We start from the raw sequence: 72,089 nt of genomic DNA, 5'->3' as shown, positions 1-72,089 counted from the left end.
CCTTAACCGACAGGCCTTCACCAATCAAAGATGGCTTGTGCTCCTTTCGTTCGTTCCAATCCTTAGAATACAAGGTTGATTAAACTTCTTCAAAGGTCGTTGACTCTCTTCCATACAAGAGAGTTTCTTTGAAGTGAGCATGTGACCTGGGCAACAATTCTAACATTTCGAATATTGCATACCCGAATATAATTCGACTACAACATTGCAGTACTTCAACTACAACATGTGAACAGACTTCGTCAACATGCAAAGATCCTGTCGAATTGTCAAACCAAAAAAACTATCATTCGACCATACTAAAGTTCGATCCAATATCTCACATTAATGTTATTAGATCTCTACGAAAAGGCTCCTCTATTGTTGTGAAGATGAAATCAAATATTAAAAAATTTAGGGTTTTAAAACTCTAGAAAACAAAGTGAAAGAGAAAAGAAAGAAATAAAGTTTAAAGAATAAAAATGAAAAATGAAAAATGTTGAAGTGATGTTAATCACTACTCTAGCTATACCATATTACTAATTGACATGTGAAAGTATTTCCAATTTATTATTGGTGAGAAGAACTAATTACACAATGAGTCCTAACAAATGCCTAATACGAGTTTGTTACAACAGAATTACTATCATAAGAAGAGTTTGTTACAACATGATAAATTGATAACTATCATAATTTCTATTTCCCGTATAAAATTAATTGTCTTTCTTAAATCGTGTAAAATGTTAGAAACATCTTGAAAGAAATATTAATTATCTTTCTTAGGTGTATTAAACAAACAACATTTTACTGAATAATTAATAAAATATTAAAAAATATAATGAATATGAATATTACACGTCTGTTGTATGAAAGTGAAGACGAGGCCTAGTCTCAATATACCCGCCAATTAGCCTCGAAAGAAAAGTAAACTGCCAAAAAAACAAAACGAAGAAAAGTGATGCTTTCATTTATCTGTCTTGAAGATAGTTAGTTGAGATTTTAATGCATTCTCAGAACTAAATTTATTAACACTTGAAAAATTGAAATGGTCCATTTGTCATTTCTCCAACAGGTATTAATTGAATGATAGTTATCGAAAAATTGAAAATTCATAATTTGTTCTTTGGTTTTGTCAACAACGAACTATGGAAATTTTATATAAAAATAATTATAGAAAGACTTGTGAAATTTGATATTCAAAACTACATAAAGACAAAACCTCCTTTCTCTTCTTTCCATTTATTCTTTATATTATTTTTGGCAAAATCGTATATTCCTTTTCGGCAGATTTAGGGAACTTCTAATAAGCATATTTTAATCATTGTCTAATTATCTAATATCGTATGTAATATAAATAAATAAAATGAGGGTTAGCAATATGGTTTGAAGATTTATAACCCACTTTTTTCACATAGTTGAAATTTAAGTATATTCTATTATTTTAAAGTTAAATTCTATAAATCATGTGGATTGTACAAATTTTTTTTTGCAGTTCTATATAAATTTCATCTAATTTTTTTTTATATAAGTAACAAATTTATATTGAAACGAGTACTAGGAGTACTCAATTCGATTACAGAGGAAAAAACGATTTACAGCAGCACCTATAAGAGATTAACCATCCAAGAAATTACAGATAATTGAAGCTCACCCGAAAAAGCTCACCCCTCCATTGAACAAGATATTGTTTCTTACTAACCAAATAGCGCGAGCAACTGACAACCAAATAATTATATTACAAAAATTATTTCTATCCCGCCTACATACTACCGAATTAAACCGTAAAAAGTGATCCGGAATGGAAAGAATGGTAGAAAATGATAAGAGACCATGTTAGAAAATGTATATTAGTACAAGAGTTTCTTAATAAAAAAAAAATATTGAAAGGTGTTTTGATTCACAGATAAGAAAAAAACTTTTTTATAACATGAATTTTGAGGTATGCAAATATATAAGTTTTTTTTTTAGAAAAGAGTATAATATATCTGAAAAAACTAATTGATATTATGAGTTTATAACATATAATTGATGAGTTAGTTACATCAAATAAGTTAGCAGATCAAATATATAATGATGGGTAGAATTAACACTTGAACTAATTGAAAAATATGAAATTATATAAAAATATATTTTTAATTAATTAATTATTTTCAAATATAATAAAAAAGTAAAATGATAAACTAAACTATAAACTCATAAAAAATGATTATCAAACAAATTTATAAGTTTTAAATTCAAAAATTGACACCAGCCAACAAATCAAAGACATAGTATTATCTGACCTAAAGATTATTCTTCTATTTATTATTTGGAATAAAAAAAATTTGTTATTTAGAATATTAAATTTTTTACAAAAATTATATATATATATATATATATATATATATATATATATATATATATATATATATATATATATATATATATATATATATATATATATATATATATATATATATATATATATATATATATATATATATATATATATATATATATATATATATATATATATATATATATATATATATATATATATACTCTCTTTTTTTACTGGTTGAGAATTTAAAACTAATTTGTCGGCTCATGAACTTTTGGGGCCTAACTGTCTGTCTATAAATTGAAGTCGTTTATTTGAAGTGGAGGAGACAAGTCATAATACAGAATTTTCAGTCATTTGTTTCTCATCTCTATAGTTTCTTTCTTCTCTGTCACTTATCATCACTTATGGCTAATGATAATTCAGCAAGAGTTGAAACTAATGATATTGAAAACAATGATACTGTTTTAGATGTAAACAAAGATTCTTCCCAAGAATCTCAAGACTCCTATGTTCCTTTCTTGCAAAAGGTGTCTGTTTCATTATCTTTCTTCTTTTCAAACTGTATCATACTTGATTTCATAGAATATGCATGGATATTACAAAGTTTCTTTCTCAACTAATTTATGGTTATGTTTGTTTGTTGACAGTTAATAGCAGAGGTTGTTGGAACATATTTCTTGATATTTGCGGGATGTGCTTCGATTATAGTGAACAAAAACCATGACAACGTTGTTACACTTCCTGGGATTGCGATTGTTTGGGGACTCACTTTGTTGGTGTTGATTTATTCTCTTGGTCATATATCTGGAGCTCATTTCAATCCTGCTGTTACCATTGCTTTTGCTACTACAAGGAGGTTTCCACTGATACAGGTCAACAAAATACACAAGCTTTTTACTCTATATAATTTTGATTCTATAATTTAGAAGGTGTGCTATGTTTACACTGAAAATATCTACACCTTATTTTTTTTCAAAACATTTTAACTCCAACACAAAAATCGAGACAAGAAAAAATTATTAAAATTTTTTTTTCCATGTAACCGTATTTATATATGGTGTTGGTGTAAGTATAAAATTTCTCAATCTAGAAATAATATTGACAGACAAATTTTATAACAGTTTCAATGGTTAAGTGGTCTAGTTATGATTAAAGTGGTTAAAGTGGATTGTTAACCAATATAAAAAAATATTACAATTTATTAAACATCTACAAAACATAATTTATCAATATTTTTATCGTCATTACTCATGATTTAGATGTTTAAAACATACTATATGATATTTATTTAATTTCAAGAACATTTGGATATGACCATATAAGAATATCTTCTTTCAATTTAATCAAAAATTCTGAATTCGAACATATCTATGAATATGAAATATTGTTAATTTTTTAGAAAAACTTTATTACTCATACTGTGATTCTTTCTGATTTGAGAGATTAATTTTTTAGGAGCACTTGTCATTGTCATTTCTATAAAAAAAAATATATTGACAATAACTATTAAAAAACTTCTGAGCTTTAGTTTCAAACTTTAAACAAATTGTTCGATTTAATAATATTAATATTTTTCAATTAAATTAAGTTTTACGGATTACATGATATCTATTTTAACCGTTTAAATTATGTTTAAATATACATTATATTTATTTGTTACAATTTAAGTTTATATATATATATATATATATATATATATATATATATATATATATATATATATATATATATAAAACTTAAATTGTAACAAATAAATATAATGTATATTTAAACATAATATTATATTTGATAATAAATTTATAATAAAAACTATTTTATAAGATATTTGCAAATTCTATTTCAATTTGTAGAAAACCATATTGTTAAGATGAACGTTGACATGAGAATTAAATTCTAAAGCCCACAATTGTGAATTTTTTGAATTATTGGTATCTTGAGGCCCACAAGACATTAAGACTCATTAAACTGGCTCAACTGTCTCATTCTTAAGTTTTTGACCAATACAAAACTATCAAGTCAGAATTTAATTTCTCTGTCCTTCTCACACCAACTTATTTTTGTAAAAATTAAATGAGAATTTCCATGTTATATGCAATTATTAATTATCTCTTACATAATTGTTATAGGTACCAGCTTATATACTGGCTCAACTCCTGGGGGGTACACTAGCAAGTGGGACTCTAAAACTAATATTCAGTGGCACACATGATCAGTTTTCAGGAACACTTGCAACTGGCTCTAACTTTCAAGCTTTTGTCCTTGAATTTATTGTCACATTTCACCTTATGTTTACCATTTCCGCGGTTGCAACCGATAATAGAGCGGTAAACTCACCAAACATCTATATACTTTCTTTGTAAAATTGATTTTTCTTATTCATTAAACAACTGATGTATCTGAACTATATTGTACGTTTTGTAGATTGGTGAGTTGGCTGGAATTGCAGTTGGATCTACATTATTGCTTAATGTGTTGATTGCTGGGTATGCTTCTACTTAGCCCAACCGAAAAACTTAACAAAATGCAAAATTATTTATTTCTATTTGGCGAGAACACTTATTTATTTATTTGACAGGCCGATAACAGGAGCATCAATGAATCCGGTTAGAAGTCTAGGACCTGCTTTTGTACACAACGAATACAGAGGAATATGGATATTTATAATTTCGCCGATTTTGGGAGCGATTGCAGGAGCATGGGTTTACAACCTTGTTAGGCACACTAACAAGCCATTGCGTGAGATCACCAAGAGTGCATCCTTCCTCAAAGAAGCAAAGCGTGGGGGAAATAAATGATTTCAGCCGTTGGAAAAATTTGCCATAAAGTATCATGCAGAGAATCAATAATGTTTTTACCTGTGAAAATGTCTTTGTTAGATAAAAATGAGAAAATAAAAAAGTTGTTTGTGTAATAGTGTGACAAAAGTACTATGGATCATGATCTTGTTCAATATTAAAAAGAGTTGCATCACTGTTTTGCAAATCCTAATTAAGGCGCTAAGTTGATTGATGGTTCAAAATCTTTGATACATACTTTATAATATCCAAAACTAGTTTATCACAAGAAAAAAAAATCTGAATATAATAATGATGTATTTTCTTAAGTTTCTTTTAAAGTGCATAAAACCTTGATTAATGATGTATTTTCTTGTAAATATATACTATAATTCAGTTTGAAAAAATATATCTAGCGGATAATAAATATATTGAGTGAACTTAAAGTTGATTGATTTTATAGTGTTTGATAAAATTTGTAGTTGAACTAGCGGTTAAATATAAAATAACATGAAAAATACTGTACTATAAATTTAATTACTATTTGAAGTAGTGTATAAAAAAGTTGCCATATAAACTATATATGTGGTAAGCTTGGCATTTCAGAAATGAATCTCGTGGTGGCTTAATTAGAGGGGAATAAGAATCCATACTCAAGATGGGTTTAATTTAAATTTAAATTTTAAAAAAAATTCTGACTTTGTAATAGAATATCAACTAATTGTTTTTTTTATAAAACCGACTTGTAAAACGAAGAAGTTTGGATTCGCCCCTTAACATACGAAGATTCTCATATTTTTAAAAAGGGTTAAATAAGTTTTTGATCCCTATAAATATTGCAGTTTCATTTTTAGTCCCTCCTGACGTTTTGGCAACGGTTTTAGCTAGTTTTGGCAATGATTTTTTTGCAAAAACCGTTGCATAAAGGCAGGGAGGGACTAAAAATGAAAACTGCAATATTTATAGGGACCAAAAACTTATTTAACCCTTTTAAAAATTATTATAATATATACACTTAATACAAGAATTAATACAACAGAAACAAATAGCCTAGTGGTTGGTGGTGCCCTCTTGTAATTACTAGATTATGTGTTTAAAACAACCAAATAATAAAATAATAATAAAACATGTCACATGGAATTAAAAGAAATAAAAAATCCAACTAAGTCTGCCACGTCATTAAAAATAAATCGAAAATAGAAAAATTCCAACTAAGTCTGCCATGTCATTAAAAATAATTTAAAAAATAGAAAAATTCCAACTAAGTCTGCCACGTCATTAAAAATAATTTAAAAAATAAAAAATTCCAACTAAGTCTGTCACGTCATTAAAAATAATTTTAAAAAAAAGGTTGTCACGTCTATAATTCTTATGATTGAATTTCTTGAAGGGGCAAAACAGGGGAATCTTCATATGTTAGGGGAATCCAAACTTTTTTTACAGGAGTTTTTCAAACCTCGCTCATATGGCAGGGGGCAAAATAACTATTATCTCTAAAATTTTTCAAGTATCTATCTCTAATTAATGTGAGACTTGAGGTTTTTCCAATACATCTTCTAATGCCTAACACTCTTTATGCATTGGTGCGTGAATATAAATAGTGGATGGTCAATGGTCCAATCGATAGGCTTTGATAACATGTTAGAGTTAGAGTTTGACCTAACTCAACCTTATAAAAATTTTAAGTGAAGGGTGTCAATATAGAACTTGAGATTTTTCCAATACACCTCCTAAGAAATATTCTTGATCCCTAAGATGGAACCTATTGTCTCTCTTCGTGACTTCATACTTATTTCCTTGATTGGTTGCTTTTACACATTGTTAGTTAAGGTGTCGGCTTTTAGACTTGCCACTGTGATGAATAAGACTATTTCTCCTAATCGTTATGCTTTTACCAAAGGTCGTCTTTTTGTTAATGGTGCAGTGTTTGTTAATGAGACTGTTTAGGTATCGGTCAAAAAGTACATATTTGTGTGTTCCTCCTATAAGGATAGAGAGACTTAGGGGCCTTAGTAGGTGTATAATATATTTTGGTGGTGAGCTTGCTCACGGCGGAAAGAATCCTTGTGTGGTGGTGTTTAAAGGCTATTTAGGGGACCAACTCACGTGAGGTGAGAGGTCGTGTTAGTGGTCGGCGTTACTTGGTTACAGACGGACGGTTAGATTCGTCATGAATTAAGGTTATGATGAACATGGTGCTCTTTAGATTATAGAGTGTGTATGACTTCGAGTTTCCCCCCCCTTTGGGTAAGAGATATTTATAGAGGCCCATTTGAGCCTAAGGTTTTGTCCTATTTCATGGAGTTAACCGCTCCCTTCTTACTAGGGGAAGTTATTGACCACCTATCTTCTAGGATTCAATGGAAACTCTCTCTTCCTTGACTCCCGCGTTGTGGATGCCTATGGGTGAGTCTCACATATTCCTTTTGGGTGGAAAAATTGTTAGGCAAGGGCGCCTTATTTCAGGACCCCTACAAATATAACACTACATAGTTTCTTAAGCACGATATCTTTTCTTAAGGGAAAAATGTCTAAAACTCCTTTACCTTTTCTTGAGTGTTCCCCTGGCCACATTAATGAATCTCTTAATTAAGGGCGGTTATATTCGCTGGGCGAGTCCCTTGGCGAGGGGAGAGTCCCTCTACGAAATATGCTTTTAGTAGTACGCGAGTCCCTATGCTAAAGGAGCGTCTATTTACGATGACTCTCGCCTGATGAGTCAGCTACTAGGTGTTCCTTGTTTAACTGGGGGTGCCAGCTGTAACACCCCATAATTTCAGTTTATTAATTTGATTTGGATTTAAATTAAATAAGTGGAATTTTAGTATTTTAATTGAATTTAATTGGAAAATGATGGAGTAAAGCTATTGGGCTTATGGTGCTGTTAGTAAAAGAGGGGTGCTAATTAGTTAGGCCTTTTACTAAGTTGTGGTTAATTTATTTTATTTTTATTTTTCATAAAATAAGAAAAAAAGGAACCATTTGGGGAGAAAGGAAGAACACGTGAAAAAGGGCAAGAGAAGAGAAAGAGGCAAGAACGTGGAACCGGAAGGAAAGTATTCAAGAGATTCATCGAGGTAAGGGGGGACTCTTCCTTTTAGTATCTCTTATGTGGTCTTAGGTAATAGGTAGATTGATGTATGGTTTGATTCAATTAGACATTGGGGTTGTTAGGTTAGGTTGTTATAATTGGCTTGAATTGATGATAATTGTGTGAACTATTTGGTTAATAATGCGTTTAAATGATGTTTTGTGGTGTATAATCGAATATATGATGATTATATGCCTGTATGTGATGTCTGGAATCGTTTTTGGGTGAAAAGGGTGTGAAATCGTAAGGTCTGTCGCAGACTTGGGGTTTGCTGAAATCGCAGGTCCGCTGAGCGGAGGTCCCAACGTAGTTCGCTTCTGTTGGACGTCGCTAGTGGTCCGCTGAGCGGAGGTCTGAAGGATTTCGCTTCTGCCTTGCTTCGCTGAGCGAACCATGCTGAGCGAGAATTTTCTAAAACTTTAAAATAACGTATCTTTTGATCCGTGAATCATTTCTTAGTGCCGTTTTGAGCGTTGTGCAAGAAATTAAATGTTTTATATGATAGATGATGAATATGGGCAGTAGCCGACTTTATTTCTTTAAAACTCGATTTAATTACTTGATGAGAATTGAACATTGTGTGCATATGAGATGGCTGTGACAATGTGTTTGATGTGATGATGAATGGGTTGTGATTATTATTATGATTGTGATGAATGCATGACTATTTGAATGATGTTGAAAACATGTACATACTTATTCGGTGATGTGGTGTTGAGATGAATTGTTCATCGTGATTCGATGATGTTTTTAAGTATGTTATGTGTGTTTCATTCATTCATATGCAATTGATGTTGGATCCCGGTGATGTTTGGATCGTTGGTGGACATATTTCCCATTGTGCGGAAATTGTGTCGGTGGGTCGTATCTCGATGAGGCGTAGATCGGTTAGGTGGATTGATTCCACGATTTATTGGTACCACATGCATAGTGTCGGTTGTGTCATATGCATTTTGTCATAACATGATTGTATGGATTTCTGTGTTATGTGTTGTAATCTATTATTGTGTGAATCTCAATATGTATAATTGGGTGAACGGTATATTATGATGCTTGTTATTTATGAATTGCATAATATTTACTAATTGAGAATGAGACTCACCCTTACATGTTGTCATTTTCAGATTGAGGAGTAGCGGCATTAGTGCTTGGTGAGGATGACTCGTAGAGTTTATCCGTTTATATTGGGTCGTGTCGATCATGCTCTGATCTGTAACCTTGGGGAACGATAGTTTTAGAGTTTTATGAGATTATTCCATTTTATTTGGTGCTGGATTATATTTCTGTTTGGTTGTATTTGATGATGTTTCGTATTCCGCTGTAATAAACATGATTATGTTTTGGTGAACCGTTTCCTAATGAAGCATGACTTTGACCATGATTGGTTCATTTATTTTAAATAATTGTGGCACCCTTGTGTGTATGTTTTTACTCTGATTATTTATTTAAATTGCCGCGGGGTTTAGAAGGGTGTTACACCAGCCAGCGATATCAATCAATCATGGTGCAGATGCGCTTGCTTTTATTTGATACAATCAATGATGGTCTATTCTTCAGTACTTTAAACCTTAACAACATGTGTCAGTAACGTGCTGAGGGGAACTCGGAGATTTTACTATAAAAGGTTTTCAATTTCACATTTTGTCTCATGTTCTATAATTTCACCCGAGTTACTTCCTCTTGCCATCTTGTGAAGCTTGCAAAAAGGGTGACTACGCCTGTCTCCTATGACCCTTCTTCGTCGTACCTCAAATTTTTTTCCTTTTATTAATGATATGGGAGTCTTTTTTCCTCTCTCCGCTTTTTCACGGAGATTCTCAGAGTCTTCAATGTCGCTTTCTCTCAGTTGTTTCCGAACAACATGACTATATTAGGGATTTTGAGATGGTTTGTGAGGGGCTAGACATTAACTCGACTACGAGAATATTTTTCTCCTTCTTACTTACCAAACTAGCGAGAGGTAGTTGGGTGACTCTAAGATATCGACAGACAAAGGTTTTTTTACCTCTCATTCCAATAACTATAAGTATTGGAAAGATAAGTTTGTCCAAGTGAGGGGGAGAAAAGATTCTTTTGGAATGTTTGGAGTATATAGCACCCCCTCTTTCTACTATCTTAGACACATGACCCAATGATAGTTGCAGACTATGACTGAGCATTCATGTCCCTTGAGGAAAGAAGGACTATTTGCTTGCTTTGGTAGTTTGAAGTTATGAACTATCGAGAAGTAATTAATCTGCAGTGGGGAGGTGGTGGGCATCTTTACGCCTATATAGGTAAATGAATTTGTATTTCTCTTTTGTTTGCAGAACTTTGTATTTCTTTTATGACCTTGCATTTGTTTATGCATACCAAATGGAAAGGATCTCGATCAAAGACCGCAACAGAGATGGAGAAGATCAACTCTGCCAACTCGGGCGCTAATAGTCCAAAAATATACTCTTAGGGTTTTATCCTTTGTGGGCAAAAGAGGGTAGCTTAGGCACCGATTTCGGAGTTTCGAGATGCTAAGGCTCAAAGGCTAGAAGAGGGGTCTTCCTTTGTTGTTGGTCAAGAGACAGGGCGTACTAGAGGCGAGACTCATATGTCTTGGTGGAACGATGTTAGCCCCAACCTCCTCTGATTCAAAGGCTCCCACCTCCCTTTCTCCAAGGAGTTTACCAATGAATATCAGGCCCTTTGCTCACAATCCTCTTCGGGCATTATGAACATGAAGGATACCCTCTTATTGAGGACGCAAATGCTTCAGGATGTCGAACATGGAAGGTATGACAAGGCTGCTAGCGAAATAAAGGCGAGGTTACACGAACAAACGAAGGCTTATAATGAGAGCCAAAGGTTGTTATAATTTGAGATAGGGACCATGTACCCAATGTTTTGATTTTCTTTATAATGAGATCCAAAGGCTGTTAATTTTATTCCATTTTCACTGAATCATCAAAATTGCGATCGCTTTAGCCAAACACCATTAGGATAAAATTTACTACTCAAACTCATCTCCCTGTAGGTTCGATCTTATTATATTACTTCACATTTCTAAGCATTTGCGGCCATGCATCAAATTTTTGGCGCCGTTGTCGGGAAGATAATTTTGGTATTGAAATTTTATTCCAACAAAGTATAGACTAAAGCAAATTTTTTTTTTTTTTGTATTTATTTTTTTCACAAAGAGCCCCCTTTTCAAAGTGATCCTCTCTGGAGGGTCTAACCAAGATACGGTCAATTATGTGAACTATCACTGTAGAAACCCATACACCTACACCTATAATCCAGGGTGGATGAATTACACGAATTTTCCTTACAATAACTAACCACAACAAGTCACAGGACCACGGGGTTCCCAACAATCCAACTTTGAAAAATTAATGGAGAATTTTGTGGCAACATAAACTCCTAGGAAATCTAACCTAGAAACTATAATGGAGAATTTTGTTACCACGCAAAATCTCCAAAAAGAAGATCTTAGAGAACAAAATCTCCATACTAGTGAAGTCCTTAGAAAGCTAACAACTATGGTTTAGTCTCTCACGACTGATCAGTGCATTTTTATGCATGTCCTTTCATGTTTGTACTCAAGCATTTTCTTGGTTTGTCTTGATTATTTTTATGTTTTAATTTGTTTTTATATTTTATTTTATTTTTAGTTTTATTTAATTTTCACACTTTATTTTTCAGCTTTAGCAGTCTGCACAGAAATGATCATATATGGAGTTCCGGGAGTCCGATTGAGGCGTTCTAATAATCGACGGAAAGCTAAGAGAAAAATCTACGACTCTCATGTTGGAGTCGAAGTCATATATGGAGCCTATAATTCCCAGATTTGCGTTTGAAGCTGCATCACTATTTTATTTTCAGTTTTTGGGTCGTTAAGTAGTGGGCCTGGTTTTGTAATTCGACCCAGTTGGGTCATAAATGTTTTTTGGCTGATTCCTAATAGGCTAGCAGCCGCGGTACTGTTCAAATTACACTATTCACGAAATTTCGAAGCTTGTACGAGTGGCTATGGAGAACTAATTCCCTGAGTTGATCTACTGTAATCGCGTTCCAACGCTTTGAGGATTTTACTTTACCAATTCAATTTTGTCTCTATTTCAATTCTATTTTATGAAATTACATTTGCTTAATCTGTTGTTTCATGGAATGTGTTGATTAAATTCGTATGATTGTATTCCTAATCTTTAATCGCTATTTGCATCGCTTAGTCGTTGAATCGCGTTTGTAATTCGTGTTTGCTTAATTCACGAGGGCTTAATCCGTTTGCTTAATTCGGAAAATAGGAATTCAATCTATTCTATATCGATTTGCGCTTGTTAGTTGATATTAAAATCGAATAGAGATCGAAGCCGCTTAGGGAGTTGGTAAGGTACAAATCAGTGATTAGCAGGAACCCGAAAACAGTAGATTAACTTATTTATTTAATCACTTAATCTGTTTTATAAATTGATTCTGAAATCATAAACCCCCTCATAATAGTTTCTATTGGTTAATAATAATACAAGAATCCTTGTGACAACCATATTCGAGTTGTCGTTACCGCTAAACTACCGTTTTTATAAATTACTCGATTTTGATCTGTGTGCGACAGCAGATCAACGACTCACAACAAGGCCTTGGAGACCTAAATTTCTCAGCTTGCACACATCCTTCTAGGACTCTTCGTGGAGAAACATGTGAATGTTGTAACAACCAGAAGTGGAAAACAAGTTGAAAATTATAATGAGAATGATAAAGAGGTTGAGGAGAGTTCTGGCGAGAAAAATGTATAGATTGAGGAAAATCCACTGACACCACCAGAAAAGGAGGTTTTCGAAGAGGTGGAGAATGAAGCACCTTATGTTTCTCCTCCTTCATACAAGTCACCAATTCCTTTCCCGAAAAGATTTGTGGAGGTTAAGGTAGGGGTCCAATCTAAAAGGTCTGCAGAAATATTGGAAAAGATCAATACAAATTTACCATATATCAGAGTATTTGCAAAAGTGTCATAAGAGCTTGTAAGAGACTTGATCAACACTAATGCTTGATCCTCATCATCCAATTTAATTTCTATATTCTCAAAATTGAGAATAAGCATATTAAATTCATCAAGGTGTTCTTCTATTGATGTCCCCGGATGCATATTCAATGTATAGAGACGTTGCTTTAGATATAACCGATTTGTAAGATTCTTGGTCATATACAGGCTTTCAAGCTTCAACCACAGTATAATAGTTGTTTCCTCATTCGAAACTTCATGTAAAACCTTATCCCCCAAACTCAAAATGACCGCACTATGAGCAACACCAACATCTTTACACGCCACACTATAAAATCATATTTTCTATTGACCTTCTCCATATTGAACTTTACCATAACTAACTCTGATTCAATTTATGCTGACTCTATATTGAACCGCCTATACGAATGCTTACACGATCACACCTCCTGATCAATCACCTTTTCTTCTTTGTTTAGACTTCTCTCCCTAGATCAAAACGAACTAGAGCTATGATGCCCATTGATATGTCTTCTTGGCGCAACGGAAATAAACACCAAAGCAATTGAAGCAAGAAATTTCCAATCATGCAACCGCGGATAACAAAAATATGACGCAAGAACAATCAAGAATAATAAATAACACAAAAAACACTTGGGTAACCCAGTTCTAAGAGAAAACTCCTTTGCTTGATGAACTTCTCTGAAATCGAGGTGATCTGAAATACAATTGATGAAGAATATGAAAGTACAACAATGGAGATTCACCTCTCATCCACACTCCCTTTCACCCGTGTTTAACTCTAGACAAGACTACACTCACTTGACCTCTTTTTGCTAATTGATAGTTTCAATCATCGACTATCCTAAAGAAATCGAGTGAGTAAGATATATAAAGCTTTCCACATCCTGTAACCTTCTGACCTACCAAACAAGTGACTCAAAACAATTAGAGGTTGTTATAGGATAACACAGAATTCGCAACAACTATAACTGTTAGTCACAACTCCGATAGCCAACAACAAAAGCCGTTCCTAATCAATATCATCATAACTCTATTTAGAGACCAAACAATAAGCAAGCCCCAAATAATACATAAAATAAAGCATTCTCGTTTTTCTCCTCACTACCATTCACATAACTCAACTGAAGTTACCTCCCCATTACTTGATTTTTTAGTGTCATAACAAAAATAGGTGTTCAAACTTCAACTGAAATATCTACTGAACAAGCAATAGAACTCTATCAACTCAAATATAAAAGGATTAGACTCCATCATTCAGTGGAAGTGGCGGAAGATATATGGATCATCTTCTCAATAAATGCCTGATTAAAACAAATTTAGTAACAGTCTCCTTCATTCACTTTGAGCGCTACAAATTTTTTCGTTTTTCCATTGGCATGAAAATGTGACCAATTATGACTCAATTAATTAGAAGAACGTCTATTACTAAATCAATTAGTTAAAAAAATACGTATTTCATTAATATTATGATTACAAGCGACATTGTTTTTTCAGGAGTGCTAGCAACTAGGGGTGTTCAAAATCAAACCGGCGTAATAGAAAATTGTAAAATCGAACCAAACCAAACCGAAACCGCAAAAAACTGCATTTGGTTCGGATGTGTTTGGACCATTTTTTAACATACCGCACGGTTCGGTTCGGTGTGCGGTTTATATTTTACAAACCGAACCAAACCGCATTATGTTACAACCCACCAAACTTCAATTAACTTATATCCAACCCAAACTCAAATCTATTATGTCTTAGCCTTACGATTACGAATGATTTTCTCTTCCTCATACTTAAGATTTCAGTTTATGTCTTCTCAAATCTCTTCTAGCGATATTGTACCTTCTTCTCATATTCTTTTCCAAATACATAACACATATTCTTTTCTAGTCTTTCATCTCTTAAGTTATTTCCTTTTCATCTTATTATTTTTATTCTACCGTTCTCTCTTCCACTTACGTTTTTAATGTTAATCTTCTTATCTAATTGCATCTCTTCTGCTCTTTCTTTTTCATCTTCTTTAATATTTCATCTCCTCTTTTTTCTATTTTAGTATAATGTTTTTAATATTATTTTATGCTACTATTTTATGTTTTTTATTCCACTTTTATCTAATATTATTTTTGTATATTAAATAGAAAGTTGTTATCCAAATATGATGAATTTTGTTGTTATTTAATAACGCATAAATGACTAAATACAAAGTTATGTTGTCACCAATATGTGTATGTATGGCTCAATAAATTTTTGTAAAAAAGAAAAAGCAACCGAACCAATCTAAACCGCATTGCTTTGGTTTGGTTCGGTTTATTTCCAAAAGTCAACCGAACCGCACACTTTTTCCTCTTGCGGTTCGGATGATTTTTTACGTCAAAATCGCTCAAACCGCACCGCGAATACTCCTACGAGCAACACTCTCTTTTCAACACTCACTTTCTTATTGATTGAAACATGCTCTCACTTTAAAATGAATTTCAAATAAAGTGGTAGGACCCACATATATTTCAATAAATAAAAAAATGAGTGTTAGAGAGAATGTTGCTAACATCTCCCTTGTCTTCTTTTGGTTGAGTTGTTTTTCATTTGTTAATCAGATAGAAGACATCATTTCACTAATTAACTAATTAAAATATATTTTATTGGTACTGTGATTTTTTGAATATTTTCTAAATGAAATTTTTTTTTTTCAATATTACTACACAAGACAATGTTTTTAACTAATCAATTTTATTAAAAACACTCTTTCAGTAATCGATTAATAAAAATTAAAAAAAGGAATATATATTTTATTATCATTATATTTTGAAATCAAATTATAATATATTAATTGCATACATACGGTGGTGGAAAGTTAGTTGAGCCTTTAATGCATTCTCAGGGACAAATACATCATTTGAAATAACCCGTTAGCCATTTTCAGCAAGGAGAATTGATAATTGATAATTTAACATTTCTGCTTTTATACTGTCAACAACGACCAATTAATCTTATCTTAATTTTATAAACAATAAATAAAACTAATGAATTAAATTTGGCTAATGGACATTCCTAATATTATTCAACAAAATTTTATGCCCTTTTGCCCATTAAAATAGAGAACGTCAAAAGTAAGACTTTTAAAGGAAGGAGAATTTCCTTGTTAACTGAATAAAAACAACTCATAAAATTTTGGATCTAAAGACCTGCAAAACTTTCATATGTAGAAAAAACCAATTTATGAAATTTGATCTTCAAAAACTAAATGAAAACCAAAATCGGCTTCTCTCTCCATATATTCCTTACGTTTTTTTTTCCAAATCGTTATTTCTTTTTGGCTTATTGAGCAACCACGTCACATATCTATTGTTAATAATTGTCTAAACTAATAAAATAACTCGTGCGTAACAAAGTGACGCTAGCTTACCGGTAACATGTCCCGCTAGATATAAATTGTTTATTAAAAAAATCTCATGATTCTGGGTTTGAGTAATACCTCAGTGAGTTTTCAAGTGCAGTATGAGCATTTTCTCTTGGGAGGATATTTGGAATATGTGTAACCGGCAATGGCATGCTAGCTGCAAGATGCTGCTGCATGTGGCTACTATTCATGTGTTCAATGTTGTTTGGATAGCGCGTAACAGTGTTAGATTTAAGGATCGAAGCATCGCTACGGCCCCTTTTATTGTGGGAATTGTCTCGGTCTGTTGTTTAGCAGGTAATGCCTTTAAAATTCCATCTTTCATCAACATACAAGAGTTTGAGGTGTTAAAGATGTTTAAAGTCACTATTCACCCCCCTGCTGCCCCTAAGATTGTGGAAGTAATTTGGAAGCCCCCTTCGCGTCATTGGGTTAAAATTAATTGTGATGGTGCTTCTCAAGGTAATCCGGGCCCCTCCGCTTGTGGCGGTATTGCTAGAGATTCTGATGGTAGATTCATGGGTGCCTTCACTTCTTTTATTGGTATTTCTAACTCACTCATCGCCGAACTCACTGGTGCTATGTTAGCTATTGAGTTCGCCCATGAGAAAGGTTGGAGAAAGATTTGGCTTGAAACTGATTCTTTAGCGGTGGTGCGTGCTTTCTCTTCGCCGTTCGTTGTTCCTTGGCAACTCCATACAAGATGGATTAATTGTGTGAATATTACGACAAGTATGTCTTTTGTGGCTTCTCATATTTTTAGAGAAGGTAATAGTTGTGCAGATTCTCTGGCGAATATAGGTCTAACGATTAATGATTACACTAATTATAGTAGCATTCCTAGTTTTTTGAGGGCAGATTTTGTAAAGAATAGACTTGGTTTGCCATTCTTTAGGTTTATGTCGCATTGAGAGGGTTTTGGCCGATGTCCCCCCTCCTTTTGTATCAGTTTTTTTGGTTTAATCTTAATCTTATTCAAAAAAAGTGACTCGTAGACTATATTTCTTTATTATTATTATTATTTTTTATGTTTTTTCTTTTCTTTTTTTTTTAAAACTTTTTTTCTTTTAATTTTCTTCTTTAAAATTTTATTTTTCTTCTTTTTCTAGTAATTAAGCTTCGAACAAAAATATCTTGAAAATCTCAATTATTTCATTCAACATATATTTAATGATAAATTATTTTGACAACAAAAAAATTGACCACTAACTAATTAAAATAATAGACTTATTTAACTAATAACATATGTGAATCTTTTAACAAAGTTATTTTAGAATATAAGGACAAGCATGTAATATCCCTTATAAAAAAATTGAAATTATATATCACTAATATGATTGCTACACTTTGAGATTTTATGCTTAAATATATGAGGGAGTAATGGCGAGTTTGTTATTTTAATTAGTTAGTGATCTATTTTTTTTGTCAAAACAATTTGTGATTCGGCATAAGTTGAAAGAAATATTTAAGATTTTCAGAATATTACATTCAAAATTTAACTATTAAAATGTAAAATGTAAAAAGGAACAACTTTGAGGGCTAAAATCAAGCAATTGAAATTTGGAGGACCAAAATCAAACAATTAAAGAATTTGAGAACCAAAAAGAACCAAAATCAAACAATTGAAATTTGGAAACCAAAATCAAACAAATGATAAATTTGAGGGATCAAAATTACATTTAAACTTATATAATAAACTATAATAAAAAAAATTATATTTGAGAAATTAACATTCTTTAGATATATAGTAGACTAGCTTTTTCTATATATACAATTTTTTTTGTTTAACATTGTTTATAAAAATATAGGGATTAATAGTAATTTTTTATCAATTATATATACATATATATTTTTTTGCATTTATAAAAAATACTTGCTATATATTTTATTTTTTTTGCATTTATAAAAAATACTTGCAGTAGGTTTTTTTCCTGTTTATAAAAATATTTGTCTCAACAATATATTTTTTATGGTAGTTAAATATTATTTATAAAAATATTTGAATAAATAGTAAATATTTTTCTGTTTATAAAAATAATACTATTTATTAAAATATTTGGATTAGATATTAAAAAATTATTTTTAATCATGTGATATTGGTGATTGGGTTTTTTATTTTTATTTTTTTAAAATTATGAGTACATTTTTAAATATGGGTCAACATTATAAACACGAGATATTTTTCTTTAAAAGAAAACAATGTGGGACATAATAACAATTAACAACACTACTATACAATTCTTGCTCAACCGCATAATGATATCATCTTCATCAACAACATGGTTACTGACGCAATCGATTGAGCGCGTGAAAATGCAAGATGGAGTGGAAAACATGCTTACAATTTCTCTTTTCATTTCATCATAACATCACCACCATACTCATTCTACAACCCAACATCATCTTCATCAACATAATAACAATACTACTTCACCATTCTTCTTCAACCACACAACATCATCTTCATTAACAACATCATCTTCATCAACAATGTTATCAATACCATCTTCAAAAACACAACAATCATTACTCCCAAATTCAACAAGATGACATTATCACTATTCATTTTCAACAAGCTTCTCAATGACCTCGTAATGCTACCACGATCTCATCTCAAATAATTGCCGATGAGTTAAAGAGTATGTTGGTACTAAATATTATTAGACAAGTTACTATTACTATAATCATGCCGATGAGTTAGAGCTGTAATGCCATTCAAGCTCAAGTCCAGATGAGTTAGTATTACTATAATCATGTTCGGTTTAAATCCACCAGTATCTCATACCAAAGTTGCTTCAAATTTGATCATGTTGACAGATGATTATGCTGCAAAGGTAGATACAAATATTTCTCTTCTATTTTAATGTTTCCTTTCATTATATTATATGCTAGTTATCAAATAAACTATAATGTGCATGGTGGAGTTTCTATGAGTACAATGGAATAATTCATACGTTGAAAAAGGAACTATTTAGACATGGTGAATTCTTATTTACCCAACTCAAAAGGTTGGGTAATGTTACCTTTAATGTAAAATGTATTGAAAACATTAAATAATTATTTTATATAATAAATAATTAAATACATACAAATTAAATGGTGTCATCTGATTGGTGGAAGGTACACTACCCATCTTTTTGTGATGGGTAGAGAAATTATCCCCTTTAAACATTGAATATGGAAGACAAATATCAGCGGCTGGTTCTGTCTCTTTTGGCTGGTTCTGTCTCTTTTGGCAGTGAAATAAATACCATACAGTAGTGTTGTGAAGTGCTACTGAACAATGAACAAAGTATAGTTCCATGCAAGTTGTTAAAATCTCTATTTAAAATTTAAATTCTATAGATTTCAAGGTTTTAGGGCAGTATTTCGTGTTAAATCGCAAATAAAAACTTTTTTTTTTTATGTAAAATCATATTCTGAAATAATTTTAAGTGATTTAAATTATTTTGTAATCGGTGAAATCGTGTAAAATCATGTAAAATCGTTGGATTTTACTCTTTGACCTGACTTTTCTTTCTTTTTTTTTTTGTCAAAATTTATAAATCACATTTTATATTTTGACCCATAAAATTTTCTCTATGAATTGTTTATTTTATTCACATTCATATCTTGGTTATAATATTAAAGGATCTTTAACATTTGGAGATGGATTTAATCAAGTCGAATATGAATGTTCTAATGACGATGATGTTGTACAAGGATTGAATTTTTTATTAAGTTGAAGATGAAGATGATCATGTTGTTTTTCAGGTACACGGTAGAATATGGAGGATTCGTTAAAAGGCTTATGGAGTAAAAGCTTTGGTGTCTCGATGGCATGAAGACTTGTACTTGACTTATGTTCTGATGTGCATTTCTTTGTAGCTCTATGTAGACGTTCTTGTTGTATACATATCTTAGCTGCAGTTTTATAAAATATATATTTTGGAATATTATTTATTTGTTTTTGTTTGTACTGACTACTAAAATATCAATATTTTACCGATATGATTCTAGACACATTGGTGGGGTATAAATTCAAAAATTATTCTATTTGCTATGTAATAAGGTAATTTGGATGATACTTTAGTCCTTGTGAAATGATGTAATTATTCTTTTATGGTAAAAAATTATTTTATCTTTTATCCATTCAATTTCAATAATTTATGAAATAATTGAAACTTCAATTGATCAATTAGGTTAGGATGTTACGTTTTGGTCTTTTAAAAATTTTACTTAAATTATTCATGGACCAAAACTCCTTTCTTCTCATTTTGGTATTTGGGGAATTTCTCCTCAAATTACGAAAAACAACAAAAGACTCTTCGCCTTGTCTCGAACACAACTATATTCTCCTAAAATTATTATAACCACAAAGACTTTTCGTCTCATCTCAAACTCAACAAAAATCCTCCCAGAATCACTATAATCCTAGAATTTTTTTGTCTCATCTTAATCTTTTTGAGAATCCTTTCAAATTATCAAAAAAAAAAAACACAAAAATTAATCGTATCATCTCAATCTTTATAGGACCTTTGATCATACCACCCTCAACTCGACACGACATTTAATCATTGGACGAATTCTCCCTAAAAGACCCTCACATGAACATGTCGTTTTAAATCAAAACTCAAATTGGTCTCCATTATAGCCATTAAGTCCTCGATAGTAAATCCCTCATAATGGCAACTTGAGGGGAAACTTTTATGGACAAAGCCAAATCCACACCATGCTAGTACCATCCTTTCAAGTTCCAGCTTAGAGTAATTATTAGGTTGTAGAGCATCCTTTAAAGCCAAACATTTAGATCCAGCTCGATACAAAAAGTTTTACTGATTTTATATATATTTTTAAAATTATTCGATAAAAAAGTAGTAAAAACCTAATAAATCAGCGGATAGTGGATAAAGTTGTAGGGAATAGTTGATAAACTAATTTATAACAAATTGAATATATAATCTTAGATCTGTTTGATTCAATGAAGGGGAGGGGAGGAAAGGGAATTTAATAAAGGGGAGGGGAAGGGAGGGGAGGGGAAGTGAAGTATTTTAATTAAAAGTATGTTTGGTTCAAACGAGAGGGAGGGAAGGGGAGGGAGAATTTTTAATTAAAAATATGTTTGGTTCAGGAGGGGAGGGGAGGAATTTTAAAACTAATTTACGTTTTAACCCTTAAAATTGTATAACACTCATGCTAAATCAAATAAAAACAATGTGATATTCTTAATTTTTTTTTTTGTCAATTCATAAACAATATAGATAATCAAACACAAAATATTTACTATTTCAAATACTTTAAAATATATTAAAGCATAAATAAAATATTGATAAATTCCATACAATAATCATATGATCCATGATTAGATAAATTATTTTATCATCTTGATGATCCATCTAATTCCATAAAATATTTATAAAATTAAATTTTAGATAATATATCTCTCATATACTACAATTATATTATATATAAATATGTAATACAACACAATAACTTATAAAACAATTAAGTTTTTACAAAATAATAAATCAAAATAAATATAATAAAACACATGAAAAAATGAAAAAAGTTGAGTCACTATATTAATATAAAAAAATGGAGTTATCGTAAAAAATGGAGGAATTCTAATAAGACGATAAAAATTAACGTATAATATATATTAAAAACAATTTAAGATTTTAATTAAAAAATGAAGGTAATTTTGTCAATATAGAAAAAATAGATTTTATCATAACTCCTCTCCTTCCCCTCCTCTCCAAATCCCTCCGATTTGGGGGAACAAAAAGTTGTTTCAAGAGGGAATCTGATTACCTCCAATCCCCTCCCCTCCCCTCATAAAAAATTGAACCAAATATACTTAACTTAAAATATTCCCTCCCCTCCCCTCCAAAACCCCCAACCAAACGGACCCCTAAATAAATATAAAATGACATTAAAACATTTTTAACTAATATTATTTTGAGTTTAAAGGTATTACACTGACATTGTAAATTAACTTTACACCTACGATCAATCAAAATTTTTACACTTGTCATATCATATTAGTTTTTTTAAATTAAAATTATGTTTTAATTGGATACATGGTTGTGATTGGTTGACGGTTCATATCCTTTTTCTCATATTTTTTTCTAAATTAGATAATAAAGGTAAAATTAAAATATAAAATATAAATAATGCTATAAGTTAATTAGATAAAAACTTGAAAGTAAATTAGAGTCATAATTTTATCTGACTCCAAAGATTATTCTATTTGCTATTTAGATTACTAAGTTTATGCCAACAATTAAATACAATTATGATATTAAACAATTAAAAACATTTTAATATATTTTTAGCTTAGCTCTTTAGGAGCTTAATATATCTTGTCTCTTTTTTATTGCTTCTGAGAATTTAAAACTATTTTGTCCCTTCATGAACTTTTGGTGCCAAACTGAGTGTATAAATTGGAGTAGCTTATGTGGAGGATGAAAAATCATAAACAGTGTTTTGTGTTGTTTGTTTCTCATTTGTTTCATTATTATGGCTGAGAATTCACCAACACTTGAAACCAGTGACATTGTTGTAGATGTAAACAAAGAGTCCCCCCAAACATCAGAAGATTCTTCAGTCCCTTTCTTGCAAAAGGTGTCTCCAAATCTTTTTATTTTCTCTTGAACTAATGTAAAACTTTGATATTATTGAATTGGAATTTATTTAACTTATGTTTATTTATGTTTGTTGGTGATGATACAGTTGATAGCAGAGGTTGTAGGAACATATTTCTTGATATTTGCAGGATGTGCTTCAATTATAGTGAACAAAAGCACCGACAATGTTGTCACGCTTCCTGGGATCGCAATTGTTTGGGGACTCGCTTTGGTTGTGTTGATATATTCTCTCGGTCATATCTCTGGTGCTCATTTCAATCCGGCCGTCACCATTGCTTTTGCTTCCACAAGAAGTTTCCCATTGTTACATGTAAATTAAACTAAACACAATCATTTTACTCTATAAACTTTATTCCCATAAATAACATGGACATTTTCTATATACTTTTTATAGGTACCAGCTTATATATCAGCTCAGGTTTTGGGAGCAACACTAGCAAGTGGAACCCTAAAACTCATATTCAGTGGCAACAGTGGCCTACATGATCAGTTTTCAGGAACACTTCCATCTGGATCTAACCTTCAAACTTTTGTGTTTGAATTCATAATCACATTTTATCTTATGTTTATCATTTGTGGAGTCGCCACTGATAGCCGCGCGGTAAAGTCGCCAAACATATCTTATGCATATCAATAATTCATCCATGTATGCCTAAACATCCTTTTATACTTTCATGTTTTATGTTTGTAGATTGGTGAGTTGGCGGGAATTGCAATTGGATCTACATTATTGCTTAATGTCATTATTTCGGGGTATGTATTCATTATCATATCGAAAAACCTAACTAAATGCAAGATTATTAATATCAAATGGTTTTCGAAACTTGGTGATAACATTTTTTTTATTTGACAGACCAATAACGGGAGCATCAATGAACCCGGTTAGAAGTTTAGGACCTGCTTTTATGCACAATGAATATAGAGGAATATGGATATATTTGGTGTCGCCGGTTTTGGGAGCTGTGGCCGGAGCATGGGTCTACAACCTTGTTAGGTATACTAACAAGCCATTGCGCGAAATCGTTAAGAGTGCATCCTTCCTCAAAGAAGCAAAGCGTGGGGAAACCAAATAGTTTAAGTATTTAGGGAAAGAATTCCATTAAGTATCATGCAGAGAGTCAATAACATTTTTATCTTTGCAAATGTCTTTGTTAGAGATAATCAGGAAATAAAAAGCTGTTTGTGTAGTAGTGACTAAGGTGCTACGGGTCATGATTCTAATAAATAATGTAATCAATTTATATTTATCTATGTTTGTTCGTATGTCTATCTAGCAATGTGTTATGATAAGAATTTTTGGTGTTTTAAGATTATGATTGGATTATTATAGGATTATGAAAAGATGAACTTAATCAGGGATTTGAGAGCAATGGAGTGCTTAGATTATTTGAATGGATGATAAAGTCAAGGTTTTAATTGCTATAATCGTAACAATATGAGAGTTCTAGATAAGTTTAAGGTGAAACCATCAAAAGACGGAAAGAATCAAGATGAAGGTCATTCATCAAGAGTTGTGATTTATGAAGCACACATCCCAAATACGACTCTGATACTGACATAGCGATATCGACAATAATTTGAAAAAATAATAAATTAAACCTAAACATAAGTGTCGGTGCCGGTGTCTCACATTGACACAGATACGAACACATATTTTTTTAAAGGTGTTGGTGCTACGTACATAAATTGTGATTGAGGAAAAAGGTGATGAATTTTCAGTCATCACTGAGTTGGATAACAAAGAATTCGTCAAGGAATATATTAAAATGGCCCTGCTGGAAAAACAACAAAATCCTCACATTTACCTCCAACACCCTTCAGTATGTATGAGAGAGTTTGTCTTGTTATTCACACGTTAAGGAACCAAAATCCTCAACATTCACATGTCAGAAGTTGGGTATTCGGTTCAGAATGCGTGGGTCTGGTCCTTGTGCAATACCATTGATAGTTTGTCAGATTTGGAGGCTGCAGAGTGCGCTAGTTTGCATACTATCGTGCAACATACTTCACCTAATTCTCCGCTGTAGGATCAGTTTGTTTGGTGGTTTTCTGCTGCAGGTTTTTTGGTTAAATCGGCCTTCGACAGGTTATCTCAAGGGCTGGGACGTATTTGGTTTTTAGTTCTAGAATGTTGGATGCTTTGAAGCTCATTTGGAAATCAAAGGTGCCATCAAATATTCAAGTTTTGGATGGAGGCTGCTACAATATAGACTACAAATAAGGGTGGAGCTGGAAAAGAGAGGAGTCTTATCAGGTGTGCACAATCTTGTATGTCCTTTATGCTTCGGTTCGGAAGAAACACATTTCCATCTCTTTTCTTCTTGTTGTGTTGTTGTTGAAGTTTGGAAGTCCATTTTGGATTGGGTTGGTGGTAACATGTCTTCTACTGCTTCTTCTATCTCTAACCACATTATGTTGTTTCATCTTGTTTTGAGGAGGAGGGATAGGAATAATATTTGTAGTACCATCATTTGGTTATCGATCGTACGGGCTATTTGGTTAGCTAGAAATGACATTTTGTTCAATGGTGGGAGGAAGGGGTGTCGGAAGATAGTTTTTGCAGCAAAATCATTGGCTTGGGATTGGCTAAGTGCCGGTTATTTTGGTTTGTTTAATCCGTCTAAAGCACTTTGGTCGATCAACCCCTTACAAGTGTTGTTGTAACTCGGATTCTCTTTGTATTCGGGTTGAGTGCCCCTTGTACTCGCTTTAATACAATTTCTTGCTTATCAAAAAAAATTACGAGATGTTTTTAAGTACTTATCAAGTCTAATACCCGTCTCTTAATTTTTTTACAAACTTTAAATCGTAATAGGACTTTTGTTATTTTTACTAGGTAATGATTCGGATTTCATTCCATCTTTACTTGTATCTCACTACAGAGGTCATGTATGTAACGCCCGTTTATTTAATTAATTATTTAATTAAATATTTTTGGGTTACTTATTGATGGATTTCGGAATGTTTGTGAATTATTGGAGTTTAAGTATTTTAATCGGAATTAATTAATTAATTAATTAGTGATGGAGAAAGAATAAAGTGATTGTTTGTCTGGGTTTGTTGTGGTAGTGGACAGTAGTAATATTGATGGTGTGAGTTGAGCCCAACTGGAATTGTTAAGCTAAATCCAAAGAAAATAATAAGTTACGAAGGAATTAGGTTTTATCAGTAAGAGAAGAGTAAGGGTTAGCCTTGGAAAAGAGAACAAGAGGCAGTTTGAGAAAGTGCTCGTGGGGAAGTTGCAGAGAAAGATACGAAGAGTTGATGTGAAGATGAAAAATTGCAAGAGAGACAAAAGTTAGAATCCATGACGAAGCTCGGATTCGATCGGAGAATTATAGAGCAGCCTACAATCCAAGGTAAGGGAGGGGTTCAACTCTATAATCGGGGTTGTGATAAATAATATGTGGGGTTTGGGTGTTAAAATTACCGCTCTGTGTTTGGTTGTTTTGTGTGTTTGATGTTGTTGTTGTGATATTTATCTGAGATCAATAAGAAATTAAGTTGAATGGTTGTGCAAAAGTTGTTTTGTGTTGATTTAAGATGATTGATATTCGTATAATTGCTAGATGTTATATTATTAGTTTGTTTGTAAAATTATGATTGGTTCAAGTCTGGAAATTGATAGAATAAACATGAAGAACAAAGGAAATTGTTAAGAAAAGAAGAAGAAGAAGAGGGTGGGGGTCACACCAAGGTTATAATGCGGGCACCCCACAAGCCAGGGTGGGCGCCCCTTATGGCTATAAGTGCGTGGGCGGGCGTCCTAAAGGGGGTGGCGGGGGCCACTTAATTGCCTTTCCCTTTAATTGTTTTTTAGCCTAACAGTAATGTAGCTAATGATTATTTAAGTAAGATATACATTTAGGAAATACTTTAACATAGTTGGAGAAGTGAATAATTGCAGGATTGGCATAATTATCTCAGGAACAATACTTAGTAAAGGCACACTCAGTAATGATAAATAATAGAAGTAGTATAAATAACGGAGAATTGAGATAGCAAAGGTAGTATTTCTGTAGCTAAGCATGTTGAAAACAGCTAATAGCAGATGACAGGTGCTTAGCAGCAAAGTCAAGGATAATAGCAGAGGGTTATTTCTAATAATAGGAAATTGATAAAAACAACCGCATAGGATGTTAGTAACTTTTAACCAATAAATTAATTAACCGGTTTGAGTCGAAAACTGTCTGAATAATTATGGAACGCGTGTAGGTTGTTTTAGTTGAATTTGTGTGTTGAATATTGGTTGAAAACTTGTAAAATTTGCAGGTGACGTAAAGTTGGTTGAATTGCCTCTTTTATAGGAAAAAATGAAGTTCTAGGCCTTATGGCCAATGTTGATAAGTTGTTGTCTTTGCTGTTGAATTATTATTGTTGTTGTTATGACATTCATAATTGTGTCGCATACATCGCATATTAAGTTGGAGCTGATGCTCGGTAAGTTGGCCTGAAATTGGCAAATCAAGAAATATGCCTTGTTGACGCCTCTATTAATTGGCGAATTTTTAATTTGGGGGTTCTGCCCCAATGGTACCACATGCATATGCATTGTATTGAGTCGCATTTTAAAGTCGCATAATTAAGTTTTTGCGTGGATGAGTTGTATAAGTTGATGTGTTGGTTTGCCTGAAGTGGTGATTTTATATAGTTCGATATCTCACCCCTTCTATTTGAATGTTGTCCCTATGTTCGTAACGTGCAGGTAATCAAGAAGGATAGCGGTTACCTCATTAGTTTGAGTCGGTGTTGTCGCTCTGATATATAGCACTCGGGGGGACGAACGCATATTTTTCCTTATTGTCGATTTGTTTCCATTGCTGAATTTTTGAGTTGTTTTCCTTTAAAGACTTGTTTTTTGAAGTTGTTTTATGTCGAAATAATATGTTATGTTTATTTAAAGTTTAAAGTTGTGAATCCGTTGCGTGGTTAATTAAATTCGAATTATTATTTTAAAGACTAAACGGTCGTTATGAGTCTGTTCATTTCAAAAGTGTTATGTATTTGTTTTGGATGTGTTTATGTCGTCGTGATTAAGTTGAAAATGTGATATCTCATGTATTGGTTGGAATTTTTATACTCTGATTTTCGTTATAATTACTAGGTAGAAATGGGGTGTTACAATATTCCAGGTTGTAATTGTTAGGATGAATTATGTACCCATGCGTTAAAAATATGATAATTATACCTGATATTATATGTGATTAGTAAGATATTATGACAATATGTGAGACATTATGCCTCGAAGCGCTTCATGGCGCAATTGTTGTAAGGAACATGTTAAGTAAGATGTTTGTAATTATACGAGACATCCTGTCTCAAATTACTTACTTGGCACGCAAGGTTTAATGAATTAAATCAAGTGCTTTCAAGATTTGTTTCCTTTAATGTTCAATCAAAGATTTGATTTTAAATCACATATTCATTTGAAAAAAGATTTATTCTGAATCCGTGTTTAGAATTCCTATTCTTATCAAATTTAGATTTAATCAATGTGTTTCAATTAATAATCAAAATCAACATTATGAAAATTGATATTTTGTGAGTTTTTTAAAATCTAGTTGCATTTAAGCTTAAACCCTACTGGGCTTTTGATCGCGACTTTACGTGTCTATTAATCAGGAAACTGCAAGTGTACAGTCGTGTCGCGTAGTTTTAAAAGATATCGAATCCACATGAACTAATGTCAACCTACTGTACTCTATCGTTGCTTTGTAAAGCTAAGGCTAGCGATATTTTAATTATGTTTTAGGGGGGAAATAAGACTTAGATCTAAATAAAATATTAATAGGCGGACATCGGTATGTAATTCGTCTAACTTAGGAAATCCGAAGTTCCACTGGCCTGGTTTTTAATCCAACAAAAATCCTTCATTAAATACTATTAATTTAAAAATCCTTTTCTCAAACTCTCGTTCTATTGAATCAGACTATGATTCTAACTCGTAATGTATGCTCTCGCAATCCCATTAGATTTAAAACCACTTTTTGAAAATAACAGTATCAATAGAATTCCTTTTTTAGTATATAGTACTCATTTAAAAACCCTTATCTCAAACTCTCGCTCTGTTGATTCAGATTATGCTAGTAATCCCTAACGTACGCTCTCGCTGTCCCGCCGAGTTTAAAAGCACTTTTTGAAAGTGAATAAAATCTAATTAATTTTAATACGCTCTCGCTGTCCTTAAAACTAATGTCAAGTGTCCACTATCCGGTTAAATATCTCAAACTCTCGCTCTATTGATTTTTAACCTTTGTCCGTTTTTACTCTCGTAACAAATGCCTTAGTTTAATTATTAGGAAACTTTAACCAGAAAAAGTGACTTTGATAAAATAATATTAGGCCAACTTGTTTCGGATCCCTTTTAGTTCGATTAGTTTACATACCGATATCTAATCGATTTAGCTAAACATACTTATTAAATTAAACATGCATAAACAATCATAGTTCATATATTTAGACATATTCAATAATTTATAAGCAAGAAATATAAAACTATAAATTAAATAAATGATAGAAACCTGAAAGTAATACTTGAATTAATTCTTGAACTTCGAAAGTAACGCAGCACTCCACCACAGGTTGGCTGGATCTACTCTTGGAACTCTTCAATCGAAAGAAAAATAAGATAAGGAATAAAAAGCACTTAAATCTAATGTAAGGTTAAACCAGTGAAAAGTACACAACAATTTTTTGGTATAGAAATTGTTGTGAAAAAATATTATATGCTTAAGACTAAGAAACGAAAATAGGAAATTAAAATAAAATTGCAAACTACTATGAAATACGAATACTAAAATTTGAAAGCAATTGTTCAGTAAAAATGCCGACCCCAGCTTAATGAATGAGGGCTCCTATTTATAGCCTTGGTAAATATTTGTTTCTTGAGAAATTATAGAGAACGTGGCTGTTGAATCTTCTTCAATTTGACTTCGTGTGATGCAAGAATATAGCAAGTGCGTTGAATGTTGAGATTATTTCGCTCCAAGCTTGACTTACGTGGGCAGAAGAAAGTGGGAAACGTGGGCTCCCGTTCGTCATGGCTCAAGTGACGTTCGTCACTTGGTCAAATGCCATACCGTCCGTCAAGGACTTGTGACGCTCGTCACAAGCTTCTTCTTCAAGTGGGCCACGTGCTCACTCCATTGGGCTTGGACTGCTTGGTTTGTTCTTTTGTTCCTTTTTGCTGTTTTTTGTACCCCTTTTCTTCATTTCCTCATAAAGTCTTCAATTAAATAGATACCTGCAAAATAAAACAAATACCAGTGTAATACCAATACAAAGCAATTAAATTTAGATTAAAAATGGAAAATAATTTAAGTAAATCAAGCTAAAAATGCAATACATTTATGTGTTATCAGCTTTTATGTTGGACAATGTTTCAATTTAAGGAGGTTTTCTTTAGATGTGAATATGCATACCTTACATTGTGAAGCTGGGCATTTTTAGCTGCTATTGAGTCTTTGCTTTTTGGGTTATAATACTCTATTCTTGGGGTATCATTCTCTGTTAGGATGATAGAATATTTGTGTTGTAATTGTGATTCATCACTCCATATACTTTTATAACTGTACAAACACTTAGGAGAGTGTTTTAGTGAAAGTGAGAAGTGTCTTTTATTTAGAGAGGATTGGATCAAAGTTCACGGGTAGTATTAGGAAAAGGGATATGAAATGGGAGAGTTCAGATGAGACCTTCGTGTACTATTCATTACTAAGAGTGAATATCCTTCCATCGGGTTGTCGACCTCTAGACGTATGTGATTTTGCACCAAATTGGGTTAACAACCTCTTGTGATATTTATTTTACGCATTTATTTGTACTGTTACTCAATTTTGTTGTGATACACATTGTTATAACATCATGTCTAACTTCTTATCATATGTAGAGCTGAATTTTAATTGACATCAAAGTAGACACTTTCTTCTAGTTTGGTGAGCTCTAAGTTTTTTATATATTCTGTTGAAGATGGACAATGGTAAAGAGGAGGATTTGTGAATCGACCACCAATTCGTGATGGTATGAACTATGATTATTTAAAGGTATGTTTGGTTTCCTTTCTCATGTATATGGATATTGTCATAACCCAATTTTGTCCAGACTTTTTCAAAATTTTAGGCAACTAATTCTTTTGTGCTTTAAATAAAACTGCAGTTTTACAAACAGACCGGTTGATTCATTTTTCGACCGCGTGTAAAATATGCAAACAAATTTTTAAATTTTGGGCCTGCAACGGTTTGTTTTTCGGAACTACGTTGCGCGTAGGTTATTTCAGCGCGCTCATTTCTTTTCTTTTTTACATCTGCACGTGTTCTCATTTTGATCAATCAAGGACTCTTTACCAGGCATTTTCAACTACAATTCTAATATAAACCAGATTGTTTTATTGAACTTTATTGTGCGTAGTTTAACCTAGTACAATTATTTTTTTATACGTAAAAAAACAAGGTGAATGTAACTAACGCGCGTTATGGATCTTTTTTATAGGTAGGCTTGGATTTTTTTCCCCAAAAGATTTGGATTTTTTGGGTTCATAGTTTATAGGCCAAATTAATGAGTGGTTAAGAAAATACAGTTAATTAAAAATAAAAAAGTTAAACGGATCACAGGCCAACCCATGAACTGGCAAATTTAAGTTGCAAAATCCAAGATTTAAATGGATTAACTCGTGCTGTCAAAATTTTAAATAAAGAAATTGGTCTTAAGCCCACACAGGTTGTGGGTTAAACGGGATGTTCGTTGATTCTCAGTCCATATACCTAGCTTTAGTTACTGCTTGCAGATCTTCTCGCTCGACAAACATGGTTCTAATATCACATCAACCTCGTTCTCAATGTTGGATAACTTCAGATGTAGTTCGAAAGGTTGAATCTGGTCATCTACAAGACATGTTGAATTAATATTCATGGCCTCTTTTCAAAATAAGTCCTGATTAAAGATAGAGAGTTTCATAGTAGATTTAGCCAGACTTGAGGAAGAATACACTAAGGCGGTGTCACTATCACTAGGCAATTCTCTCTCTAAACTATCACTAGATGAACTCTCGTAACTACTAAAGAGCTACATTTCTATGAACCATTAGTCTACTCTCCTCGTATTACTTTTTGAGCTTTACATGCATTGAGTTTACAACTTGCACATCTCGACATCATGTTGGGGCTCTACGGCCCTCCCAAATGAGTCGCACTCTCGAATAAACATCATAAAATAAGAAAGAAAATACATAAGAAATAGGGTATTATTTGGTGTCGTGAGCATTGGTTGAATATTCAATAGTGAAGGGAGAGAGTGGCACAAAGGTACTTGGTGAAAATTTGTAAGATGAAGTAAAGTGATAACAAAAATGAGAAACTGTGAGACCTATTTATAGTATTTGAGTGGTAGACAAAATAATTGTTCCATTTATGGCTACCTTATTAGGTTCTAGGAAGCATGATAGGTCATGAGTGGCTCCTATTTCCAAGACACCTAACAATTATCACAACCATGTGAAGTGGAACAGTCAAGCGACTGAAAAATAGCATATGTGGATGCATGTTGGATAATCGCAGATAGGGAAAACATTTAGCCCTTGGACAATTTATGCTTGAGGGGTTGTATACATGTCTAATTTTTTGGTATGCCTTAGGAAATATATTTTCCCTTACATGACTCATGTTAGAGGGGCTATATGTCTGATTTCTTGGTATGCCTTAGGAAAGCATTTCCTCCTTACATGACTCGTGCTTGAGGGATTGTGTACATGTCCGATTTTTCGGACTAGGTTCTTCAGTGGACCAAATTCAGTCCGGATCTAGTGGAGCTCACCCAACCAATGATTTATTTAGAAGAACTAACCTGGATAAAAATGGTTGATAAGCCATGTTTGTTATGTCAATCCAAAACTAACCCAAGACAATATCTTAAGATATGATATAGAATGCATTTATGGATGATTGAGGATATCATGGCCCAAGAATTAGACAATCAAGTCTAATTCTCAATCATCATTAAGAGGTCATACGAATCGGAGAAAAACACATTAAAGTGTCTATGATGGACCTTTGTGTAAAATATGCCAGAACTGCCAAATAAGGAGAAGCATTCGGGGACAACAAATATACATAGTTCACAACAACAAAAAAAAGCAATTGTGACTTTACTAATATCATTGTATTTTCTTAATTTATTTAAATATTTTGCTTTTAATTGCTCTGGTTATTGGTTTTAGTTAGATGATTCTATACTTAGTAATTGTGAAAGGTTTTTTTTTTTTAAAGTTAGCCTAATGTTTTGAAAATTTTTAATATTTCTTTGAAGTCTAATTTTGTAATACATTTATTATTTTCTTCATTATTTAAAATAATTTCTATTTTTTTGAAGTATTCCTAAAAAGAATAGAATATCATAAGCAACAAAATATTTTTTATTCAATATATGGAAACATTTTGGATATAATAAATATATTATTTTATTACATTTTTTATCAAATTAAATAATAATAGAATAAAATTAAATTCCTTTATTACACATTAAACAAAAAATAAATAAGAATACTGTTGTTTTCTTCATAGTTATCTCGGTAACACTAAAGAAACACGATATTTGTGATCATTCTTTCACCTCCCTTGTATTTTAATTTTCTTTAATATTCTTTTTAGGTGTTTCAAATAATGTGGTAATTTAGGGGTATTGACATAGTTAATAATTGTTTCGAAAATATAATTACACGTTTAGCCTTATTTATAGTAAACTTGAAATTTGAGATTATCCAAACCCCTTCTCCCGAAAATCAGAAGATTAAAATTAAATAATATATTTTAATAAGCAATAATTGTCACCAAATCGTACACCACCGTTAACCTATGACTAGTATTATAAAATAGGTCATATAATATGAACAAGAGATCATATAAGCTTTTCTCTGTTCACAAGCTAAAGCAATATACTTTCCAACAACCTTGTAAAATCACATGTAATTTTGTTTTGTCAATAACAACAAATTTCCTTGTTCATTTATCAGCAATTTTCTTATTCATCTATAGTATCAGTGATGGGTGACAATTCAGGATGCAATGAAACCAATGAAATTGTTGTAAACGTAAACAAGGATGTCTCAAACAAAACTCAAGAAGATTCAAACGCTCATGCCACTGCTTCTCTCTTACAGAAGGTTTCGTCTTTTCTTTCATATTATTGTCTTTAAAACATAATCAAATCATGTTTTGTTTTTATAATTAATCAAATGATTCATATTCTATTTTTTAGTTGGTAGCTGAAGTGGTAGGAACATATTTTTTAATATTTGCCGGTTGTGCTGCTGTGGCGGTGAACAAGAACAATGACAATGTTGTCACACATCCTGGAATTTCAATTGTTTGGGGACTTGCTGTCATGGTTCTTGTTTACTCTCTCGGTCATATCTCTGGTGCTCATTTCAATCCCGCGGTTACTATTGCTTTTGCTACCACCAGAAGATTTCCCTTGAAACAGGTACACCAAACTCATCATTTTTCAACTAGGAGATTGATTTTTTTTTCAAGAGCATGGTAGGAAATTAGAGGTCAAATTAGTTCATTATACTTTGACCTTTTCACAATATTTTATAATATCCAAGATTTTTCCAATTTATTTCACATTGTGAACACACCATTTCATTGAAAAATTATTAAAATCCAAAATTGAGTGTTCACACACATGTAGCTAGATAAAATAATAGATTGAAAGATAATTTATCTTTAAATAAAGTTATGCGACCGGCCATGCACCTGAGTCTTCATTAGTTGCAATACCAAAGACTTCATCTGTGACCTGGAACCGTTATTTAAAACCTTTACCTGCGTGAGCCAATCTAATTGTCTAAACTTGTCTTAAGATTACTGTTACATAGCATGTAATTATTTTCAAATTATCTTTTTTTTATAGGTACCAGCTTATATTGCAGCTCAAGTCTTTGGTTCTACACTTGCAAGTGGAACTCTAAGATTATTATTTACTGGCAAACATGATCAGTTTGTAGGAACACTTGCAGCTGGATCAAATCTGCAAGCTTTTGTGATAGAATTCATAATCACATTTTATCTTATGTTTATCATATCCGGAGTTGCCACCGATAATAGAGCGGTAAAGTCTTAACCATCCTAAACTTCTCTTTCCATTCTTTTGTATAACATATTTTGAATTTTGATACAACACGTGTATAGCAAAATTGAGGTTGGCTAGTCACCTTTTCAAACTCTAATATAAAAGTTGCAATTAAACTGACTAGTTGTCTAAATATAGTTTTTAATCATTTGGAAGAATGCTAATTGTAGTTTACATAACAGAACAAATGTTATACGAAACAAAAACACCCCATTTGAATATTTTATAATTCTTAGACTAACTTATTTGTATATTTGTTTTATGTTCAAATTTGCAGATTGGTGAATTGGCTGGGATTGCGGTTGGATCTACTGTACTTTTGAATGTGATGTTTGCAGGGTATTAATTTATCTTAATGCTAATTAATATTATATCTTCTTACACATATTGTCGCTATCAGCTAATAAAAATCAATCATATATGCGATTTTTGAAATAATTGTCATTAAAATAAAATATTTTTTATGATTTGAATACCATAACTGATTGATCGTATAAAAAATCTTTACACTAAATATGACAGGCCAATCACAGGAGCATCGATGAATCCAGCCAGAAGCATAGGACCAGCTTTAATACACAATGAATATCGAGGAATATGGATATACATGGTTTCTCCGATTCTAGGAGCGGTGTGTGGTGCATGGGTCTATAATGTCATTAGGTACACTGATAAACCAGTTCGTGAAATCACCAAAAGTGGATCTTTTCTAAAAGCAGCAAAGCCATAGTTATGGTTTTCGTTCATTTATAGCATGTTTGGTTTCTCCTTATAAATGCCACATGTTATGTTCTATCTTTTAGTTTAAATATATGAATCTCGAAATTTTTAAGGGAAATCAAAATGTTACTATATAAAGAAATTGTATTAAAGTGTCATTTAATTTAAAGAGACAAGAATTTGTCAGATTTTAATTTTGAAGATCAATGTTAATTAACAGTGTAATATTATATCCATAAAACGTTGTTTGTGTATTCTCGTTTGCCAAGTTTATTATCTTCATATTAATGAATTGATTGTGGCATTTTACTTTTACTTTAGGAATCTGAAGATGAAATATAAATAATAAAGAAATGATATGACATAAAATAATTGAATATTAAATATCATATTTGACAAAATTTTACAGTATCAGGATTTTCACAATTTTTCTTTCATGTGCTTCCCAACTCATGTTGAGGAATGGAGGAAGTTTCTTCATTTCTAAGTTGTGTCACATGAGCTGCATAAAAATATTTTGGGATCATGTGGATTGTATGTTTGATTTAGGTTTAATTAATGAAATATTTCCTTGCTTTCAATGAAGGAAAATGTTCGGTGAAACGAGCATCAACGGTTAATTAAGTTGATGTTTGATTAATCAAAAACCAATCATTAACCATGAATCAACTATTTGGTTAGACATGTATCTCAAGCTTCCAATCATTAACCATGAATCAACTATTTGGTTAGACATGTATCTCAAGCTTCCGTTAAAGAAATTTGGATTAGTCTCATTTTGGCACAAGTTTCGTTGAAATTTTTTGAATTATTAAAAGGAAAAAGCTAACATGTGCCCCAAGGGCACAAGTATTGGGCCTACAAATAGAACTTTTTTGCATTTATCCTCAAATAGAAGTTGCAGAAGTTGGAGAGGCTCTCCATCCGTTCGCAAAGGAAGTTTGAAATCTGGTTTTTCCAGCACTACTATGTCTACTCCTGTGCCGATAGTAGAGGATAAGAGGTACGTGTAGGTGTTGACGTTGATATGAAGTAGTGAATGTTTATATTTCGTTTTGCATGGTAGATGTTTGGTACCCAGTTTTTGGTTGTTGTCTGTTTTTTAAAAATGTAGGTGTTATTGTAGTTATCCTATCCAGTACGTTGTTATTGATTTTTTAGCGGTCTCGAGACTCAATGTAAATTTTGCTAAGAATAGTCTTTGAGGTTAATATAGACTCAAATTTCATGAATTTAGCATGGAAAGAGAATTCCCTCCCATTTTAAATATCTTGGTATTTTGATGGGTGCTAATCATCGGCTTGAGACAATTTGGGAACCTTTGATTAGTCTTATCATCAAACGACTTCTTTCGTGGAGTTGTGAGTATGTGAGCTTGGGAAGGAGGGTGATTCTTCTCATTTTGGTCCTCAATTTGATCCTTAGCTTCATCTTGTTCTTCTTGAAAATGCTTGTTTAGGCGTGAAAGAGAATTGTCGTGACTTTGGGACGGGTGAAAAGTGAGTCTAAGATATTTTTGGATTAAATGGTCTAATGTTTATAAGCCTAAGTAGATAGGTGGGATGGTGCGATATTCCCTTGGTTATTTTGTCCCTATCATGTAAATGGTGGTGGAGATTGATTTCTTATGCTACTAGGTTGTGGTGTGATAGGTATAGAGATAAGTTGTTTCCACTTTCAATTGGGGTAGGTCTTCTAGTTTACGAACTTCTTCTACCGGGTGGAAAAGAGGTGTTTTTTCTATTTTGATTCAAGGGCATCTTCATGGAAAAGAGGTGTTTTTTCTATTTTGATTCAAGGGCATCTTCTAATTGATTTATGAGTAGTTTAGGTAAAAAGGTGCATACCGACCTTCTCATTTATGTGGGATGACCCTAGGTGGAACCAATCCCTCTTAAAATTAAGTTTTCTAGACTTCATCTGGAAATCCAAGAATGTTACTACTTTTTTAGGTACATCTTTAAACATGGGAGGTCTTGGAGGTTAAGAGTATTTTATCTTCTTGGAAACCATATTTTGATAAGCCTTCAACTTACTATTGTACTTTCTTGAACTGCATAAAAAAAATCTATTATCCATTTGAATCAGTAGCGGTTTGGGATTTTTGACATCGCATTTGGAGAAGAGTGTTTTTATTGTTTTTGGTGGACTGTGTTTACAGTGGTTCTTGGTGTGAGTTCTAACTTGTTTTCTTTTTTGGTGTGGTGACTTGGGTTCTTCTTCTCCATTCGTTGGACTGATTTGCTTTTGTTCTTATTATTACTTATGTTGTTTTTGGAAGTTTTTTCTGCTTGTGTTGTTGTATTGTTTGTTTGCAGAAACAGTTAGGTATCTCCTCTAGTGCTTCTTGCTTTATCACATTTCCTAAAATATCATAATTACTTTAGTTATTATTATTTGAAAGATTATTCATTCTAGTGTAACTCCAACAAGAATGGCAGTGCAAGCACTAAAGCACAAGATCCAAAATGAGTGTCTTATCAAGTCATGGTCTTTTGCAAAAGGATAATCCAGGATATGATGGCAAGAAAAGAAAATATGGATATTATCAGCCTTTAGAAATTTCACTAAATATTGAAGTTGAAAAAGCTCATTAAAAAGTGGTTTGTGACTCAATTTCTCTAGGATGGACATATAGACTCAAAGTTGAACAATGACATTATTAGTTCTTGTTGAAACTTGAAACTATGTATTTAAGGTTTTAGGGATATATTTTCATCAATCTCTATCAAATATAAAATTTACATGTTGATACTTATTACACACACCTGCTAATAACACATGTTTGCATCTTGATATGTATTATACACTGTGAAATTAAACATGTACAATGTGATTGGGGAAGAAACTTTGAAGAAGAAGAAATGAAGAATGAAAGAATTTAAGTTAGAACATGGATCTACTCATCTACATGTCAGAAGAACTAGGAAAAGAACTAGACTCAACTCGATGCCTGGAGATTGTTTTGGCTACTAGTACGGCGAGCAGAACCACTCCTTTGTCTGGTTCTTGGAATAATCATAGGCCAACAGCACACAAGAACAAAGAGCAGCTCCATCACGAATACCATCATCGCAATCCATATAAATAAGCTAATCTTCCAATACCATAAAACCCTCTTGATCAAAGGAAGTTTTGATTCAACTAATATAGATGAATCATATATTTGAGGAATGCCACCTCCAGGTAGATATTCTGCTCGCTGTTCAAGGGTTACTTTTAAGCATGAAGTAGGTACATCCCCTTCAACAAAATCATTCATCTTGGCATCCAGGGTCTGAGTCTCTGATATATAACCAGTAAGCAGCGGAACAATCTTGAGGAAAGTCGTGACTAGGCGGATAGGCTCACTTCTGAATCTTAACATGCAAGGTTGCCTCGAACTTGTTATTATTTTACCGTTAGAAGATAAGAAGTCTACCCTGATCTATAAAAGTGCCAAAGAAGAACTCATAAGCAAGCAAGCAACGGGTAATAATGAACTGCAATTATTATTGAATCAAAATTCCTTAACCAGGTAATGACGGTTTTTACAAAATGCACCTATATATGTTCAAAGAAACCATGATTAATAAACAGCCCACAACTACATTTAATCCCCTTCTTTGTCTAATAAACCTAACTGTTATTTTAAAGCATCAACACTTCAATTGTAGGAAACAAAGTAGATAAACAGAAATGGCGTGCCAAAGAAACACTTTAGTTAAAGGCATTACCAAAGATCTCAGTCTCCAACACAAAGTTTCCATGAAAAGCAATTTGGCACAAATCATTGATGAGGGAACCAAGAATTAGGCTATTGTCCAGTTGAATTCTATTCAACAACAACAACAAAGCCTTATCCCACTAAGTGAGGTCAGCTACATGGATCAATTTCCGTCATAATGATATATCCAAGACCATGCTTCTACCCAAATCGTTAATCACGAGCTTTTTCTTAATAACTTCTTTCATAGTTTTTTTTAGGTCTTTCTCTACCTCTAGTTGTTTGACGCCTCTCCATCTTATCTACTCTCAATACCACAGAATCCACCGGTTTTCTCTCTACACGCCACCATCTAAGTCTATTTTCCACCATCTTTTCTATTATAGGTGTTGCACCAGCACTCTCTCTAATATTGTCATTTCTAATCTTATGATGTCTAATCTTGCCAAGTTGCCACACATCCAACGCAACGTCATCATCTCTGCTAAATGGTAAAGAGATGCTTTGATCTCTATTAGTATCATGTACACGACATACTTTTTAACCCACAGTAGTAATATACCATTGTGAACTGGAACTAGCACCAAGTTACTACTCAAACCTACGAAGATTCCGTACAAAACTATTTTCAAAAGCATACACTAGAGAACATAAAGATCATATTAATGCTAGTAATTAAGTAAAACATCATAACCTTCCCCATTCATACAAATAGAACATGTAGAGCTAGTAAAAAAGTAAAACATCATAACTAGAAGGTAAAGACAAGCATAACCATGTCAAACCAATGGCTCTTTAGAATGAACTTAATCATATAGCTAGGTAAGGTACCTGAAAGACACCAAGTTTTGTGTTGTATCCCGACTCCGGCACTAGCAATGAAACAGTGAGCTGCACTTTTTGTTTAGAAGGGATAACCCTTTTATTCACCCACCTATCAACAGCAATGTCATTCTCATCCGTCCGATCCTCACCACCAACACCAGAACACGATGTTATAGGAACAAATGCAACAGGACTCTGTTTAGTATAATCAAAATTCAAAACTTGCTTCATCTGAAACGGCTTTTCCACCAAACCCTTCACCAAAAACCCACTAAACACAAGCGATGAAACCAAAAGTCCAAACAAAATGCAACAAACATACATTGACCACAAGAAACCCCATCCACAACGAAACGCAACGTTCCAAAACGACTTATTTTCGTTCAACCATCGAAGCGCTGAAGGACCAATGAACTCACAAACCCAACTCCAAACCTTACTGAAAATCCACAAGTAAAAAACTTTCCCTTTTCTCATTGTTCCAAAAGGGTCTATACAAAACATCCAAGCATGAAACATGAATGAAACCGGAGACTTCATTAACATAAAGAAAACCCTAATTTGAAACATGATTAACCTAATCACCAATCCCGTTGCATAATCAAGTAAATTCGAAGATAAATCGTTGAGTTCACCCGGTGACTCAGCTGAATCACCGAGTGTCTCGTCGTGTGTAACTGTAGTTAACGTCGATTCATCGTTTATATCTTCTCCGATAACACCACTCGGAGATGGAGACAAATGAAATTTCCCTTCCTCGGAAAAATTCTCAATTTCCTTCAAAACTGCATGATTTTGACTCTTGGTTATTTCCGGGTTATTCAAATTGGTGCCGGAAACGGTGTCGGGAGATTCTTTATCCGGTAATGGACGGTGAAATGAACGGCGACGGAGTTTGGTGGAGGAAGGTGAAGAGAGTGGGTCAGGGTCGCATTGACCGGAAGAGGAAGGGGGAGATTCTGGCATGGTATGGTGGGTGGTGCCGGAGCAATGGTGGAAAGGGCATTGGTGAGAGGCGTCGAAGAAAACGTCGTCGTATTGGGAGTTTGTGTCCATTGAAGACTGTGAAGTTTCTAATGGTTGTTCATTTTTGGAGGCACGAATTGAGGAGGTTGTGAGCTGACGGTGTAAAATGCAAATAGGGGTATGGAATTGATGATTTTCTTTCTCAAGAAGAAAAGTATATACCAAAACAAAAATTATATTCACCAAGAAAAACAAAAGCAAAAAAAACAAGTTTAATTTTCATTTATTTTGGATCTTAATTTTTTTTTAATAAGTCAAATAAAATTATAGTAATAAAAAAAGGTGTTAAAAATCGAACCGATCCAGCATAAAATTGTAAAATCAAACTATTTGATGTCAGACCACTGAACCGGACTAAACCGATGATGATAAACAAAAAAAAATCAATTAAAATCATAAAATATCACATTTGGTTCGGATGTGTTTAACTCATTTTCTAACCGAACCGCACGTTCATTTTGGTTTGCGTATTTTGCAAACCAAATTAAACTATTATATTACAAAATCTTACTAACCAATATATATTTCTTTAATTTTTTTTTTAGAGAAATCAATTTGTATTATGCGTATATTTTATCATTTTTTATGATATTCATTTTAATTTATATATCATCTAAAAACAAAATATTATGCATTTATAACTACTATTTTGACAAAATATATTTTACAGTATTATTTGTATATTATTTTACTAATGTAATTTCATGTATATAATTCTTTAGACTTAAGATAAAATTGTAATATTTTTATGCATTAAATTATAAATTTATTTTGACAATTATAAAATTTTTTATGGTAATGTATGAATTATTAAACACAAAATTATATTTTTTTCTCCATATGTGTATGTATGACTCAATAATTTTTTTTGTAAAAAATCGAATCAACCGAATCAACTCAAACCGCATTAGTTTGGTTTGGTTCGGTTTTATTTTTGAAAGTCAATCAAACCAAATCGAACCACACATTTTTTCTCTTGCGGTTCAAATGATTTTTAGGGTCAAAACCGCCCAAACTACACTGCGAACACCCCTAGTAACAAGTACTAAAGCACAAAAACTTAAGGGTGTGTTTGGTTCGAGGCACATTGAGGGGAGGATATATAATAAAATGTGTTTGGTTCAATTTTTGGGAGGAGAGGGGAGCAAAATCTCTCCAAATCATATTTTTTGCGTCCCTCTGAATTAGGAGAATACGAGAGAGAGAGAGAGAGAGAGAGAGAGAGAGAGAGAGAGAGAGAGAGAGAGAGAGAGAGAGAGAGAGAGAGAGAGAGAGAGAGAGAGAGAGAGAGATTGAATGTGAGTTTTGATATTTAATAAATTAATATATTTACTAAAATATTCTCAGTTTTATTTTATTATTATTCGAAAGAGAGGGAGATTGAATTAGATAAGGGAAAAGATAACGAGATAGATAAATATGTGTGTAAGTTTGAGACAATAGTAATCATCAGTTTGTTAGGATTCTTTACTCCCTTAGTTATTTATAGCTTTCTTTTTCCTTTTAAAAAAAAAATAATGTCGTATATCCCATTCGCTGAGAGGACACCTTGCCTTAACAAGAAGAAGGCTAAGTGTCAAGAGAAATTTAATGACAGCCCAAAGAGTCACAATGGTGGCTTTATCACAAAAGGAGGCAAGATACATTTTGAAGGTAACACCCTCTGTGAGACTCACCCCTTTAAAACCTTGAAGCAAGGTGGGGGTTATTCTCTATCCGGCCCCAAAGGACAATATTGTTATAGTCTTAAAAGAAAGCGAATATGGCCAACAGGAAACTAGTTCACCAATTTGGGATGACGTGCCCAAACAATCCTCATCGTGGGCTTTTGATGAAATAAATTTTACAGATGCTTGCCTCCCCTTTCGTGAAAATTTTCTTGGCCATTATCAGGCCATCCGTTAGATGATGCCTCAAAAGTTGTCTGATATGGTGGAGAATGATATGCTTATGGGCTTGTTGATGGAGCGAGTCCTTCGTGAGAACCACGTGAAAGTTGTGGGAAAACTGAAGGTAAAACTTCATATGACGAAGGAATCTATCGCCAAATGGCACGATAGTGAAACAACTAGTTAAAGAGCGAGATACACTAGAAGACACCCTTAAAAAGGTAGAAACAGAGGCCAAAAAGCTCGCGCTTTTAGAGAAAATCCTAAAAGGTTTTAATGAGCAATTTTTAGTGGTCAAAACTCAAGTTTTGTTAATGTACTCCATACCTTTAATCAACAAAGTTTACTCTCTAGTAGCTATGAAAGAAAGCAACATCATCCTACCATTGTGGTTGATGAGTACACAATTCTCAATGATGCTTATGATGCTAATAAAGGTTATGATCGAGGAAGAGAAATCACTTATGGAGGAAATGACAAGAGTAGTTCCAAATATTGCACTCATTGTCGCAAATATGGCCACATAACTTAATTTTGTTAAACAAACATGGTCGCCCTCGTGTTAACAAATCTTTATCCTCTACCAATACCTATAAGTGTAGTGCTAATGATTCTCAATAATCAAGTCCAGTTCTAGATTCAAATCAACAAGAATCTAATGTTTCTTATCAAACTCAAGAGAAATATTATCAGCTTGTATGTTTGCTTAAGAAAATTTGATTCCTACAACAAATCCTAGTATTGGTTCAAGATCAAATTAGTTAAACACTTCAAATTCAACTCATTTGGGGCCTTCATCAGATGAGTAACATCCCTTTGGTATTCCTAGTGTAATTACTTGTTATACGAGTAACAAGTTCAATTTATGGCTTATTGATTCAAGAGCAAATCATCATATATATATATATATATATATATATATATATATATATATATATATATATATATATATATATATATATTCCAAGCATTATTTAGAGTCGTTTTATAGCATTAGGCCTATCAAAGGTCATTTTCCTAATGAAAATTCAGTTCAAATTTGTTATGCTGGTAATGTGCAATTCTCACAAAATCTATACATTACCAATATTTTGTATTCACCTGATTTTATATTAAATTTGATATCTGTTTCAAAATTGTGTTAATCCTTAGAATGTATCATCTACTTTATAAATAATACATGTCACATATAGCATATGAGGTTTTTGAAGATGATTGGCTTGGTTAAACAAGTAAATGAGTTAAAGATATAGAACAAGCACACAAACCATACCAACTATACCATCCCTCGGTCTCCGAAAAATGTAAACATATTAGATGCATTTCAATATAGTTTTTCAATTTGCTTATCATCTCTTTGTTATATTAGGCTAGGTCATTTATCTACTCATAAAATGACACATACGTCTCTTTTGTATCCATTTGTTACTCATAATAAAACAAATGTTTACGACATATGTCATTTTGCTATTGAAGAATATATATAAACAAATTAGATTTTAAAAAAAGACAAAATTAGCAATTGAAGAATGAAGAAGAAGTAGTAAGCATGGATTTCGTTTTCTCTTTTTTTTTTTTCTTTATACCACCGGTTTAGTCCGGTTCGGGGGCGAGTTTTGGCATCAAGTGATTTCATCCCCCTCCCGATCGCAGTTGCGGGGGATCAGTGGTTCGACCTACCAAGTCGAGCGCCAATCACCACTGGACCAATTAACGATTGGTGATTTCGTTTTCTCTTTTATGTGTGGTGAAAGATAAAGAAATTGTTTTTCTCCTTAAATTTTTTTTTCTTTTTTGAATACTTAAATACAATTAATATTTATTTTTTGACACAAAACTCGTTTTGACTTGATGTAAACTGTTATAGTTTATGTGCTTCATTGCCTTGAGTTCGATTTTGAGTCGATGAAAAGTGTTATAGTCCATTTGCTCCATTAAACACAAATTAAAGGTGTGTGGAAGAATTTTATAATTAAGAAATAAATTATTGAAGGCCTTTTTATTTGGTCCTTAGTCAATATTGAGCACTAGCTGTCGCTTCAGCAATGATATACTCCTTCCTTCCTATGTGGTTAGCGTTATTAACATTCCAATTATGTCGACAAAATAAAGCTCCGTTAATAGTATTTGACTTGAAATGATTGATTCAAAATGAATGCATCTTTGACATGTTTTAAACACAACTTGTGCAAACAATAATAATACATGTATGATGTTATAAAAAAAATAATAATAATACATGTATGATGCATGGAAGTAATATTCATAGTCATACTCATTGGTTCTTTGACATGTTATAAACACAGCTTGTACAATAATAATACATGTATGATGCATGAAAGTAATATTCATAGTCATACTCATTGGTCCATCGAAAAGACCAGCAAAAAAAAGTGGTTGATTTGATTTCATCCTCATCCTGAAATACGTCGATTATTAGTTTTGGAACTCATTTGTGGAAGACATACATGCTTTGTTATTTGTTTGACCAATTGTGGAAAACAAGCTAACTTTTGTTGTGATTTTTGTTTTTAGTTTTATTAGAATCAAATTTTGAAGTTAAATTAATGTTAATATTGTTTGTTATCAGAGATGTGCAATTCATTTTTGAAGACTAAAATATTTCAACTGATAAAAAAAACTAACGATGAGTATATATGTGTGCACAACAAATTAGTAATTAATGTGTTAAAACTATGGTGATTAAAAAAATTTAAGTACGGAACCTTCTTAGTGCACTTTTATGAAACACAAAAGAATGAGAGAATAAATGCTATGCAACGCTTGATGTAAAAGATTGCATATATTAAATGATAATTGTTAGTCTATTTATATACAGAAAATTAGGGTTGTCACGTAGGTGCTAACAAAAATAAACTTAATAACTAAGTAAACAAAATAAACTATAACCTCCTCTCGTTATTTTAGCTTCTTTTTTGTTTGACCAACAATATTTAGCTAAGTGCCCAAACCTATTACAATAGTCTCAAACTCCTGGTGAAAATCTTGTTTCTTGGTCCTCAAGAAAACAAAAGGTAGTCTTAAGATCAAATACAAAATGTGAATAGAGCACTATCTGATTTAGCCTCTGAGTAGGGACTCGATCACTACTTGCTGAACTCAAAACATATTGAAATAGATGTCCACTATGTTAGAGATCAAGTGCTACGAAATGATATTGTTGTTGCCTATGTTCCTACAACTGATCAGATTGTTGATCGTCTCCCTAAGTCCTTAAGCCATACACGATTCAATCAACTTAGAGATAAATTTGGGGTGATTCTCTCACCACCAGGGGGAGTTAGAAACATAATCCCTTATGTCTTGGATCATGTCATGACAAAATCAAATTATAATTAGCGGTCATTAGTAGTCTAGCATTATTAATTTCTATATTAGTGTTGAGACATTATGCCTAACATGATTTTTGGATCTTGATTTGCAATGCTCGCTTGCATATATGTATATGTTTTCTATATGTGTAAAATAACAATTAACATATACATTACAAGTTCTCTAACTTACTTAAGTTGCATTTAAAGCATAATAAATAAGGTTAGTGTATCATATTTCTTCCTGTCTATTTCTTTTTTAACTTGTAGTTTAGTAACTAGAGTTCACGCTTTTAAAGTGAACAAATGAAATGTCGCAGGTTCGAACTTGTCACTTTACATCTAATACACTTGTACAACTAAGTTGACTTAACAAGACCTTTCTTACGTTGAAATAATTAGCTCTTGTTAATAATTTATTTAAAAAAAACAAAAATAATTAAGTATAAATTTTTTTAATAAGTGAAATATTAAAAAAATTTATAACCAGGTATGCTCATTTCTTTTAAGTTGAATTAAAAATTATATAATTAAATATAAAGTACATAAATATTTAATAAATAAAAATAAGTTTTTTAAATAATTAAAAAATATAAAAAAGATTAAATAAAATTTATTTAATTTTAAATGATTGTAATGGAGCCATGGAGATGAGTGGTTCTAGTATTTCCGTGTGTACTTTTTATGGTCCCAAGACATAGTTTATCTATTTCTGTCATTTTTGTATAGATTTGTCGTACACTACACTATGTCTGTGTGCTTAGTGTCTTAAATAAAAATAAGTGTCCTAACACAAATGAAGTCTATGTGCTTGCTTTTAGTTATCCACCATTGAAATTTCAACAAAATAAAGTGTAACAACAGTACATGCATATTCTCTCTCCTTGCCCAATTTCTCAATGAAGTTTTGAACCCAAAATAACCAATCTATTCACCTTCTTCTTCCTACTTACTTGCTTATCATAACATAACTATTCTTTGAAGATGCTATCTAAGATCTTCTTTGCTCTCTCAATCATAACATTTACTTGTTTCACTTTCTTTGATTATGCACAATCTAAACTTCCTCAGCAAGAGCGTAAGAGTCACTTTTCCATTTTAGTTCTATACTAGTTTTTATCTTGTTAACAATCATACATGTTGCTTGATCCATACTTTATTTATCACAGTTGATGCTCTTGAAGAAATCACTAGTACAATGGGTTCAACCTATTGGAAATTTGATGGTGATTCATGTCAAATTCAAATGCTTGGTTTAACTCAAAAGCCACCTGATGGATCCCAAAGCAGCATTGCTTGTGATTGCTCTTCTCAAAATGATACCTTCTGTCACGTAGTAAGGATGTAATAAACCTTCAATCTTCTATTTTCATATACTTTATATATATGAAATATTCTTTGTTAATGTTAAGTGTTCATTTCGGATAGTATATGACCTCAACATGTCCTTATAAGCCGGGACAATTCTCACATTTCGAGCCGGTTTTGTAGGATTGAGTTTGGCCTAACTACATTTTTTAACAATTAACATTGATTTTTCTGAAATATGAATTTCCATTGTTTAGTGAATTCAAGGGGTACAGCCTTCCCGGCTCGCTTCCGCCTCAATTGGTTAAGCTTCCATACCTCAAAGTAGTGTAAGAACTATGAACACCTTAGAGAAGATTAAAATTTAGTTTCATTAATTGTATTGCTGATTGAAATGAAATGTGTTCTCAATTCGTTGTAGTGATTTTGCTTATAACTACCTAAATGGTACGATTCCAAAGGAATGGGGTTCGATTGAATTAACTTCAATGTAAGTTCATATCAAATGATTTTAGTTTTCATTCAGTTATACTTGCCTTTTGTATTAAATGAATACGACGTTTTATGCAGCTCGCTACTTGTTAATCGTTTGTCCGGGGAGATTCCTAAGGAGTTGGGAAATATTACCACTCTAACATTCTTGTAAGTCTTGTATATATTTTTTCTCATTTTTATCTTCTGAGGATTTGTGTTGATCTAAGTGTGCATTATTTTACATTCTTGTCGATATCTTTAATTTTTATTTGTTTACTATGGCCTTAAATCAGGAACCTTGAAGCAAACCAATTTTCCGGTCTTGTTCCCGCTGAACTTGGAAGTCTATTTAACCTTCAGTATTTGTAAGAAAATGAGATTCATGTGTTTTACTTTTATAAGTATGTAGCACCAGCACTTCGGTATCTGACATTGACTCAATTGACACATGAACTTACATTCTATCACTCTCATTTTCTTAAATTATTATGAATGTTTATGTATCAGTGTCGTGTCTGTGTTTGTGTTAGTGCTTCATTATAACATATTTGATTTGAAAAATCAAACAATTTGGTGGTTTTTATGTGCAATATTACCTGCACAGGTTTTTATCATCCAATAAATTGTCTGGGAACTTACCAGTGACATTTTCTCAGTTACAGAATTTGACAGATTTGTAAGTTCTGATTTAACTGTTTTTTCTCAGAAAATAAATATAGACACTTTCCCCGATGAATACCAATTTTTGGTGTATTGCAGTAGGATAAATGATAATAGTTTCAACGGAAAAATACCGAGCTTCATACAGAATTGGAAACAGCTTCAGAGACTGTGAGATTGCAATCACTTTTTTTCTTCTCTTCCAATATCTTTCTAACTTTACACAATAGATACATGCCTACTTTATGTTTATCTTTAAATTGATATTCTAATTATAATGTACATCATTGAAGAGAAATGCATGCAAGTGGACTGGAGGGACCTATCCCGTCAAATATATCGCTTTTGACTAATTTATCTCGACTGTAAGTGAAAACCAAAAAGCCTACTAATTTTTAGTTTCCTTAATGTTCTCCCCCTAATTCATCTTACCGGTTTTATATACAGGAGGATTAGTGACATGAATGGTCCAAGTCAGGATATTCCTATTTTAAGCAACATGACAGGAATGATAAGATTGTATGTTTGGTTTTATGTTAAAAACTAACTGGTACGTTTATCTTCTATTGTTGTTTGATTTAAACTAACTCAGACTTTTTAATATAGGGTTTTGAGGAATTGCAATATTACCGGAGAGATTCCTAGCTATATTTGGACAATGAAGGAGTTGGACATGTTGTAAGTAAACCATTTGAAATTTATATGTTTAACCTTGTTTTCCAGACTTCATAACCATGGAAATTTATACTATTTTAAAAACTTTTACAGGGATCTCAGTTTCAATAATTTGTTTGGTGAAATTCCAGCGAGGGCTCATGTGGGACATTTGAGATTTCTGTAAGTACACTTCTCTAAATTTCAAAATATATTGTATTGTATTGTAATTGTGTATAGTATGATATTAAAGTAACAGCTATATGCATATTTATGTGCATTAGTAGTACTAGTATCACAGTATATTCTTTAGTTTGAAATATATATTGTATTGATGCATAAGAGTTGAAGTGCTAATTGTAATCAAGTTTCAATTGCTTCTTTTCAGCTTGTTAACTGGCAACAAGCTAAGTGGTAGCGTACCTGACTCAGTGTTGATGGCAGGAAGCAATGTGTATGTTTCTTGCCTCAGTCATTTCAACTTAAACATTGAAAAGTAGTGTTGTTTAATGCTGAAATTTAAGTGTGTTTGAGCTGTTATTCTTTCGATTAGTGGATCAAGGGAGATAGCTAGAAATCCAAATTGAAGCACACTCACTTTTTTTTCCTTCTAATATTTGGGTGCAGTGATATTTCTTACAACAACTTTACATATCAAGGACCTGAGAGATCGTCTTGTGGAGATAATCTGTATGAACTCGAAGTCTTTTGCAATAATTATTCCTAGGATTTGGTTATTTATACACCATAATTCTTACACTTTCTTCACACTTCTTTCTAGTTTTGGAAAATAAATATACAGAAAGTGCGTGTTGGAATGTGTCTTTATTATCTTAAAGGGATGTAGTATAAAAATATTGTAACAAAAATTGTGTATATATAACTAATGTTATTCGTATGTTTAATGTGTTTAACTTGATTAGGAATTTAAATCTAAACATGTTCCGGAGCTCTTTAGGGACCAATGCATTGTAAGACCCTATCTTTTAAATTTTCCGTTGTTTTAAATATTTTAGTAAAAGTTATATCGACAAATGGAGTTCAATTACTGATATCACTGTTTTTCTTGATTCTTGACAGACAAGGGATTCTTCCATGTTCAACAACTTTCAAATGTCCTAGATGTAAGTATACATTATTCCATCTTTGGAAGTGGCATCATGGTTGACGCACAATTGTTCTACGGTATTTTTCTAACTTATTTTTTCTATCGGTGCAGATTCAACTTGTTTACACGTTAATTGTGGAGGAAAGGATATACATGTGAGGGAAAATGATAGCGATATTCGCTATGTTGGAGATGGATATGTGGCAGGCGGTGCTGCTAAACTTTTTAATGACGCTGGAAACCACTGGGGGTTTAGTAGCACCGGGGACTTCATGGATGACGGTGATTTCCAAAATACACGTTACTCCAGGTCTCTGTCGTCTTCAAGTTTGCCGGAATTATATAAAACGGCTCGTGCAGCTCCCATTACGCTTACTTATTTTCACTACTGCTTGGAAAATGGGAAATATACTGTGCATCTCCACTTTGCAGAAATACAATTTTCTAATGATAAAACATTTAGAAGTCTTGGGAAGCGCTTATTTAATATCTATGTTCAAGGAGTATTAGCTTGGAAGGATTTTAATATTGAAGACCAGTCACACCCTGCTCAAAAACCGCATACATTATCAAAATATAATGTGACTGTAACAGACGGTATTCTGGAGATTCGGTTCTACTGGGCTGGCAAGGGGACTACAAGGATTCCTGCTAATGGAGTTTATGGTCCTCTTATTTCAGCTTTCTCTATTGTTTCAGGTGAGTGATATCTTGCTTTAACTTTTACTAAATATGGTTCCGACTAAAATAATCTGTAACATTTTCTGTTTTTTCGGATAACTAGAATAACTCGTGTTTTTCTTCCAGATTCTAAACCTTGTTCAGACCAAAAGAATGGGAGGCGTAAAGTAGTCGTTGGAGTAGGGTTTGGAGTTACAGCTTTATGTCTAGTCCTTATTGTGGTAGGCATTTTTTGGAGGAAAGGCTACATTAAAGGAATTAAGAGAAGAGAAAAAGGTGAGTTTCTTGAATTACGGATAGGAGATAATAACTTATTTTAGTTTCAACCATGTAAATGAACTATCTAGATAGAATAAACCCGATTGTTCTCAGAAATATTTATTTTTTATATATTTATCTTATAGTTTTCAAAGGGCAAGATTTTCAGATGAGGACATTTACACTAAAACAAATTAGAGCCGCCACAGATGGATTCAGTCCTGCTAATAAGGTCGGGGAAGGTGGTTTTGGTCCTGTCTACAAGGTATTCGAGTGAAAATACTACCTTCTAAACACAAAGTTCGGTTTATCTCCATGTAAATTTCTAAACAACAGTTGAATTGCAGGGTCAATTATCTGATGGTACATTAGTAGCAGTCAAACAGCTCTCCTCGAAGTCTCGGCAGGGAAACCGTGAATTTTTAAACGAGATAGGCATGATATCTTGTTTTCAGCATCCTAATCTAGTGAAACTTCATGGATGTTGCATTGAAGGGGATCAATTAATATTGGTGTATGAGTACATGGAAAATAATAGCTTGGCCCATGCTTTATTCAGTGAGTTTTACACTTCAAGTACAATGTAATTATGAGAAATTTCTATGAAATCTGAGTATGACTTCTTCTTGCACATTCTATAGGTTCAGAAAATCGGCTTAAACTTGATTGGCCATCAAGGCTTAGGATTTGCATTGGCATAGCAAAAGGTCTAGCATTTCTTCACGAAGAATCAAGACTCAAGGTTGTTCATCGGGATATCAAAGCTACTAACGTGTTACTGGATGGAAACTTAAACCCTAAAATATCAGATTTTGGGTTGGCGAGGCTTGACGAAGAAGATAAGACTCATATCATTACCCGAGTGGCAGGCACAATGTCAGTTCTCTCTCCCTCAATCACTCAGCTTTTAATTTTCTTCTTGACTAAGAATCATAACCTATGTTTTGTAGAGGATATATGGCACCGGAATATGCTTTATGGGGTTACTTGAATTACAAGGCTGATGTTTACAGTTTTGGAGTCGTGGTCTTGGAAACTATTAGTGGAAAGAGTAATAACAATTACATGCCAAGTGATAATTGTGTTTGCCTTTTAGATAAGGTATTTTAATTTAGTCATCAATAGAAACATTTGTCATTTTCATTGCGCATAGCATTATAACAAAACTGAACATTGCAGGCATTATATCTTGAACGGACTGAAAACGTAATGCAACTGGTTGATGAGAGGTTGGGATTAGACGTAAACCCAACTGAAACAAAAAATGCTATAAAAGTAGCTCTCTTGTGTACAAATACATCGCCATCACTAAGGCCTACAATGTCTGAGGTTGTAAACATGCTTGAAGGAAGAATAAGCATTCCAGATGTTATCCCAGAAGGTAACACATACAGTGAAGATTTAAGATTTAAAGCAATGAGGGACGTCCATCAAAACAAGGAAGGACATAGTTTGAGCACAAGCCGAACAGATGATTCAACAGGAATCCTTACACATAGCACTCCCTCGATGTTAGGCAATGATACTCATGAGATATCCTCCGAACTTTGAGTACAGCAAGTCTAATTATTTCAGGAAGCCTAACCATAAAATGGTCAAAATTTTGGCAGATTGTAGATTTAGCTTCATTTCCAACACTTCATTCGCATGCTATGGTGAGTTCACAACTAGAGTCTAATGTAAATTTCTATTTATTATTCTTGAGTGGTGATTACAACTGTACAAGGGTACCTTTTTGCTGTTGTCATGTAGTTATTTGAGAGAGGCTTAAGCACTGTATATATTTGTAAAAACAATGTACTACAAGAAAGCTCTCTTGTGCTCAAGAGTTACTGCATGTGTAATTTTTGGGTAGAATAGATCTTATTCATTTTTTGATATTGAAGAAACAAAATGGAAAGATAATACCAAGCATTAAGGGAAGAAAATGTTTATTAGAAAAAGCATCAACAAAAACTCAAACAAAAATAAACCATTAAACCTTGAAAATGCTAGTGGAAGTTCCACAATTATTCTTAAACAAAAACCTGCATGATAAAAGACACCTTCATAAAAGCTCCAGCAACTATGATCAGAAACTTCGGAGAAAACTTCTAATCATAGATTCCAATCCTGTCCATAATTCTTGTAACAGTCTCCTTACTTTCTCTAAGAACTTTAACACTTCTGCTAAGCTTCTCTCTTTTACCAGAAATCGATGGAGACTCTTCAAGCAACCTCTCAATTCCACCACCAGTTGAAGACAAAAGATCATTACAAATCTCCTTCTGCAAATCATTGTTAATCAGTTCATTGATGCTTAACATCAAATGCAAAGCAATACTATCAATAAGCCTTCTCAGAACAATCTTCCAGTACGCAATCATCCTAGCCTTCAAATCAAAAGCCTGACTTAGCACATGAGGATAGTTCCTCAGGTTCACAACATCAATCTCACCAACCCCTTCAAGCTTAACATGAGTAGGCTTTGGTTCAGCGTTCAGAACTTCCTTAATAAATGATTCTTGTTGAGCTACCAGCCTGTTATACTCGAGCAAGTACTCTGGGTTACAAGTGTAATCTGTAAGCTTCTCCATCTCCACAGCTTGCAACACATGTTGGATTGAATTCTTCTTCTTCTTAGCAATCAGTTTCTCGCCTGCTCTGCGAGTGGAAACTTGAAGCTGATAATAGTTCGAAGAATGGTGATTTAAAACTGAAATCACAACAGATTCAAGATAGTCCCAGACATTATCAACAAAGTTAATCGGCATATAAGAAATGCCCTTAACTTTTCTCTGCAGTATAGTTAGAAAAGCAGTTCTAGGCATAAAATTTGGGAGACCAATCCACTTGGCCTCTTCCAGAACCTTTATCTCTTCCATCAGAAAATTCTTTTTTGCATCACTTTCATCACAGCTTTCAAGATCATTAGCATACAAATTAAGCATCTCCACTAAGCGAGCAGTGCAATGCATGTGGTTGTCCTCAGGGTATTCCTCGAAATCACCAGTGAGAAGAATCTTTTTCAGAGAATCTCTAGTCAAACCAAGGATATGCATGAAAGCAGTCATAGCATCAGCAACAGAAGATAAATTAGCAGGCAAATTCTCTAGCTCATTAGCATTAGAAGCAAGCTTCTCATTAATCTTCTTGATAATCTCAGGCAAAGTTTTCGAAATTATCATAGCCTGAACTTGAACAAGCTTCTGAGCCAAAACAGGTATACCAACAATGGATTTGTCAATTCTAGAAAGAAGCGAATGAGAGTCAAACAGCTTCTGTTCTTCTTCTCTGGCTTCTTCATAAGACTCCTCACCAATCCGATTCCTTACGCAAACATAACCTAGGCCTATGTTAACATCATCAGCAGTAACTTTCTCCAATAAACCCTCAGGTGATTTATCGGCTTTTGTGACAACAGCAAGTGTCCTCAAACCAGTTCTATCAACAGTTTGCGACATCCTAATAGACTCACAAGTAGTAAAATCGACAGTTGCAGAAAGTACATTCAAGATAATACTTTCTTCAGGAGTTATATACTCCATGATAATATCCTTAATCTGATCATAAATATTATCAGGTTGACCATGAACAGGAACACGAGTTATACCTGGAAGATCAACCATGGTAAGATCAGGAACACCATTCTTCTTCACAACCAAAGTCAAAGGAGTGTTGGAAATCCCTTTAGCAGAACCAGCAATCTCTTCAGTAGCCATGTTGATTGCATCAGAAACATTTGCTTCATCAGTGAAAACAGTTTTTCCATTGAACTCTAACAAGAGTTCCGGATGTGGAACAGGATGATTCTGCAGCCTCATCACCAAAGGCACCCTTGTGCAAATTCCTTGTCCACGCGGCAAGCTGATACCAGCCAAAGATTCAAGGACACTGGATTTTCCAGATGATTGATCTCCAACAACAACAATAGTTGGAAGCTGAATTCCTTCTTTGGCGATGTTTAGCCGCCTTAGATTTTCAAGAGCGTCGAGAACTGGACGTATCTTCTCATTATAAGAAGATACAATAGGTGCAACAGCAGAAAGAGGTTGAGGTTGGTCAACATGGACTAATGCAACTGAGGATGAATCATCACGGTGGTTAAAACTAACAGTAGCTTTTGTAGTACTTCTCTTTGAAGTGACAACCATTTTGAGGATACAACACAAAGACTTAGGTGAGGTGTATAAGATGAATGAATGGAGGTTTAGATGAAATGCATATTTATAGAAAGAAGCTGATGATTAAGAGGAAAATGAAATGAAGGGAAAGAGGGTCGTTTGGTATGTTGCAGTTAATGGAATTTAGTTGAGATTTACAGTGGAATTGGACGAGTTACTACAGTTTGGCTGTTACTAAGAGGGTCTTCAATGTTTGTGCAATTGAAAGGTTCCTCGCTAAATGCACGCATGGAGAATAAAACGTAATTCCTAGCTATATGATCCTACAATTCCAATAAAATTTAAAATGCAATGTAATAGCTAATGTATTTGCATTACTATGTGTGCCTATTAAATCAAATATCTATAAGACTTAATATGACAATTTTTTAAAAGATATTTTTGATGACCACCTATATATGGTGACACTCCAAAAGGAGTATTTAAATATAAAATATTTTTTTAATTATTATTTAAAATTGTTTTTGAAGTTATTTATTTTGTAAATTAATTACAATTGGTGGTGGGAGGCGGCCAACCACCATGAAGGCGCCGGAACTTTGCCGTGCAGAGGCCATCAACCATGAGAAGGAGTGTTAAATAGGTGTACCCAATAATATTGAACATAGTCACTCAAAAATAACATTGTAGGCAGAAAGAAGCATAACATTCATGGGATAAAAATAAAATTAAGTCTTTTCTCCATGTAATTTTTTATATAACCAATAAACAAATTCTAAATTATTATATTTTAATTTTTTGGTAAGTGAGTTAATTTATTTTAAAAGATAGAGATAGTCACAGCTACAAAAGTACCTATCCCTACAGTTTTGAGAGAAGGATTTTATTACTACTATTAGGAGTACATTATATAATTAATGAAGATATCATTTTATTTAAATAGGTTTAATTGTAGTTAATCATATCAATTGTATTTAATTATATCTACCGTATTTAAATAGGATTTTTATTTTATAAGGTTATCTGTTGAGGAATCAAAAATGGTGATGATTGCGGAAATTGCGGAGAGAAGCTTCCGAGGCACTATGACGTGACAACACCGTGGATCGAAGATTGTCATCATGATACTTTTTGAATGAGATGTATTGATTTTGATGTGATATCGTTAATCGGTATTTTCTATCTCCGTTATGGTGGACTTGGGGAGGTACCTACATGGTTAGCACTTCAACGTCCAAGTCAGTTTAGGGTTCAAGATTGTTTACCTGAAAACCCTTTACGAAGGTATTTATACCTTGGACCTGATGGAGCATGTTGGATAATGAGCCTTATGTTATTAGGCCTTTGACCAACGCGGAGCAGTGGATCCCGGGTCTTTGGCCGACACAAAACAGTTGCCCCAAAGACTCGTTGGGCATGTTTGATGTCGGGGGAGTCTTTCAGTAGTCGTGGTCAGCCTTTGACGATGTTTGTTTAGACGTCGGTTGGCACGCGGCGCTTTGGTTTTGCCAAAGCGTGATGGGATGTAAGCATTAAATGTAATCCCATTATTGAAACATTTTTCCATTTTTATTTTAAGCGTGACCTGAAAAGGTATGGGGTGACATCACACAACTTTCTGTATACTCGAGTACACTTGAGTACGATTGTCTTCTCCAGATGAAATCTGAGCGTTGATTTACCCTTATTTCCTGCTTTCAATCTGATATGTTCGATTGCCTTTTCCTATATAAAGTTGGAGAGAGATCATGGAGAAACTTTTTTGCCATCTTGTAGATTGAGTTTCCTTTGTCTATATGAGTCTTTCCCTCTTATCTGTGAGAACTTTTCATAAAGAGTAACTGTCGTTGTACATTTTTAATTTCAAAGCATTAAAGCTTCGACTTTTCAATCCTCTTATCTGCTTTAGCTCTTTCACCTTCGTATTTCAAGGTACCTTCTCTCCACCTTAGCTTTTACTCAAGTATTTATCGCAATTTTCTTTCAATGAATGGTAACCCTATTATCACTGAGAGTGACTCAAAGGGCAACGTTTCTTCGTTTTCGAAAATGGGAATTGAGTGTGAATCGCATTCCTTCCCCTTTGTCAATGAGGATTTTGAATCAGGAGTCATCCTTTTGAGTGATGATTCAAAAATGTAAGGTTCGTTTGGAGAAGCTCTTTCATATGAAGAGTTTTCTAGGAGTACTTCGGAGACTCGGTTTTTGACGAAGTCTGACGGGGGTGAAAATTGGTCGCCATATGGAGTTTCAGTGGTGGCATGATGTCATATCCTTGCCCAGTCCCGATGACCATCATAGAGCTGACGTATTGGCCCGTAAGGGTCTTCGATTAATAGAGTCTCCAATGCTAATAAATACCATTGGGTGGCTGCTAAAATAGTTAGAACTCCTTTTGTCTTAAACACTGTCACGTTGTAATCCAAGCTGACATCACTGTTGGAAATCCACTTGATTAGGCGATTCTTCAGTATGTCTGGATGATAGGGTATGCAACTCTTTCAAGGGTTGTTTTGTAACACCCTAATTTCCAATACAATAATTATAAATTAAAATGAAAAATAATGTAATTATGATGTCACATCCCCAAATTATGGAGTCCAAAAATTCACTTCTTACATATATAAAACATAATTTCCAACGCAATGGAAAACAAATTTTAATCGCACCAAGGCCTTAACACAGTCATCCTAACCACTTGTGGTCCAACCAAAAATTTAAAACAACGAAGAGTACGTGACACAAAATACAATTAAAAACAACTCCCACTCAAAGTGTTACGTATCAGAGCGACTCTTCTAATATACCTGACCGATAGCAACATAGTGGTGGCTCTCCAATTACTAAGATACCTGCTTATCTGTACTCCGAAGAGCACAGACACATACACACAAGAGGGGTGAGATTCATATTCAAATAATAGTCGGTGTTAGAACATGCTAAGGAGTAGTATCATAACTAATTATCACAAATCACACTTTGATAACTCACAATTCATACCACAATATGCTAACACCAAATTATGTTGCAATGAGACACTATTACTTTACTCAATGCATGTGGTACCTTTTTATCATCAATGATTCTTTATAAGAATCTGATCCCCCCTTCGGAATCCCAAATTCCCCCTTTGAAGTTTCAGATAGACCTTATGTCCCTCAAACATAAAGTCTATCTCCACCGAAACAACACATGAATGCATGACATGTTTTATGCAAACGACACAAGTCGTCATAATAACAATATGTGATCCACAATTGATCACTTGAGTATAATTAGTAACTACATAGTCCACCCTTCTGGACTACCATCAACATCAACAAATACATTGGTTTGAGCAATTATACACATCAATCCCATTATCATAAAAAATCTTACTTATAAAGCATTTTAGGAGGAAACCTTCTTTCCCTTTTGCAACCAGTGTTAGATAAAACTGTCAAAACAGAAAACTTCCAAATACAAAAGTTGTAGCTTACTAAGTAATTTGAATCACCCTTCAAACCCCACTAAAAAATGTTTTATGAATCAATAGTTATGATAAAAATCGTACATACCTGCAATTCTGAAAAATTGTTATTTTATAAAAATTTCAACACAAATTAACCAATACTAAATGCCTAGAAAATTTTCCTTAACATCAGAAACACTGCATTGTAGTGTTCTCTAAACACTCATAATCATCATATAATGCTTCTTTCATAATCACAATCATTCAACAACATATTGTAACTGTTATACCATGTTCATCATGAACAATGTTCACCTTAAAAAAAATAGCATACCCAACCATTGTAATTTGCACAATCAATCATTATAACATCACTAATCATCGACTGTAAAAAAAATCACTAATCATCAATATACATCAAAAAATTCAATTTCACACAAACAAGCATCAATTCAATCCAAAATCATACAATTCACAAAATCTAAGAGGGAAGGACCCTCACTACCCTTTCATGTAAAAATCATCTTTATTAACTCTACCTTTGGTTTTTCTTAGCTTTTACCACAATGGTGATTCTCTTATAAAACTCATTTGCCCTGGCTCTCTCTTCCCTTGGTTCTTCTCTTTCTCATTTCTTTTTCACGTAACTGAAAAAAAACATATCTCTTCTCTTTATTATCTTCTTATAACCTCCCCACTAAATCTAATATTATTATTATTCTAATAACAACAAAATCTAATATTTAATAATAATTACAAGGGTTAATATGTTTTTTTCCCTCAAAATATCTCAATTTTGGTTTTTAGTCCCTATAAAAAAATGTCGACTTTTTATCCCTATAAAATTACTTTTGCACTCAGTTTTAGTCCCTGTAGAGGGACTAAAACTGCGTGCAAAAGTAATGTTATAGGGACTAAAAAATATTTTTTTATAGGGACTAAAAGTCATTTTTGATAATTTTATAGGAACTATAAACTTATTTAACCCTAATAACAATATCTATTATTATAACTACAAATATAATCTAATATTTTTAAATACAAATAATGTTAAACTTTACTATTATTATATCTTATAAAATAATATTATTATTAGCATTAATTTCTCTTATTCTCTTACACTCCTACATCTCTCAACATTTGCTTTCACACCAATACTCCACACAATCTAATACTTTAATTATATCACATGCCCTTAATTAAATCCTAAACCTATGGAACTCAATTAATTTAAGGGAACTACCCTACACCCAAAGGTCTTCCCTCCCGCACAACCATAAAACATAAAATAATAATAACATAATATTCTATAAATTAAATAATTTAAATGGGGTGTTACAACTCTCACCCGCTTAAATTATTTTCGTCCTAAAAAATATACCTGAAGAAAACAACTCCGGATATAACTCTCGTATCCGACTTTCTACCTCCCAAGTCATGTTACCTCCAGCATCTCTACCCCAAACTACCTTTACTAGAGCAATCTCCTTGCCTCTCAATACCTTTATCTTCTGGTCTTCAATCCCCACCGACAATGCTTCAACTACAAGATTCTCTTTAATTTGTACTTCATCCCTCTGAATCACATGGGATGGATCGGGAATATATTTCTGAAGTTGTGACACATGAAACACGTCATGAAAATTTGAAAGCTTCTGATACGGCCCAATAAATCGAGGGATAAGCTTCTTCGTTTTCAACGCGCGTCCAACACCACTCACATGATTTACTCTCAAGAATATATTGTCACCCTCCACAAATTTCAGATCTATCCCTCGCTTATCATGGTAACTCTTCTGCCTACTCTGCGATGCTTTCATCTTCTCTTGGATCATTTTCACTTTTTCAGTAGTTTGATGAACAATCTATGGACCAAGAACAACACTCTCACCAAATTCATACCAACACAGAGGTGTCATACACCCTCGACCATACAAAGTCTCAAAAAGTGCCATCCCAATACTAGAACGTAAATTGTTATTATAAGTAAACTCTATTAATGACAATTGACCTTCCCAAGCACCTTCTTGCTCAAGAACACAAGTTCTCAAAAAATTCTCCAAAGACTGAATAGTTCTTTCCGTCTGACCATCGGCCTGTGGATGATAGGAAAAACTCAACCTCAGCTTAGAATCCAAAGACTCCTGCAAAATTTCCCAAAACATGGAAGTTAACCTGGGATCTCTATCTGAAACGATTCTCAACGAAACTCCATGCAGCTTCACAATCACACAACTATATATCTCTGCCAACTTTTGCAAAGAAAAACTAAAGTTAATCGGAATAAAGTGCGCCAACTTCGTCAGTCTATCAATAATCACCCAAATTTCATCACGCCCTCTAGGAGTATTCAGCAACCCAGTCACAAAATCCATCAAAATGTTATCCCTTTTCCATTCTAGAATATCCAACGGTTGCATCAACCCTGCCAGCTTCTGATGCTCACTCAACTTTTGACTTCTGACAAGTCAAGCACGCATAAACAAACTGAGCCACATCACGCTTTAGTCCAGGACACCAATATATCTTCTTCAAATCTTGATACATCTTAGTAGTTCCTGGATGGATACTCAAGCTACTCTTATGACATTCTTCCAAAATCATCTTTTTCAATTAAGAATCATCAGGAATGCAAATTCTGTCACAAAATCTCAACACACCTTGTTCATCAACTTTAAAATCACTATCCTCAGTCTGATTACTCCCAACCATCAAATTTATCAACTTCACATCTAGCTTATGGCTCTATTTAATATTATTAAGAAAATCATTATTTATATTCAACGTGCCTAACATCACACTCTGCGGTATTAGCTCACAGACCAGACTTAAGTCTCTGATTTGCTCAATCAATTCCCACTCTCTAACCATCATAGCAGACATATGCAAAGACTTCTGACTTAAAGAATCAGCCACAACGTTAGCTTTACCAGGATGATAATTCAATCCCAAGTCATAGTCCTCCAGATCTGTATCTACTTGGGACGGATCCACAACAATACCATCACCAGAAATCACATGACCAAGAAAACTAACTTCTTGCAACCATAGTTCACACTTTGACAACTTTGAATAAAGCTTCTTATTTTTCAACACTTGCAACACAATCCATAAATGCTCAGCATGTTCTTCTTCTGACTTAGAATAGATCAAAATATCATCAATAAAAACCACTACAAACTGATCCAGATAAGTATGGAATATACGATTCATATACTCCATAATTACTCTAGGTGCATTAAAAACTCCGAATGACATCACCAAATATTCATAGAGCCCATACCGAGTCTTGAAAGTCGTCTTCTGAATATCCTCATCCTTTACTCGAATCTGATGGTAGCCCGACCTCAAGTCAATTTTGCTAAATACACGTGCACCCACCAGCTGGTCCATCAAATCATCTATCCTCGAAGGTGGATACTTTTTCTTAATCGTCACTTTATTCAACTGTCGGTAATCCACACACAATCTCTTACTACCATTTTTCTTCTTACTAATAAGACTGGAGCTCCCCAAGGTGAAAAACTTGGTCTTACAAACTTCTTTTAAAACAAATCCTCTAATTGCTTTTTCAATTATGCTAATTCTGACGCCGACATCCTGTACGATTCCATAGAAACATGTATGGTACCCAGTACAAGATCAATAAAGAACTCTACTTCTCTCTCTGGCGGCACATCTGAATTATCATCAAGAAACACATCTGGGAAATCACACACCACCAGCAACTCATCAATTACAACTTGATTTTCAACAGATAAGAATGAAAACAACGCAAGCATATGAGCTTCCTCTTACAAAAAGCTCCTTCAACTGTCTAGCATATACGAACCCAACTTCTTCCTCATCTTCAAGAGAAAAAAATTGCACCGACTGATTATATCAATTGATATGAACATGATTGAACTTCAACCAGTTTATTCCCAAGATCGCATCTAGATCTCTCAACGGAAAACAAATCAAATCAACACCAAAATCTCTATCAAAGATTGACAGAGGATAATTCAAACAGACTAAAGAAGTAGTCACCGATCCCTTAGTAGGAGTATCCATAACCATCTCTCTGTTCATAGATGACATCACAAGACCCAGCCTTTTCACACAATCAACAACACCCGTATCAATAATGGTAATTAAAGGAGTACTATTAATGTAGCATATACCTCTAATCAACTTGTCGGCACTAGAAGTTTGAGTCCCTGCCAAAGAAAACACATTTCCTCCAAATTGAGCTCTCTTTTGTTTTTGACAGTTGGTACTAATGTGACCAGGTTCACCATAACTAAAATAAGTTGGCACATTAATTTTGCAATCAGCAACAAGGTGTCCCTACTTTCCCACACTTAAAACCCTTCTTCACATCACTGTTACATTCATTTGCACAAGACCTGTACCACCGCATCTATAACACTTGATATGAGCGACAGCTCCTCCCCCACTTGGCCTTTTACCATCAGAAATTCTCTGCTTACCTTTGTCCGCTAGGGCATATATGGATTTCCAAGATACATCTTTTTCCTTTACTTCTTGCTCAGGCTATTGTAATGAGTAGACCGAGCTTTGCTATTCTCATCAAAAATTCTACTCTTGTTCAATAGTTCAGGGAAACGAAAAATTTGTTGATACCCAATGCCCTGCTTGATTTCGGGACGTAACCTACTCTTTAACTTAATGCACTTGGAAGCTTCCGCAGCTGCATCATTATAATGGGGACAAAATTTCATGAGCTCCTCGAACCTAGCGGCATATTCAGCAACAGAAGAACTCCTCTGCTTCAATTCCAAAATTTCAATATCTTTCTTTCCGCGAACTTCTTCTAGAAAATAATTCATAAGAAATTCTCCTTTAAACACGGTCCAAGTAATTTCATTACCTACAGCTTCCAACCTATGGCGGGTGTTACCCCATCAATCTTCAACTTCTTCAACTGGCATATGAGTATCAAACTGCACCTTATGTGCTTCAGTACACATCATAACTTTGAAGATATTTTCAAATCTTTCAGCCAAGTTTGAGCTCCTTCGCGATCATACCTGCCCTTGAAGGTAGGTAGATTGTTCCTTTGAAATATTCCCAAGTGATGAAATTCATCATTAATCACATTCTGGTTGTTGTTCTAAACAGCCTGAGCCACTGCCTACAAAGCGGCGACAATAGCAACATCATTCCTTTCAGCCATATTCTTAACAACACCAACAAAACAAGATTAGAAACATTTAACATCAAATATGTTCAAACCATAGTCGTACACTGCTAACACTCTACAATACCTGACCGAACGGACCAACCTGCTCTGGTACCACTTTGTAACACATTAATTCCAATACAATAATTATAAATTAAAATGAAAAATAATGCAATTAGGATGTCACATCCCAAAATTATGGAGTCCAAAAATTCACTTTATACCTATATAAAAACATAATTTCCAATGCATTGTAAAACAATTTTTAATCGCACCTAGGCCTTAACACGGTCATCCACACGTACAAATTTTTAACTCTTATGATAGCTTTTAGCACATGGTTAACACATTTTATAATAAACTAGTAAGATACCCGTGCTATCGCACGGGTTCCGTGCGAATTCATATACACGTTGTCATATCTTATTTTTCAATTTTAAAATTTGTTTTATAGATCATAAACATTCACAGAATCACAAATATAAACTAATAATATGTATCAACCTTTATGCATTGATTCAAGTAGTATTTTCTAAATATTTATAACAACAATATATTTATTTGATGCAATATAAGCTTTTATAAATATTTGTAACTTATTCCCGTATATAGATATTTGTAACTTATTCTCGTTTATAAATATAATTGTTTTAATAGTGGACTTTTTCATGTTTATAAAATTATTTGTAATTTATTTCCGTTTATAAAAAATAATTGTATCAACAATAGACTTTTTTCGATTATAAAAATGTTTGTAACTTATTCCCGTCTATAAAAATATTTGTATCAACAATAGACTTTTTCACTTTATAAAAATATTTGTAACTTGTTCCCGTTTATAAAATCAATTCTATCAACGGTAGACTTTTTTTTTTTGTTTATAAAAATATTTGTGACTTATTCTCATTTATACAAATATTTGTATCAACAATAGACTTTTTCTCGTTTGTGAAAATATTTGTAACTTATTTCCATTTATAAATATAATTGTTTTAATAGTGGACTTTTTCATGTTTATAAAATTATTTGTAATTTATTCCCGTTTATAAAAATAATTGTATCAACAATAGACTTTTTTCGATTATAAAAATGTTTGTAACTTATTCCCGTCTATAAAAATATTTGTATCAACAATAGACTTTTCCCCTTTATAAAAATATTTGTAACTTGTTCCCGTTTATAAAATCAATTCTATCAACTGTAGACTTTTTTTTGTTTATAAAAATATTTGTAACGTATTCTCATTTATACAAATATTTCTATCAACAATAGACTTTTTCTCGTTTATAAAAATATTTGTAACTTATTTCCATTTAAAAAAATAATTGTATATAGAGTATAATTTTTACCGTTTATAAAAATTTGTAACTTATTCTCGTTCTTAAAATTAATTGTATCAACAGTATATTTCTTTCCGTTTATAAAAAACTATTTGTAACTTATTCCTGTTTATAAAATCCATTGTATCAACCATAAACTTTTTCCCGTTTATAAATATATTTGTAACTTATTTTTGTTTAAAAAAGTATTTGGCTTAATTACAGTTTTGGTCCCCCTATTTTTTCGAATTCACGAAATTAGTCCCCCTATTTTAAATTTAAACAGTTTTGGTCCCCCTATTTTAGATTTAAACAATTTTGGTCCCTTTCATATTTTTTTACTTGAAATTAACGATATTTTCACTTTTTAAATGACAAATTACTTGTGAAACATGACAAATTATCGTATATAAACTTATTATTGAATTTTGTAGATAAAAATATAAGTTAAAAATTAAAAAATCTCATCGATTTTCTTTGAAAAAATATGAGAGGGGGACTAAAACTGTTTAAATATAAAATAGGGGGACCAAAATTGTTTGAATTTGAAATAGGGGGACTAAATTCGTGAATCAGACAAAATAGGGGGATCAAAACTGTAATTTAGCCAAAGTATTTGTATAACAATAGCCTTTTTTCTATTTATAAAAATATTTTTGTAACTTATTTCTGTTTAAAAAATAATAATTGTATCAACAGTTAATTTTTTCTCATTTATAAAAATATTTGTAACTTAATCTCGTATATAAAATCAATTGTATCTAGCTTTTTTCCCATTTATAAAAATATATGTAACTTATTCCCGTTTATAAAATCAATTATATCAATATTAGACTTTTTTCTGTTTATAAAAATATTTGTAACTTACGCTCGTTTATAAAAATATTTGTAACTTAATATTTTTCCCGTTAATTAATATTTTTGTGATAACAAATAAATAGAATTGATTAAATTAAATATGTCTTAAAAATAAAAATAAAATTAAACTCACATTTACATAATTATAAGTTTAATAATATGTATTTAAGAATAGTCTTTATGATAAAATTTATTAAAATTTTAAAGAATAATTTTACTTTTTAAAATATTAGTGAAAACATTTTTATCAATTTTTATTTTATTAATAAAAATAGTTTTACACTGTTATCCAATAGAAAATCAACAATCTGCCATGTCATCAAAAAAAAATTAAAATAAAAGTGTCTATAATTAAATACATGGTTGTAATTGGTTGACAGTGTAAAATTATTTTACACTGTTAATACATCAACCATTTTCTCATAAAATTTAAATCATTAAACTAATATATGAATATTAACACTATATTTAAAAAATACTTCGGCCTTCGGCCATGCCTCAAAATAGAGTTACTTGCAAAACACTATTAAATATTATAATGAAGTATACCTTTATGAAAAAACACTTGCAAAACTAAACTATTAGATATGATTTGATCAAAATCAAATAAATAAAAATACATAAGCATTCATTCTAATTTAGTGCTAATATTTTAGTTCCATATATGATAAAGTATATAAATAAAATTGAATACTTATATTTTTGACATCTTAGTTAACGTAATAAACACAGTAAATCTTTGTATTCGTTAGGATATATATATTATTTTTTATTGTATACTAAAATATTTGATTGGGATATATTAAATTAGAATTATTAAAAAATTATTGAAAATAATAATAGTAGCTTATGAGAAATTTCATATAAAATTATGTCACTAATTTATTCTTTAATCATAGTTTTTGTATTTAATAAATTAAATTTTATTAATTAATAATTAATTCTAATTTATCATGAGTATAAAGTTTAAAACAATAATTGATGAATGATAAAATAGAGAAACCCACAAATACGTTTACAAATATATATATATATATATATATATATATATATATATATATATATATATATATATATATATATATATATATATATATATATATATATATATATATATATATATATATATATATATATATATATATATATATATATATATATATATATAGGGGACGACTCAAGTGAGAACACTTGGTTATTATGAGAAATGAGAACAATGAATCACGACCATTAAATTTGATTTTAATGGACTGGATTGATTTCTCTTTCTAAGATCCTTAATATTTAATGGACGGGATCCTAGAAAGAGAAATCAATCCAGTCCATTAAAATCAAATTTAATGGCCGTGATTCATTGTTCTCATTTCTCATAATAACCAAGTGTTCTCACTTGAGTCGTCCCCTATATATATATATATATATATATATATATAATTATTTAATGACATAAATTTATTATATAATTATATCTTGTAAAAAATAAAAAAATCATTTAATGACATAAATTTATTATATAATTATATCTTGTAAATTATAAAGCACACTAATTATAATTAACAAAGTAGATTTTATGGATATTGTTTATAAAAAGTTTCCTATATATTTAATATTTTTATTAGATATACATGTAGTGTACATTCTCCCAGAATTAAAGTATCTACCATTTGTGATTACCATTTCTTGAGAAGAAAGATAATACCAAATGATAATTCTTCAATGGGCCATTTTCCAAGTGTGTTTGAATACGTAAATCAAAATATTTCAAACAATGTTGAAACTGTTTTCAACCATGTAGCAGGGGCTTTAATTATCATCATCATCCTCAGTGCATCATTCCCATTATCTTCACCATCATCTATGAATAACCTTCATTCCCACTATTTGATTCATGAATAATCTCTCTCTATAACAACAAAAATTCCAAAACCAATCAAACTAAACTCGGAAAAATTCACAACAAATAACAATAAAAATAAGAAGACACTTTTTCCAAATTCACATCAGAATAAACTGTTTTTCATCCCAATTCTATTGAAACGTAAAATAGGTTATGCATTAGAATGGGAAATAGAATCTTTAAATTGGAATTGCTGATGAATCAACTTTATACAAAAAAAAAAACTGAATGAAGGCAAAATTAACATTATTGAAAATTGATGATGAACATAAACAGATACTGAAAAATATACAAAAGTTCACATGTAATTAATCACATAAATTATTAAAGGCAGAACTGTTGTGATTCACAGTACTGAAAATACACACAAACACACATGTTTAACTTTAAAGTATTAATGAATAGATTTTAGTTTCTGATAGAAATTGTGTACAAAAAGTAAGAGATAATGACAACAATCATACTTACCTCCCTAAGTTTCTAAACATCTTCAATGTTTCGAGTTGTAGCAGTGGCGACAAACGGTGAAGGACTACGCGGTGCAAAAATGTGAACATGGTGAATAAATGACTGAGAATAATGCATGCATTTCATAGTGAGAAAATCTAATAATTTAGTATAATAATAACTGTTGGTTGTAATTGTAATTCTGTTCAAAGTGTCATAGCCACACCCGTGCGCGCAGTGCTCAACATAAGTTCTTCGCTTACATGGACATCACTGGCATATGATAACAATGTCAAATCTATTCTTGTTCCATGTCTGACCAATGAGGCTGTTCAATGCAGGAGATTTTCCAGCACCATGATTCATCACCATCATAAACGCATATGATACCTGCAGGTGGCTAGAAATGTTTTCTCGAGTGAGCCCGAGAACATTCATCAATTCCAATCTTTTTTAGGAATAGCCTCTGCATACAACACTTTGAAGCTAAGCTATTCAAACATTTCACATGCATGTTTAATGTTTAGATCAGAACTTCAATTAGTACATAGAAAATAACATTTAAGTTTATTTTCTTTTCATTTAGACATTTCTTCAAACACATAGTGAGAAACAAAACAAAGAAACACCATCCCAATAACTTACTCAATATCTAAAGAATAGTTTAGGGTTTGTGGAGAGCTTGTTATCATATTTATAAGTGCTATTAATCAATATCGAAAGTTGAAATGGTGAGTAGATTGGAAGTTGTGTATTTTCAAAAAGGTATTCAATGAGTTTGCTGTAAGTTAAAAGGGGAGTAGATTGGAAGTTGTGTATTTTCAAAAAGGTATTCAAAAAGATATTCAATGAGTATATTAGAGAGCTTGCTGTCATATTTATGAGTAAAATGGAAATAGAAAAATATATAATACAACAAAAAATTTGGTGATGACACATCACCCGCATTAAATGCCAAAACAATATAATTGTAGTATTTTGCCAATAGTCATATTTACCCCTGGAATAAGAATAGTTTTAGTTATATAATCAGAGGGTTTGAAGTGTAATTACCAGGTACTTTACTTTTTATATATTTATAATAGACTCTCATTAATTATGACAATTCACAACACTTATTTTTACTCATTATATAATAAATTCTCAACTTTTAGGATATGATACTACGTATTACTACCTCCGGTCCCATTTATAAAAAAAGATTTCATTTTAGATACATTGAATAAATAATGTATCTGGACAATATGTTGTCTAGATACATTATTTATTCAATGTATCTAAAAAGAGAATCTTTTCTTATAAATGGGACCAAAGGGAGTAAGAGGAACAACGGATTGAGTTAGGCTAATTTAGACTCAAAAGTGATACTCGTTCTAAATCGTGGTTGAATAAATTAGGCCAATATTTCAATTCAATTTTGATGGGTAGGATTAGAATGAATTATAGATTATTTCGGTTGATTTAGGGTATGTTTATTTCAGCTTTAAAAAAATAGATTTTTTTTTGTATTTTTTAAAATAGATTTTTCAAAACCGTTTTTCAAAATAGTACAAGTTTTTTTATATTCGTTTTTTTCTAAAATGAAACACTAATTTTGAAATCCTATAACATAAACATACATTATTAAAGACCAAAACTTAGTCAAAATCGCAATTTTTTCAAAAAAATTGTATTTCAAAATGATTTTTATGAAAATCTATTTGAAATAACTTCAAAATAAAATGATTTTTTTGAAATTTTGATATCCAATTTTTTTTTTCATAAATAGATGAAATACCTAAAATCATATTTTAAGAATAACTATTCAAACAAAATTTTTCATTCGAAGCTTTTATAAAAAAAAAATTGTAAAATTTTTTTCACAAAATTATATAACACTATAAAAATCATTTAAAAAAAAAGTCAAAACAAGGTGGCCTTTATTTAAATATTGGGCTTATTCACTTTTAGCCTCAATGACATTATTTCGATCTTGGCAAAATCTAATTTGTTTTTACATTAAATTTCAAAATTTTAATGCAAAAACATGTCAAATATTTAAATTATGCAACATTTCAAAGTAATATCATAATATTCATATACATTTTACTGATTAACAAAAAAAATTACTTTATTGCTTATTATTATAATTTAAATTGGTTATTTAATAAATAAAATTAAAACACATTCACAAAATTCAAAATTTATATATTCGTTCAAATTTAATAAAAATGAAAATAAAATTTAATATTAAAAATTGGAAGAAAAAAAGAAAATACAGCGACAGTGTAAAATATTTTTACACTATCAACCAATGAGAGACATGCATCAGAATAAATCCTATTTTAATTTTAAAAAACTGAAATTACATGACAAGTTAAAGCATTTTGATTGGTCTCTTATATGTAAAATTGTTTTACACTGACAATGCACTATCTTTAAACTCTTAAAATTTTGGATAAGAAGTTATAAAAAACAAAAATTTAATACTTTACCACAACAACGCTTTACAAAAATAAAAATGTTATATTCATTCATATTGATTTGGATATTTGCGAATCTATTTAAATGAACTGAACACGATCATATAAGTCCATTTGTAACTGAGGTTTATATCCGATGACCTGCCAACCCATTTCTACCGAGCTCAGTTTAGTTTTTCGAATTCGGTTAATGCATGTTTGACCAATTTGCAGTTTGTTGTCCTTCCCTAAGTAATATTTTTTTTTTTTTGATTCAAATTCCCTAAGTAATATTAGTACACACATAAAATAAAAAGTTAGTAATTGAAACAGAAGAAAGAGGTTGAAAAATCAAAAGGAAAAGACAAAGCAATTAAAAAGAAAAAGCACACGGAAAAATTACAAAAGCAAAAGGAAAAGAGATTCTACTACTATTCTAGAGCTACTAAA

The 72,089-nt window shown here is 32.3% G+C and overlaps 6 protein-coding genes and 1 long non-coding RNA gene across 8 annotated transcripts; 5 read left to right on the top strand and 2 right to left on the bottom strand.

Moving 5' to 3' along the window:
* Positions 1–2,617: 2,617 nt before the first annotated feature.
* Positions 2,618–5,290, top strand: LOC131607877 (nodulin-26-like). Its single transcript, XM_058879829.1, has 5 exons — positions 2,618–2,829; positions 2,950–3,174; positions 4,429–4,626; positions 4,724–4,785; positions 4,878–5,290. Exons 1-5 carry the CDS (start codon positions 2,707–2,709, stop codon positions 5,095–5,097), a joined length of 828 nt encoding a protein of 275 aa, XP_058735812.1. The 5' UTR covers positions 2,618–2,706; the 3' UTR covers positions 5,098–5,290.
* Positions 5,291–18,766: 13,476 nt separating this feature from the next.
* LOC131607876 (uncharacterized) lies at positions 18,767–20,693 on the top strand. The gene is made up of 2 exons (XR_009285428.1): positions 18,767–19,382; positions 20,302–20,693. It is a non-coding gene; the product is annotated as an uncharacterized LOC131607876 (long non-coding RNA).
* Positions 20,694–22,991: 2,298 nt separating this feature from the next.
* LOC131607875 (nodulin-26-like) lies at positions 22,992–24,443 on the top strand. The gene is made up of 5 exons (XM_058879828.1): positions 22,992–23,151; positions 23,260–23,484; positions 23,569–23,775; positions 23,866–23,927; positions 24,028–24,443. Exons 1-5 carry the CDS (start codon positions 23,047–23,049, stop codon positions 24,245–24,247), a joined length of 819 nt encoding a protein of 272 aa, XP_058735811.1. The 5' UTR covers positions 22,992–23,046; the 3' UTR covers positions 24,248–24,443.
* Positions 24,444–34,046: 9,603 nt separating this feature from the next.
* On the top strand, positions 34,047–36,258 carry LOC131607873 (aquaporin NIP1-2-like). The gene is made up of 5 exons (XM_058879827.1): positions 34,047–34,326; positions 34,422–34,646; positions 35,079–35,276; positions 35,575–35,636; positions 35,820–36,258. The coding sequence occupies exons 1-5, from the start codon at positions 34,207–34,209 to the stop codon at positions 36,025–36,027; spliced, it is 813 nt and encodes a 270-aa protein (XP_058735810.1). The 5' UTR covers positions 34,047–34,206; the 3' UTR covers positions 36,028–36,258.
* A 2,471-nt stretch (positions 36,259–38,729) lies between these two features.
* On the bottom strand, positions 38,730–41,745 carry LOC131605802 (seipin-2-like; the record flags this gene model as incomplete). The annotated part of the gene is made up of 2 exons (XM_058878112.1): positions 38,730–39,444; positions 40,555–41,745. Coding segments are annotated over 2 exons (1,677 nt in total), but the record flags the coding sequence as incomplete, so codon positions are not given.
* A 5,840-nt stretch (positions 41,746–47,585) lies between these two features.
* On the top strand, positions 47,586–53,770 carry LOC131603359 (probable LRR receptor-like serine/threonine-protein kinase RFK1). Of its 2 annotated transcripts, none has more exons than XM_058875660.1 (23): positions 47,586–47,873; positions 47,965–48,139; positions 48,361–48,432; positions 48,525–48,593; positions 48,674–48,745; positions 48,871–48,942; positions 49,182–49,253; positions 49,337–49,408; positions 49,531–49,602; positions 49,685–49,756; positions 49,844–49,915; positions 50,006–50,074; positions 50,280–50,345; positions 50,519–50,581; positions 50,815–50,862; positions 50,972–51,015; positions 51,111–51,698; positions 51,807–51,956; positions 52,085–52,203; positions 52,286–52,496; positions 52,580–52,814; positions 52,889–53,039; positions 53,118–53,770. In XM_058875660.1, the coding sequence occupies exons 1-23, from the start codon at positions 47,780–47,782 to the stop codon at positions 53,487–53,489; spliced, it is 3,030 nt and encodes a 1,009-aa protein (XP_058731643.1). In that variant the 5' UTR covers positions 47,586–47,779; the 3' UTR covers positions 53,490–53,770. The 2 variants fall into 2 exon arrangements, with proteins under 2 accessions (XP_058731643.1, XP_058731644.1); XM_058875661.1 differs by having other exon boundaries at positions 47,587–47,873; positions 47,965–48,131.
* LOC131603361 (dynamin-related protein 4C-like) lies at positions 53,766–56,310 on the bottom strand. Its single transcript, XM_058875662.1, has one exon. The coding sequence runs from the start codon at positions 56,069–56,071 to the stop codon at positions 54,032–54,034; it is 2,040 nt and encodes a 679-aa protein (XP_058731645.1). The 5' UTR covers positions 56,072–56,310; the 3' UTR covers positions 53,766–54,031.
* Positions 56,311–72,089: the final 15,779 nt, after the last annotated feature.

This window comes from Vicia villosa, linkage group LG5 (assembly GCF_029867415.1).
Source record: "Vicia villosa cultivar HV-30 ecotype Madison, WI linkage group LG5, Vvil1.0, whole genome shotgun sequence".
In the NCBI taxonomy this organism is placed as follows: domain Eukaryota; kingdom Viridiplantae; phylum Streptophyta; class Magnoliopsida; order Fabales; family Fabaceae; genus Vicia; species Vicia villosa.
The sequence above is the reverse complement of the archived record's forward strand: the minus strand, read 5'-3'. Positions and strand labels throughout refer to the sequence as shown.

What these genes read in the sequence shown, in the direction of transcription:
- LOC131607877 (XM_058879829.1), top strand. Translation starts at nt 2,707, where the DNA reads ATGGCTAATGATAATTCAGCAAGAGTTGAAACTAATGATATTGAAAAC. An exon ending in TTGCAACCGATAATAGAGCG is followed by an intron (nt 4,627 to 4,723) that starts GTAAACTCACCA and finishes TACGTTTTGTAG; the next exon opens with ATTGGTGAGTTGGCTGGAAT. An exon ending in CTTAATGTGTTGATTGCTGG is followed by an intron (nt 4,786 to 4,877) that starts GTATGCTTCTAC and finishes TTTATTTGACAG; the next exon opens with GCCGATAACAGGAGCATCAA.
- LOC131607875 (XM_058879828.1), top strand. Translation starts at nt 23,047, where the DNA reads ATGGCTGAGAATTCACCAACACTTGAAACCAGTGACATTGTTGTAGAT. An exon ending in CAGTCCCTTTCTTGCAAAAG is followed by an intron (nt 23,152 to 23,259) that starts GTGTCTCCAAAT and finishes GTGATGATACAG; the next exon opens with TTGATAGCAGAGGTTGTAGG. An exon ending in CTTAATGTCATTATTTCGGG is followed by an intron (nt 23,928 to 24,027) that starts GTATGTATTCAT and finishes TTTATTTGACAG; the next exon opens with ACCAATAACGGGAGCATCAA.
- LOC131607873 (XM_058879827.1), top strand. Translation starts at nt 34,207, where the DNA reads ATGGGTGACAATTCAGGATGCAATGAAACCAATGAAATTGTTGTAAAC. An exon ending in GAAGATTTCCCTTGAAACAG is followed by an intron (nt 34,647 to 35,078) that starts GTACACCAAACT and finishes TTTTTTTTATAG; the next exon opens with GTACCAGCTTATATTGCAGC. An exon ending in TTGCCACCGATAATAGAGCG is followed by an intron (nt 35,277 to 35,574) that starts GTAAAGTCTTAA and finishes TCAAATTTGCAG; the next exon opens with ATTGGTGAATTGGCTGGGAT.
- LOC131603359 (XM_058875660.1), top strand. Translation starts at nt 47,780, where the DNA reads ATGCTATCTAAGATCTTCTTTGCTCTCTCAATCATAACATTTACTTGT. An exon ending in TTGACTAATTTATCTCGACT is followed by an intron (nt 49,603 to 49,684) that starts GTAAGTGAAAAC and finishes TTTTATATACAG; the next exon opens with GAGGATTAGTGACATGAATG. An exon ending in TCGTCTTGTGGAGATAATCT is followed by an intron (nt 50,582 to 50,814) that starts GTATGAACTCGA and finishes TAACTTGATTAG; the next exon opens with GAATTTAAATCTAAACATGT.
- LOC131603361 (XM_058875662.1), bottom strand. Translation starts at nt 56,071, where the DNA reads ATGGTTGTCACTTCAAAGAGAAGTACTACAAAAGCTACTGTTAGTTTT.